At 32.7% G+C, this 71,319-nt stretch overlaps 7 protein-coding genes and 1 long non-coding RNA gene across 10 annotated transcripts; 2 read left to right on the top strand and 6 right to left on the bottom strand.

Annotated features, from left to right (window-relative positions):
- The first annotated feature begins 11,341 nt into the window (after positions 1-11,341).
- On the top strand, positions 11,342-14,446 carry LOC101261316 (polygalacturonase At1g48100). The gene is made up of 6 exons (XM_004236870.5): positions 11,342-11,901; positions 11,995-12,162; positions 12,895-12,939; positions 13,013-13,220; positions 13,335-13,416; positions 13,760-14,446. The coding sequence occupies exons 1-6, from the start codon at positions 11,440-11,442 to the stop codon at positions 14,265-14,267; spliced, it is 1,473 nt and encodes a 490-aa protein (XP_004236918.1). The 5' UTR covers positions 11,342-11,439; the 3' UTR covers positions 14,268-14,446.
- A 677-nt stretch (positions 14,447-15,123) lies between these two features.
- On the bottom strand, positions 15,124-18,508 carry LOC101261609 (protein OBERON 3). The gene is made up of 2 exons (XM_004236871.5): positions 16,755-18,508; positions 15,124-15,557 (listed from the first exon to the last, which is right to left on the bottom strand). Exons 1-2 carry the CDS (start codon positions 18,277-18,279, stop codon positions 15,478-15,480), a joined length of 1,605 nt encoding a protein of 534 aa, XP_004236919.1. The 5' UTR covers positions 18,280-18,508; the 3' UTR covers positions 15,124-15,477.
- Positions 18,509-19,259: 751 nt separating this feature from the next.
- On the bottom strand, positions 19,260-21,959 carry LOC543511 (probable xyloglucan endotransglucosylase/hydrolase protein 27). Its single transcript, NM_001309790.1, has 4 exons — positions 21,769-21,959; positions 21,181-21,281; positions 20,723-20,931; positions 19,260-20,030 (listed from the first exon to the last, which is right to left on the bottom strand). Exons 1-4 carry the CDS (start codon positions 21,947-21,949, stop codon positions 19,529-19,531), a joined length of 993 nt encoding a protein of 330 aa, NP_001296719.1. The 5' UTR covers positions 21,950-21,959; the 3' UTR covers positions 19,260-19,528.
- Positions 21,960-26,117: 4,158 nt separating this feature from the next.
- LOC138347876 (uncharacterized) lies at positions 26,118-27,467 on the top strand. The gene is made up of 2 exons (XR_011220442.1): positions 26,118-26,189; positions 27,135-27,467. It is a non-coding gene; the product is annotated as an uncharacterized lncRNA (long non-coding RNA).
- A 9,371-nt stretch (positions 27,468-36,838) lies between these two features.
- LOC138348239 (uncharacterized) lies at positions 36,839-39,514 on the bottom strand. The gene is made up of 2 exons (XM_069296926.1): positions 37,560-39,514; positions 36,839-37,239 (listed from the first exon to the last, which is right to left on the bottom strand). The coding sequence occupies exons 1-2, from the start codon at positions 38,581-38,583 to the stop codon at positions 37,205-37,207; spliced, it is 1,059 nt and encodes a 352-aa protein (XP_069153027.1). The 5' UTR covers positions 38,584-39,514; the 3' UTR covers positions 36,839-37,204.
- A 137-nt stretch (positions 39,515-39,651) lies between these two features.
- On the bottom strand, positions 39,652-54,068 carry help1 (hero resistance protein 1 homologue). Of its 2 annotated transcripts, none has more exons than XM_069296367.1 (4): positions 53,957-54,068; positions 44,285-44,340; positions 40,396-44,205; positions 39,652-39,974 (listed from the first exon to the last, which is right to left on the bottom strand). In XM_069296367.1, the coding sequence occupies exons 2-4, from the start codon at positions 44,306-44,308 to the stop codon at positions 39,957-39,959; spliced, it is 3,852 nt and encodes a 1,283-aa protein (XP_069152468.1). In that variant the 5' UTR covers positions 44,309-44,340; positions 53,957-54,068; the 3' UTR covers positions 39,652-39,956.
- A 2,238-nt stretch (positions 54,069-56,306) lies between these two features.
- LOC101257556 (putative late blight resistance protein homolog R1A-3) lies at positions 56,307-62,527 on the bottom strand. Its single transcript, XM_069296925.1, has 4 exons — positions 62,423-62,527; positions 57,468-61,384; positions 56,985-57,078; positions 56,307-56,536 (listed from the first exon to the last, which is right to left on the bottom strand). The coding sequence occupies exon 2, from the start codon at positions 61,230-61,232 to the stop codon at positions 57,483-57,485; it is 3,750 nt and encodes a 1,249-aa protein (XP_069153026.1). The 5' UTR covers positions 61,233-61,384; positions 62,423-62,527; the 3' UTR covers positions 56,307-56,536; positions 56,985-57,078; positions 57,468-57,482.
- Positions 62,528-63,017: 490 nt separating this feature from the next.
- On the bottom strand, positions 63,018-69,937 carry LOC101255502 (putative late blight resistance protein homolog R1A-3). 2 transcript variants are annotated; one of them, XM_069296923.1, is made up of 4 exons: positions 69,864-69,937; positions 67,938-68,039; positions 63,750-67,571; positions 63,018-63,302 (listed from the first exon to the last, which is right to left on the bottom strand). In XM_069296923.1, the coding sequence occupies exon 3, from the start codon at positions 67,531-67,533 to the stop codon at positions 63,775-63,777; it is 3,759 nt and encodes a 1,252-aa protein (XP_069153024.1). In that variant the 5' UTR covers positions 67,534-67,571; positions 67,938-68,039; positions 69,864-69,937; the 3' UTR covers positions 63,018-63,302; positions 63,750-63,774. The 2 variants fall into 2 exon arrangements, with proteins under 2 accessions (XP_069153024.1, XP_069153025.1); XM_069296924.1 differs by having other exon boundaries at positions 63,764-67,571.
- Between the last annotated feature and the right edge of the window lie 1,382 nt (positions 69,938-71,319).

Here is a 71,319-nt window from a genome sequence, read left to right as displayed (position 1 = left end):
TTTTTAAAAAAAAAAGGATATATAGAATTAATTGAAAAAGGGAGATAAAATAGGAGGAAAATTGGGATACATAATTTTTTTTAAAATAATGACATTTTTAATTGTAACGACCTGTTTAGTCGTTTTGAGCAGTAGAGTTTATTCTGGTAATAGCTGTCTGGGTCGACGGATCCCACGACGGACCATCATGGGCACGACGGACCGTCGAGGGGGTCTCGTTCCAAAACACTTAGATTCTGGAAATTTGGGTACTGAGATCAACTCTCTGAACTTCACGACGGAAGAGCAGCACGGACCGTCGTAGGCACGACGGACCGTCACAGGGTTTTAAATGAAATTGAGTCTCTGAACTCTGTGACGACTCAGCAGGACGGACCGTCACAGGCTGCGTAACCCTGACTGGGTTGAATTTCTGTTAAAAGTTTTAAGGGGTGTTTTGGACTATTCCTGCTTATGATTATAAAGTTAGTGGTTTAATGTTAATAATTCAATTACTTGGGGGTTAAAGGAGATAACCTTGAATTAATTAGTGGGTTACTTTTACCATCTTTTATACTTAATTATATGGTAATTAGGGTAAAAGAAAAAGAGTTGGAATAAGAAAAAGAAGAAAGAGACAGAAGAAGAGAGGGACGAACGAGCGAGAGAAGAGAGAACGGAGAGGAAAGCAAAGACTTTGAGGAATAGCTTGCTTGATCACAATTCTTCGGTGAAGGTAGGTTATGGTTTATGCGATTTCATAGTAAACTCTTAATAGCGAATGATATGTATTGGGTAGTACTGTAAAGTCTTCTATATGCTTAATTGTATGCTTGTATGATGTGATTATGTAATTGTAATGGGTTGGAAAGATGAGGTTGTGAATCTTAAACCTTAAACCCTCTCTGTTAATGATGATGCCTTAGTATAAAAGAAGGCTTGATGAACTAAACGAATGAGGTTAATGGATCGGGTGTCACGTTCCGACACCAGGATAGTAATAGTGGATCGGGTGTCACGTTCCGACACCAGGATAGTAATAATGGATCGGGTGTCACGTAACGACACCAGGATAGTAATAATGGATCGGGTGTCACGTTCCGACACCAGGATAGTAGTAATGGATCGGGTGTCATGTTCCGACACCAGGATAGTAGTAAAGGATCGGGTGTCACGTTTCGACACCAGGATAGTAGTAGTGGATCAGGTGTCACGTTCCGACACCAGGATAGTAGTAGTGGATCGGGTGTCATGTTCCGACACCAGGATAGTAGTAGAGGATCGGAGTGTCACGTTCCGATACCAGGATAGTAAAAAGAATGAATCTTGAAATATGTTAATATAGTCAGGTTTAAAGAACCTATTTCCCAAACGAGTATGGTGTGGAGGCGTGAGTCCTCATAGATGTGCTTGGGTTGTGGCCAATGGTTATGGTACTTGTTGTTGTTATCCGTTGAGTATGGTAGTCGATTTTATGCTATTATCTGATATATATTGCTTTCTATTTTGAGTTGGCCGATGATACCTACTCAGTACTTGTGCCTTGTACTGACCCCTACTTGTATGTTTCTCTCTTTGTTACTTGTGGAGTGCAGCAAACGTGCCATCGATTTCGACTCAACCGCAACTCTAGCCAGACTTCAGCAAAATCAGACTTCAGGGTGAGCTATTGTTTCTAGCTCGGACTGGATTCTTTCCTTCGCGTCTTGATGTCTTGAAGTTCGGACATAGACCATCTCTTTTACTTATTTTAGCTTCTTAGATACTCTTAGATTTAGTAATTTGAGGATAGATGTTCTTGTGATAATGACTTCCAGATTTGGGGGATAGTAATTGATAAACTTTAGAAGTTATTTAATTGATTTCGTTAATGAGTTTTAAGTCTTCCGCATTATATTCTGTTTATTATGGTTGAAATGTTGGGGTTTAGACTGTTTGGTTCGCTCACATAGTAGGGTAAGTGTGGGTGCCACTCGCGGCTCGTTTTGGATCGTGACATTAATATTATTACTAATATTTATAAAGTATGAATATATTTACTAAATATGTTATTTTTTTTATTAATTTACTAATTTTCCCTTTTTATTTTATTATAATCTGATTAAATTAGATTATTCAATTTGCATCGTATAAGGTCCATGTTAAAGAGAAGTTATTTCTCAACTAAGTTCGACTAATTCAATTTGTATCATATAAGGTCTACTTAAGAGGAACGTTTTTGTATGAAGTATGGACTAAACCTGATTAATTCTTATATCATAAGATCCATTTAAGAGAGCATGTTTCAGTGTATAATGAATTATCCTTTAATTTTTTTTTGTACGTGTGCAAAGTAAATACTTAAGCATATATAAAATTGAATAAGTAGAAACAATCGTTCTATATGATAATTCGTTTGAGGTACACTCGAACTTATTTGTATTATATGTTGTGTAAGATGAGTACAACTACTCGCCAATTTTATAAAAGTTTATGTATATGTTTGTATATATCCAAAATCCAATACTGAATGACGTATTAGCTGAGATCAAGTTAAATGAAACGTTTTTATATTATAATTTAGGTATAATATATGTCATTTGACTTGACCTCAACTAGTATTTATGCTTTTCAACTTTAAGTATGAATAAGGTGACACGTAAACTTGTACTAACAAATTGTGTTCTTTGTAATGTCCTACGCATAAAACACATAAAAAAATTTATTCTCTTGATTAAGCTGAGTTGATTGAATTCGCATCATATAAAACTCATTTAATGGACTAAGTTAGGACTAATCTAATACAAAGAAGTCTGCTTATCTAGTGACTCTAGAGATTAGTCTACAATGTGAATTGGACTTGGGAGTGGGTTTAGGGTTTTGAGGAATGAAGACTCTTCTAAATAGGATGGCTCCATTTTTCTTTTTTCCTTCAATTCTAATTCTTATAATAATTAAAATAGGTATTGTTGATGGATAAGATTTTGATGAACATATTATGAATTTATTTTTTTTTTGATAATAGGTGACAACTATTGCTTATATTCTTCTTTATAGCTTAAAATTTCTAATAAATAAACAAGAATATATAACCTAAAAAATAATGTACTCTCTTTTTCTTTTTTAAAAAACTATGTTAAAATAGAAAAGGGATATTCGAAAACTATGATATTTTTTTCTATTTATATTTGATAGTTCCTCCTCTATAAAATTTTCCCAACCTAACTTTGCTCCATTTAAATAGAGTATAATTTTGTTAAAATATATGAAATTTAGGAGGGTCTAGTTTCAAAGTGTGCTGATAGACTGGGAGGATCTATAATATGACACGTGAATTTATGAGAATTCAGTAATTTTTGTCTAATAATATGTATATATGTAATAAGAATTTATTGAATAAATGAATGCAGAAAATTTAATCATTAGTACATTTTGACTTGAGGTATTAAAATTCATTAACTTCGAATCATAAATTCGGTAAAAAAAAATTTTAAGTATATCTTTTAAACTAAAAAGGGCAGGCTAACTAGTCCTTATGGTAAATATGTAAGGTATTCATTGACTTTTGGTAGTTTAATTTTTTTAATTTCTCATTCGATATTCGTTATTCGTATTTGAATTTAACTATATTTAAATTTGTGTTGCATAAGACGTCATTCAAGAGGAAGCGCTTTCTGTCAAAGATTTTTTTATATCAAGGCTTAATCTCGAAACTCTAGTTAAGGAAAAAACAATTTCATTCCATACATCACATCATTTGATAGTTTAACTTTTACATCCTGCCAATAATAGATTCGTTAGAAGTAGTTATTGTGGTACAATAATAGAACTACTTCACCCTTAATCAAAGATTTCGAATTCAAACTTAAATATGTAGAAAATCATGTTGATAACTTTACCCTCAAATAAATTCTACAGTGCGCGATCTGAATTTAATCAAGACTCTAATGCGGGCTCCAAACATAAAGTAGGAAAAAAACGTATATATTCACAAACATAAATGTGTCATTAAGTATTCATTTACCTCATCTAACATGAAGAAATCAAGTGTATTTTTTTTAATCTAGTTAACGTCATCCATTCTAGATGGAGAAAATGATTTGATATAACCATTTATAATTTAAAATAGAAAAAAATAATCCTATAAAGATTTCTTCTGTTTTATTACTAACAAGTAACAACTCACTTAAAAGTTAAATGGATGTTAATATAATTTCATAAAATATTTTTTAAAACTACAATATATATTATTTGGAAAAAAACTTAAGTATACAAATAAAGTGTCTTGTTTATCATTATATTTTATAGTTTTTTTTCCACCTATATAACAATAGTTTTTTTTCAAAGTTATGTTTTATATTAAAAAAAAGGTAAAAAAAAACGTGGATTCATGCTCTACAATTTATGGAAAACATAACTTGTAACTTGTTAGTGATTTAGTGATTGTCTTTTGTGGTAATTAATTTGGTGAAAGTAATATTTTTTTTAACTATTAAACTTATGGAACGAAAGTTCAGTATGCTACTGATTTTTTATTGGTATCGTTCGATAAGAGTTGTAATATTCAAGTTTATGATTAACGAATGGATTAAATTTTGATACAAAAAGAAAAGTTTAAACGCCGTATTTATGTTAAAAAGATATTATGTCTATCGTAAGTTGTTTGATTAATGGTGTAGTATGAATCATTGTTGATATTAACCCACTTTTTGATTTATTTTTATTAATTCTTTAGCATTTTGTGAATATTTAGTAATTATTTGGTTTAGTAATTCATTTGGTGACTTTAATCCTTTTTGAATATCAATATGCTGGATTGCATTCGGAGTTAGATTTTATTTGGTGAAATTAATCGTTTTAATTTATTTGGTTAACTGCTGGATTTTTTTGATATATTTATCTTTGATTGTATTGTTGTAAATAATAATATCGTTGGTGCATAATGGTGCTGTAAACACCAAATTTAAGCTACAATTTATTGTCAGAATAAACATGCTTTGGTCCCTAATGTTTGACAAGGAACTGACCATTCTGTTTGGCGTGAAACAGGTAGATATATTGATTACGATATTGAAAATGTAATATTTGATGCAAACACAAAATATAAAGCTTTAATCACCGCTATTGATACCATAAAAATCTTCATTCAAAAGTTATACATTAATATTATCCCAATAAAAGACTATAAAACGTAAAATAATAATAATAATAATATATATGTTAAAAGTATTTCGTAAAAAAAAAATTCTAATAGATATTGAAACTATAACTCGATAATTGTACCAACTTTATTGATCCCATAAAATCTTTATGTTAAAGGAAGAGAAGATAAATAGCAAAAAAAAAAGGTAAGAAATACCTAAGAACACTCCATAAAATATGGAAGAAATTACACAGCGTAGAGAGAGAAAAATCGGATAAAATAATTAAATCAAATATAAAAATTAAATATTTTGATATGTATGTAATTTAAAAACTTACTTTGTAATTAAATATAAGTATATTGATATTTTGTTAAACATAAATCTTAAGTAGTATATTTTTATAACTTTTTATGCATGGAGATATTTGAATGCATTACATAATGGGAACATAATTGTGATTTCAATTTAATAACATATCTATTGATTGGTTGATTGTATTGCGTATTTTATAGTTTATACTAATAATAACTATGAAGTTTACTAAAATATTTGTAATTGTTCTTATAGGTGCACAAAATATTTTTTATTTTATATTTTTACTGATGAGTGGATGGATTCTAATTTAAAAATAAAATGACAATATTTTAAAGTTCGAGATAATTGTCGAAACTTTCTTTTCCATATCATATTTACCTTTTCTTATAGGATTCTTAACTATTTTATATTTTTTAAAAGAGTAGTTTAAAAATAATCACAAGTATGATAGTGGATAATAATCTTTAATTATATCTTTAAAAATAATTTATTAAAAGTGCGTTATACTTAATATAAATTAAAAATAATAAAATATTAATTATTACGTAACTAAAAATTTAAGACTAGAAACATAAAGAAAAAACGAGATTCATAATGGCTATTTTTGTTTAAAAATAGATTGTGTTAAAAAAACTAGGTACTGAGAATTGAACCTTACAAAAAAAAAAAAACACATACCTCGAAAACACAAATACACACTCTTAGTTCTAGACTACGAGTCACTATTGTGAAGAAGCATACATCGTATAATTTTTCGGTGAGGAGTGTTTGCCTAATCACCTTATTTGGTTATAGTTTTGCTCCTGACTTATAAAAAAAGGTGATTAGATATAACATAATACATCTAAACTTATCGATAATGTTTTCAGAGAAAGGAGGTGGTCGAGCATACTAATTAGGATAGAAGATTAATAGATATTAAAGTGTCGTTCGCTTTTCCTTATCCTCATTACTCCGCTAGGATTTTCCAATTTATGTTTGTATTTGTTATTTTTTGCACTTTGACTATCATAATATTTTATTGTAGTTATTGTTCAAATTAAATATTTGTCATACCTTCATAGTATTTTTGTTATGACCTTAATATTTTGTCATAATTTTTTCACTTTCGTTGTTTCTTTTATCGTCTTAATTTGGATTGTTTTTCTTTAGTCGGAGTCTATCAAAAATAGTCTCTCAACTTTAAAAGTAGAAATATGCATAGACTTTACTCTTTCTAATCCAGATTAATGAGATTACACTGAATATACTATTATTGACATCGCCGTACATCTTCCTTTTTTGCCTTTGATTGTGTATATCTTTGACATTTAAGGACACTTTTGCATCCCTTACCTATGCTTGTTTCTAACTGTTACATTGGGTGTTAAATATGTAAAAATATTTCTAGAATTAAAACATAAGTTTTGTATTAAAAAAGGACTAATATTCTTTAAGTTTTATAAAATTATCAGAAAAGGGTCTGAGGTTAAGGATATCAGTAATGAGAGTGAGAATATCATTTTTTATCTTCAAAATGTTGATTATCCTATTTGGCTTCCAAACTACTAATGCTTATTTTCTAGAGATCGGAGATTATATTAAACAAACTGAATCCATGAGTTCACTTGTTCATTTCTCTTTCATTTACATTTATCGAGAAGGTAACACTGCAATTGACTTGTTTGCAAATATGACTGAACATTGCAAAATAGTTATATGAATTATAAAACTTTGGTAAGTTAATGAGAGGAGCAACCCTGCTCCTTCTTCTTAAGGATGCATTCTCACTCATAGTTTTGTATAGTTTTGTAATGCGTTATATCAAGAGATCACAAATATTAAGATAAAAGAAATGCATCTATCGTTATATCAAGAGTTAACAAATACCTTAAAAGGTTAACAATTCAATTTTTTTAGTAATGTGGCAAGTTACATGAGATTAATTTCTCTACTTAAGCGTTTTCAGTTAAAATTCTCATTAAATTATGAGGTCATTAATTATGACCCGATTTATGACCCAAACCCTAATTTTATGAATATCTTAGTCGACAACGCTTAGGTGGTGAAAGTATTAGAGTACATGTCATATCACTGAATATTTGGGTTGTTAAACTCTTAGAAGTATTTACTTTCTCTTTAAATAACGGCACAAATATTTTTTTTTAATCTCAAAATGTAAAGAAAAATATAAATGATCGATTTCGCACGATATAGAGCCAATTTTAACCATTTTCCATAAAATTACTAAATAAAACTCGTGGTCATAATTTTCCTCTAAATTTTAACCTACGTCGTTTTGGAATAGTAGACAATTATTTCTTTTGGAATATCAAATAATTTTTAAAAATTAAAAGGACTTAAGAGTTAGGTGTACTTCTGTTAAAAAGCTAAAAGAGTTGTAATGGATGTGAATTTATACCTCTATTTAGTTCGTGTTTATGTATATACAAAGAATAATTATCATATTATTCTGTATGGTTTTTGACTTATTTAGCTGTTTGGTAATATTCAAAATAACTTATTTTAAGTTAAAAAAAATTATTTTAAGTCAAAAGTTAAAAGCTGGGGTAGGGGTGTTTTTTTTTTTAGCTTATAAGCTGTTTTAAGTTGACCACATTTTTATCTTTTTGCTCTTAATAATTTTGTACAATCTCCAAATTACTTCTATTTTTCCTTTTTCACGTTTGACATAACAACTCAGCATTTTTATCCAATCGCATAACTGTTTATTTTAAAAATAAGTTTCAGCACTTTTAAAAGTACTTTTTAAAAGTTGTTTTTATTAAGCCCATCCAAACGGGCCCTTAGTTGTTGACAAAATTATATTAAACTTTGTTATTAGTTCTCATAATATATAATATTTACAACATCAATTGTATTAAGTTTCTAAATTTATTCAATGTATTCTTTCATATTAATTAAAATTATATTATAAATCTAAAGCTAAGATTATTCTTCTTTCTTAATTTAACGAGATTCCCGTAAGCCTTTACTAGTCGATAATGCTTAGAAATAATGTTTAAACAAAAATTTGGAGAATTGGGCTGGCCATTTAAAAATTTGGGCTGGAGCAATTGGGCTTGGAAGGAGTAAGGATGGCTAAAGGGCCCAAAAGTTAATTATTAAAAAACATCGAACATCGAATTGAAGAATCGAGATTATAAAAATATTAAATCGCAAAAACAAACAAAAGTTATAAAGTGTTTTCTTCTTAATGTATTCTTCTTCTAAAAACTGATTTTGTTTTGTAGGATGTTTGTACTTTGTAGGCTAATATTTCTATTCTTAGGGTTTTGATGAACTAATTATTGGGTGGTTGTGAATAACTCTTGTAAATTTATGATATATAATACTCTATTTATTTGACTATATGTTATTATTAAATACAATTACTTTTGGCATGTAATTGTTTGTGTCCTATTGTTTGAATGTACTCGAAAAAAAGAAATTTAGATCTATGTTATAAGTCATATAACAATACAAATTATGAAATTAAATTATCCGATTTAATTAGAATCATAGCAAGATTATCGTGATTCGATTGTGACCCTAAATTGAAAGTTCATCAATTTATAATATATACTGTCATATATTTCTTTCATTTGTTATTTGAAAATAACTATAAACTCGTTCAACTCGATAAATTAAGAGTTTATCTAAATTGAAATACGTTATTCTCTACGTGATCGATATACTCGTAAACCAAGTTATATATGTAATATACATTCATTATAAAAATTTCTTAGTGATCTCTTGTATCGAAAATATATTATTTTGAAAATTATTAATGAAATAATATAAGTGTGTCGGTTGTGTGACACAAAAACACAAATAAATGTTTAGATTATATTTAGTTTATGCACCCGTGAATTGGTTATTTATTTTGTCGTCCACCTAATATATGCTTCCTATTTTATGGCCACAAGACACTACACAACAATATAGAGTCACGAGACCTATTTTTTTCCACTTTTCTTTACATCCAAATCATGTTCACTTTTTAATTAAGATGAGGGACAGACCTAGCACTTCGATTACGAGTTCGGTCGAATTTAATAGTTTTGATTTATATTTTCTGTTTATATTATAATAGCGTATTCAAAATTTTTACTTAGAGAGTTAAAAAATATATGAAATATGAATTCAGAATCTCAAGATGAATACTCTTAATCTTAGTGGCATAACCACATACAATGAATATACAAAATATACTTTTCGCATGTATATATTAATTATGGGATATTCTTAATAAAAGTTATGGCTTTATCGTTGCTTTTTTTTCTTTCTAGATCTACCCTTGATTGAATATGTGAAAAGATATTTATTCGAAATTTTAAAAGACTTAAAATTTTAAATTTATAAATTTTTGATTTTGATTCCGCGCTTTTTTTTTTTTTTAATGATTCATTTTCATGGCCCGATAACACGAATGTATAGCTAACAGATATATTCTTTGAATTAATCTGTGGGTATGAAATCTGGTTAAAGTGTTTAGAATCAATTATTTTTTTAAATTTTTTGTTAATTTTAAACGAAATCTTTTTGCTTCTTGATTTTTGTTGTTTTCCAAATAATGACGAAGAATCATCGATTTCGATTTTATTGCAAAAAGTAATATGGTTAAATTGTTTTACATGAATATTTTTTTCGACTCAATTTATATGATAGTGTCATGAAATTTAAAAATAAAAGATATCTTTTTTGAAATTTGTTGTGTAGGACAGATTTTATATACTTTCTTTGTCATTTTTAGTTGTTATGTTGAGTTTTTCGAAAGTTAATTTGACTAATTTTTAAAGTTAAATTAGATTACATTAGTTTTATATTTAAATAAGAAAATTTAGCGTCAAAAACTATGTGAAAAATACTATAAATTGCAATCTTTTGTATATCAATATGATAAAAAAATATATATCGTAAAATGTTAGTAAAGTTTTTATTGTTTGATTCTAAAAAGGAAAAATCATGACAACAAAAAAATAAAAAAATAATATTTATATAGTTATAAATCATCTCATTAAAAATAAAATAATAAATTCAAAATTAAATTATTATTAATAAAAAAAGATGTCATTATTTTTTTAGACCGACTAAAAAACAGTGTCACGAAATTAAAATGGAGGATACATTGATCTTATATTTTCTGCAATAACTAATTTTGAAACAATTAATACATTCGACGAGAATTATTTAGATTGAATATAGGTATTCTCATAAGCTTCATTACATTTAGTTACATGTTTTAGATTTTCTGAAAGATTATTTTTTATATATGTTAGAATAAATATTTCAATTTATTTTGAAAAAATATATTTAATATACAAAAATTATTTTTTATAAGTGTGAATTCATAAGTTTCATTATATTTAGTCTGTACATTCAGATTCTTTTGAAAAATATATTTATCGTATAAAATTTATAAACCGATGAGAATAATACTATTGACAAAAACTCTTATATCACTAGATTTTTTCTTGTAAAATATATTGTCTTTTTGAAAAAGAAAACGGAGCGATATATCAATCAAAATATGAAATTCCGATTTAAGAACAAAACAATAAAACAAGAAGTCACCCAATCAAGAACAAAACAACAATGCAAATAGAAATTGCTAGAAAACACTATTTATTTCTTGCTTTTATTAAATCGCGAAGATAGAGTTGTTACTTATTTCTCATTTATTCACGAGATAGAACCCAAGAATAGAAAAGTGATACGTGGCAAAATAATAGTGGTGTAAGTGGGACCCACAAGTTCAAACGTTAAACAGTAAAAGAGCCTCTCACATGTATGACCTGGCATTGTCTCACATTATTTTAAAATTAAATTTTTCTCAACAGTTAATATTCTTTTAGACAACAATGTATTAATCAACATAAACTCGCCACGTGTCCCTAACTTTTTTTAGTATAAATTTACAACCTCATCTTCATATGTTTCTTGCCACATAAAAAAAACACACACACACACAAAAAAAGTAGTACAATAACATTAAAGTTTTTTTTTTTTTTTGTAAAATTTTAGTTATTTTTTCCTTCAAATGGAGAAAATATTTCTTTTACTATGTCTTATTATTATTATTATTACTAGTAATTCTATCAATGTTGATGCAAGACATCACATTTCCAAGAAAACAAAGAGCAAAAAAGTTATTAGTCATAATAATAATGCTCCTAGTCCTATCGAAGGTAGCGTAAACGAACCATCACCATCACCATTACCATCATCATCACCAGTTTCTTCTCCTAGTAGTAATGTAGTACCGTCCGATCCGAGTTACGGAGGGGCCCCCACTTTGGACCCGGAAGAGGACTGCATTTTCGATGTCATGGAATATGGAGCCGTCGGTGACGGCTCCACGGATGACACCGAAGCGTTTGTCGCGGCTTGGAAAGCCGCGTGTCAAGTTGAGTCCGCGGTGCTATTAGCTCCCGCGGACCGTATTTTTATGATCACTTCCACTATTTTCTATGGTCCTTGCAAGCCCGGACTCGAATTTCGCGTACGTATATATTTCTTTTATTTCAATTTATACGATAAATATTACGCTTCGAATTGTGTTTGATTAATTTTTTTTTTTTTTTGGGTGAAATAGGTAAATGGGGTGTTAATGACACCAGAAGGACCAGATTGTTGGCCTAAAAAAGATAGTAAAAGGCAATGGATTGTGTTTTATAAACTTGATAATATGACTTTTAGTGGGACTGGTACTATTGAAGGTAATGGTGAAAAATGGTGGGAACTCCCTTGCAAACCTCATAGGGTAAGTCACTTTTTTTGTTTTTTCGATTTTCGATTATCTTATTATCTTGTTGTTGTTTCTGCTTATGTCTTTTATATCGTTTTGTTGAAACGAGGGTGTAATGAAAACAATTGTTATTATCATTTAAGATAAGAATAAGGTTAGCATATACATACTTTATCGTGCGTAAACTCCTTCTAGTATTTTGTTGATGTTGTTGTTTTAAAGAGTCTCGTGAGTGTCCTTCTATCTGTCTCCGTCTCTATTTTCTAATTGGATTATTTGTTTAGAAATAGGATTTATTTGATGTATAGTTTCATTTTTGGTCTAATTTTAATTGAATTTTAAATTATTTATTTATCGTAACAGAAACATTTATGACTTATTTTAAGTAGTAACTTATTTTTTGTATTAGATAAAATATATAAACCACATTAATTGAGACAAGTGAAAATATCATTTATTAGAGATCAAGAATCAAGTTATTAAATAGTGTTATGTAAAATTATCTTACAAAATAAAAAATGTCATTTATTAGAGATTAATTATCAAAGTTATTAAAAACTAGTGTTTATACATGTACAATTGTCTTAGTGTTACTTACAATTATTTACGTAAATATTCTTTTTATATTACGATCAGTGTACAAAACTTAAACTCGAACAAATATACTCGTATCAATAAGCATAAAGTCAGAGAATTCTCGTGAATATATGTATAGTAATCAGTACAATTTCTTTTGTCAAATTTCAGGGACCTAATGGCTCAACTTTACCTGGACCATGTGACAGTCCTTCTGTAAGTTACCTTCACACTTCATTTCTACGAGTTCGATAAAATTCAATTGTAGTGATTTTTATATTTTTGACAGATGATAAGATTTTTCATGAGCTCAAATTTGACGGTGCGAGGTTTAAGAATACAAAATAGTCCTATGTTTCACATGAAATTCGATGGATGCGAAGGAGTATTGATAGACCAATTATCAATTTCTTCGCCTAAGCTTAGTCCAAACACTGACGGAATTCATATCGAGGACACCAAGTCTGTAGGAATTTACAACTCCGTCATAGCTAATGGTACAAAATGAACCTTCAACGTTTATAATCTGATTCATTTTTTCTTAAATTTTATGTTGAGTTAAACAATTAGACGAAACGAGATAATAATAATATAATGTATGATTGTGTCAGGGGATGATTGCATATCAATAGGGCCTGGTTGTTCAAATGTTGAGATTGAAGCAGTCACATGTGGGCCTAGTCACGGGATCAGGTACTTTATGTTTCTATTTATTTTTCGAAGTACTCAAATTCTATAAATAAACTTATAATATAAAGTATAAATAAATAAATAAAGTATACAAAAAGCTGAATCTTTATTTTTCTAATTAGTGTAATAAGGACAAGATCTATCTTTTTCTTTTACAATCTTCTTAATTAATCATGTCAAACCTATCTTAGAATAAATCAAATATTTTTCATCTGGTGTTTGGTAGCCACTTTGAAATCCGATAAATTTTCGTTTACCTTCATAAGGTAGGGATATGGTGGTGTGCTAACCATCCTCCTCATACCGCACTTGTGAAATTACATTGAGTATATTGTTGTGTATGCAGTATTGGGAGCCTAGGGGTGCACAATAGCCAGGCATGTGTGTCGAACATAACGGTCCGTAACGCCATTATTCGCGATTCGGACAACGGAGTTCGGATCAAGACATGGCAAGGAGGTTCAGGATCAGTAACAGGGCTATCATTTGACACAATTCAGATGGAAAATGTGCGGAACTGCATCATCATAGACCAATACTATTGCCTCTCAAAAGGCTGTCGGAACGAGACGTCCGCTGTAAGCGTGGGCGACATCTCGTACCGGAGCATCAAGGGCACCTACGACGTAAGGAGCGCCCCCATACACTTTGCGTGTAGTGACACTGTAGCCTGCACTAATATTACAATGTCTGAAGTTGAACTCTTACCACATGAAGGCGAGCTCATGGAAGATCCTTTCTGCTGGAACGCTTATGGAATTCAGCAGACGTTAACGATTCCTCCCATTGACTGCTTGCAAGATGGAATGCCACTGGCAATTGGAGAGACTGTTGACTATTCCTGCAGTATCTGATGATCGATCGATCGAGGAGTTCAAAAATGTTAGTTATAGTTTTATGTAAATGTTTACTTACTAGGCTGGTTTCTATCTTCACTTATACTATTTTGTACTAGCAGATATGGTCTATTTTAATGACCTTTTGTCTGTACTAGAGGATGATATGTGTACTAATAAAATGTTTAGTTTGAAGAGCTTCTCTATCAACAACTAAGAACAGTGTAGCACGCAGAGTGGACACATATAAAGGGAATAAGATGAAAGAAAGAAACAACCAAATGCAGAGAGAGTTAAGATTTACCGCAGAGATATGCTCCCGTTATCTGTAAGGACGAAAAATACCAAATCTAACAGTTGAAATTACAAGGATAAGGTTTAGTTTCATACTCGCAGTGAAAAAAATTGGATGATGACATTGCAAGTGCCTGGCGGAAAGTAATCACCTTGCTTTACGTTGCCCTTCCAAGACATCTCGGCAGGGGCCAGTGTAACAGTTCAGACAGAATGCTGGTTGGGACTTTGATAGTCAATAAGGAAGGAAAAACAGCAGGCTATTTCCCCTTTTAAAAGTCATTGGCAATGAACATGAACAAAAGCATCAAATTCAAATCTTAATGTCTTTAATAGAGGGAAAAAGTAGCTAGAATTATCACAACCACAAAGCTAGCAACAACAACAACAACATACCCTGCGTAATCCCACAAATGATGTCTGGGGAGGGTAGAGTATACGCAAACCATACCCCAACCTTGGGGAGGTAGAGGTTGTTTTCAATAGACCCTCGGCTCAAGGAAAAGCATATCAAATCAGATATTAAAGAAAGCATGACAAAGCATTCTGAAAAAAAGGAATAGTAGCTATAACAAGATAGTGAAACAGTCGAAGAACAAGAGATTGTATATAGTATAAGAAATCAAAGGACAAGAATCTACATGAGAAATACTACCACAACAACAATGCTAGCTTTTGACAAAAAAAAATCATCAATAGAGCTAAGAATTGGGGCTCACAAAAATAAAAGTTAAATTAATTAGAAAATCAGACTTAAGAGGGATCCTCGCAATGCTTTACAAACTATCATATATTTCTTCCCTTGAAGAGTTCATCTTTCTTTTATGGTTGAACATTCATCATCGATCATTTTATCAGACTTAAGAGGGCTCCTTGGCATCGTTTTGATGATGATCAGCGGTAATCATACCTTTTCTTCCATTTGAAGAGCTCATTATGTTGAAGAAAATTTATCAGCAAGAGGGATGGATGCTGGAAAACTGGATGAAAGAAACTGTGACAAACCATCCGTGTCTGTTAATAACAGAAAATCAGAATTAGTGGAAATGTGCCACAGAGACATGAAGGTTAGCAATCAATGGCTCATTTAGGATGACTCATATAGTAATTGGTAAATGTCAAATAGTATAACACTGGGATAAGCCCTAAACTGAAAATGCAACACACTGCAAATTAGAAAATAACATAGCTACGTAGCTTTAACATATACTACAAGTGGTTTTGTCTAACTCAAATTTAAAATTGTCAGGTAAATGACTCGAAGCCTTTTAATGAAATTATTTTTGAAGTTATAAGTAGCACTCTAGCAGTACAGTGATGTTACTGTTTTATACACTAGGAGCGATAATGTTATATTGGATTTGATGCACTTGAGCCTAAAGTCTTTCGGAAACAGCCTCTCAACCTCCATGAGGTAATCTTAAGGTTTGCGCATGATCTACCCCTCAAGAATCACTTCATGGGATTTCACTGGGTCTGTTGTTGTTGTTGTTGGAGCGATAATGTTATACCTTGTTGATCACCAATCTGTATATTCAAAAGCTAACTCTTCATACAGCACTTGGAACTTATCATCTGCCTTCTAAAAGGAAAACCGTGCATTTTAGTCGCTGAAAATCTCAAAAGATGTCATCTTCGGTGCCTTGCTTTTTAGCTGTCGTACATAGAAATAACTTTTGAAACAAACAAAAAGAGGAGGAAAACTAAGGTTTCTGTTGTTCCATAGTTATTTCATCTTTGCAGTTAAAAAGTTATGTTTGTTGGCGCTAAACAAATCCCACTTCAAATACTTCTCCGATTATAACAACTTAATGATCATTATTCTTCTTACTACAAATGCCAGCAGCACTCTTCCTTTCCCAAGGGTAAACTTTCTTTTTCATTTCAAGAAGCATACCTCTATTGTCACAGCTAATGCCTTATTAAATTGAGCTTATTTACGTATATGATCAATCGTTATAATTTATAAAGACTAGCCATACTCTATCCGTAAATTCTGAACTACAGAAGCAATGCACAACCATATAAAAGGAAAAATTAACAAAAATACGAGAGACAGAGTGATAGTTAAACTTTAATGTAGAGATATGTTCCATTATCTATGGCCAAATAACGTTTCATTTCGCTCCATTTTGAACTCTTCCGTTTCCCATTCACACCAATCCAAATTCAACAGAAATTGCAAAGGATAAGGTTTGGCTTAATACTCACATTTAAAAAAATGAAAGATGAAATCGCAGGCGTCTGAAGGAGAGATCATCTGTTTCTCAAGCTTGTCACGCAACCCGTAAGTTATAGCATGCAACTCCTTGCCTTTAAAATCTTCACTCCCATCGAATTTTTTTTGAATATAATCAAGCTCTTCTATTAGAGTTTTTTCACCCCAGTCCTTTGAACAATGCATGTACGCGTCTCTAACAAATCCAAACATTTCACTAGAATGACCACAACCAAGACAGTGAAATTGCATCTCAGTTGTTCCAGATGGCCCATTGATACTTGGACCTGGCTTTATAAGATTTCTCTGAACAGAGCAGACAGCATGACACCAGTGTGAACATCGGTCACAGCCTACCCAACGACAAGTATTAGTGGCATAATCGAAGTTAGAACATACTAAACACATGCATACAGAGCAGAATCCGTTGTTTCTTGAACAAATTTTGCATTTACAATCATCAGCAGGTAACACACTTTTGCAGCGTATGTTCCGACACCTTTCAAGAGAAAAAATCTCAATCAATTCAGCAACTTGAATGTGGTTTTCCAAAGATAAGAAACTTCTATGACCCATTTTTATGGCAACAAAAATTTGTAGTTGAGTCGTATTACACTCTAAGAGAGTCGCAACATTAAGGTCAGATCTCCCATGAAGCATATTCTGAAGGCTGACCAAAAGGTCTTTCTTCTCAGGATTTGCAATTAGACTTCTCAAGTAATCCTTTGTTGATTCAACCGTTTCATCAGGAAGCTCCTGCACAATCTGAGCCATAAGAGGAACAGACTGTGAAACTATCTCCGCAAGGATTCTCTCAGGCTGAGAAAATTGGAATGCTCTTCCTACTTCCATATTCCCTCTAACTCTCGAATCACCTGTTGGTCTGGCAGGAAACTCGAATGAGAAATACGAATTGCTATCCGAGCTACTGATCCTATCAACGTCATTATCCTTATTGACCTGCATTCTACAACTTAAAGCGAAATTACTTCCACCAGGATGAGCTGGTAATGTACAATCTCCTGCTTCAACTGGTCTAAACTTGCTAAAACCTGACCAATTAGCTCCCTCCCCGGAATACTCACTATCCTCTTTTGAACTCAGTGTAAGTGAGTAGCTAAGGTTGTGGGAAAACGGATGGGAATAACACGACGACAAGGACCCATTCCTGAAATACCCAATCCTTGTGTTGTTATTTGATGGATCCACTGATTGTAAACTCCTACTAGTGCTAGGGCAAGCTAAAGAAAGATCAAAGATTCCATCTTTTAGCTTCTTTTCTCTAATTTCTACCTGAATCTCCTCATTCTCAGCTACCCTTTTAGAGGAAAGATCAAAGATTCCATCTTTTGATATCTTTTCTCTAATTTCTACCTGAATCTCCTCATTTTCAGCTACCCTTTCAGAGGAATTCCCTTTATACTCATTTAACTGAAGAAAATTCCTATCTACCAATATGTTGTTTTCCTCATTTTGATCATCAAAAACAATTTTTTCTTTACCCTTATAACTAACCATATTTCCCCTCAAAGTAATTCAAGAAATTCTAGTCAAAAACTTGTTTACCTGGAAAACCCAGTTTGGAATTTTGAAAGCAACCAGTCCTTAGCAAGCCAATTTTGCATTGAGATGCCAAGAAATTGAACACCCTTTTCCTGAAATCCTCCCAAATCTATTCTCAGTGTAGCTAAAAGTTTCTTCAGTTCATACAGAAAGTTTATCAAAAAGGGACGAGCTAGTTTGTCAATAAGGCAGAATTTTTTCGAGTTTTAAAAATTAAATAGAATTTAGAATTGACTAATAATATATATTAGGTTAAAAAATATTTTTAAATTTTTAATTTTTATATTTTAATCCAATAACTGTAGCAATTGTAGGGACAACTTCTTTAGTCGTACCACAACTTCAATAGCTGTTTAAGCAACCTTAGAAGTTGTTTAGATAACTTCAGTAATTGTCCAGACAACTACAAAAAATTATTATTAATTTAATTCTTTTATTAATATTAAAAATAATTGTTATTATTTTTAATTCTTTAAAGTTGTTTATTATTGCTCACGAATATCATGCATAGCAAATTTTGAATAAGAGTATCTAAAAGAAAAAAAGATTTTGTGTTTAAATAATGTTCATTTTAGATATTTGCCTTTTTTTTAACCTTCATATTCCTTTTGTTTATACTTCCCATGTTCTTATTTATATGTCTTTAACTCTTTTTAAAAATAAATAATCCTCTTATTTATATGTCTTTAACTCTTTTTAAAAATAAATAATCCTTAGTATTTATCATTTCACAAAATCAATATAAATATCGTTATTTTTACTATTTTACCGTCCTTCAATTTTTAAAAATAATATAATTTTAAAATATTCGATACAGATGCGACCACATTTCCCTTGCCTCCTCTGCAAATGCAACAATGTCGTAAATATGTAACATCTAACACTATGTAACTAACCAAAGTTCACAAAAAAAAAAAAAAAAGATCATCGCCAAATTGAATAAACAATAGAATTCCAAATAGTACTAAACATCAACAAAACAAACTAAAAATATATATATATATATATATATATATATATATATATATATATAAAATATACATACCCCATCATGATTCATGAAAAATATACATAATAGTAAATACTAAAAATCCCATTTACCTCTCTTTTCTCTTTTGAATTCTCTATTCACTGTGAAAAATCACCATATCTTCAATCAAAGTGGACACAAGATATCAACAAGAAGCTACAATATCCTTCTCTCTTATTTCGCGGACGTATCTTCCCTCCTCGATTGCCTTTGGTGGTGTCGTTTGTTCTGATGACGAGGGACACCACCAAAGGTCATAGGGTCGAATCCTCGGAGGCGATTAGCTTCCTTAGGATCAATCACACATTCAGATTGAGGAACATTGTATCGTGTCCGGTCATAGCAATATGAATATTGCAAGTACTTGTTTCGAAACCTCTCCATTTTTCGCCTTTGGTCAGGGGATATTCTAGTTGGGATGGATGCAGAATCCAGGACTATATCACACTTGGGAGACAATTCAATTGGATCAACACCACATCCATGGAGGACGAAATCGGAGAACTTCGCGACGTAAGGGGCATATTTGTAATTGACTTTGTATTTACCCCCATTAGTAGCCCAACTAGAGCCATCCCATATTGTACCATATAAAGACATTGGCTTAGAAGGGAAGTCCTCACTCATTGCTTGTGTTCTCTTGATCTCTCTTATAGGTACATTATCTACATAAAAGCTGCAAAAAAAATGCACAAAAACAAACAAAGTATAATCAATTGTTGAATAACAACAACAACATGTCCATAGCGTAGTCTCACAAAATAGGGTCTGGAGAAGGTAGAGTGTACACAGACTTGACCTATCCGTACTGTTATGTCATTTTACTAAGATGTATAAGGTTAGAATATAAGTTGATCAAACAAAAAGGAAAAAAAAAAAAACTCCATCTTTAGTACCTCTTGAACAAGGGATGACATTTGCATAGAGGCGAATCAAGAATTTATCTACTTTTGAAATTACGAGTTCAAATTATAAAATTTATTTTTTCCACATGTATATTGTGTTGAAAATACTAGATTCAGTTGAACGTGTAGCTACGAAGCTACATCTGTCACTAACACTGAATGAAGAACAGGACAAATCATTTCCTGCAAAGCACTTGACCAAAATCAAGAAAAGCATAAACGGTCTGGTCTAGTAGTCAATGAACTAAAAAAGGTTATGAAAGACTACGATTTCAATCTCAATATAGATAATAAAGATGTTCGGTAAATTTCCCTCATCCACTTAAGTTTTGGGCAAACTTATCTGAAGTACTTATACTGGTGAGAGATAACATATATTTTATGATTAATGACAGATTGACGTGTGTGAAAGCTGACCCAAAACCGTTTTCTTTTAAAAGGGGAGGTTGAATTAGGTACTTACATGATGTGGCTGTCAGTCCAAAGAATTGTATATGTATGAAAATCTTCAGTTGGATCAAACCAAAGTCCATATCTTTCTTCTCTACCAACATTTGTGCTACCATTTCCATAAATATTAGTTTGAATCCTCCAATTTTTTGCTCTAATATTTCCCAAAAACTCAAAGTCAATTTCATCATGATTCTTCTCAAACATGTCTCCATTTGACATCTGTCAATAGTAACCCCAAAAAAAATTAACAACAATAACATATTCAGTGTAATACTCAAGTAGAGCCTGAGATCTGAAGAAGATAAAATATACGCAAACTAGTCTAACGTTATACTAGTTTGGCTGTGAACTTAATATAACCCTCTTATCAAAACTTATAGTCTAACGTTAATACATTAATCGAAGGGTGGTCAGTTAAACATATTTATCGAAAATATACATATATAAAATTACTTGTTTTCAACTTACATAAAATGCAACCACCACTCCAGCAGTGTAATCTTCTGGTAATTTAATAGAAGCACTGAATAAGCCATGAAGGTACAAGTCTTGTGACACAAATCCAGCTCCTGCACATTAACCCATTAATTTCCAAATGAATAAATTCCATCAAAATAAAGTAAATATATTTTGACTTGACATAATATTTTAAAATTTATAATTTTAAATATATTGTAACAATCATGTAAAACTAAAATAATTTTAAAATATGTGATCTTAAATATACACTAATATATCTTTCAATATAAAAAGTTCTGTTCCATATTAACTGAATTTACGAAGCAATACACATATTAAAAATCAAGTATGTTATTTAAAAAAATCATAATTTTCACTATGCCCTTGTGAAATCATAAATATAACTTTATAGTGTAACTTATCTCCTTGAATATATAAAACTTTAATAAATAAAAGGACGAATATAAAAAGAAAATTCAAATACCTATCTAGAACGTTGAACAATTTAATTATTTTTAACTCATAAACTTCAATTCTTGACTCCGTTTCGAACGTAAATAGTGTCAAATAAGTGAAAAAATAAAATAAAATATGAACCTGTTCTTTCATCTAGAGAAATATGAACTGATTTTCCATCTTGAATGACCATAAGATTATCATGACCAAAAAGTTGTGAATATCCTTCATTAAACGACGACGTTTCGAGATTTTCTGAAAATCCAGAAACTAATACAACAACATAGCAAAATATAAAAATTTCCAGAAGAAAATTCACCATTTTTTGTAATTATTTTTTTAAAAAAAGGGAAGTTGAAGCTTATTATAAAGTTTTGTGAGTATTTATTTAATTTTTTTTTTGTAGTGTCGTATAATATAAGCAAAAGAGAGAGGGGAAAAAGTGTTTTTATGAGCTGTATATTGTTCATATAATATGGACAAATAAATCAGTTGGAATTTGGGAAAAGAGAAACGACAAAATATATATATATATATATAAAAAAGGAGTTATTATTATTATTATTATTTTTTTCAAATTTAGTGGCTTGTGATAAAAGAAGGGAAAAATATAAGTAAATGGATAATAATATACACACGGTACATATATATACACGAGACAAAAGAAACTAAAAAAAGAATAAATTTCCTTTTATGTGGTTTGTTTTGATTGGAGAGAAATGATACGAAATATTTTATTTTTCTTATTGTAATAACTTTTTAATTTTAATATATCAGGTCGTAAATTTCAGATTTTTTAAAAGTTTTTCGCTAAGTAAAGAGCGGACAAATAAATTAAGACGGAAGAAGTAAGCGAAATCATGCTTTAGATTTCTTTTAAAAGCAGTTTTCACATATAACAAACACAAAAATCATATTTGTATATTACAACTATGTTACGTAATTGCGCTACATAGCAAACATAAATATGTATATTTCGATATATATATAATATATATATATATATAAAATAAAATAGTTGTTTATAAACTGTTTCTGTTTCGGTATAACTTGTGTTTGTGTAAAATGAGAAAGCGTAAAAGACAAAAGAAAACTAGGCATAAGAATATTTGTATTGTATAATTATAAGTGTATAGGACAAAGATGTATATATTTCCATGTGTATATACATTTTCTCTCGCTTTATACAAACGAAAACACAATTTATACATTTCTTTTCTGTTTGTATAAGTGAGAGAAGCAAGCGAGATCTGAGAGAGGGAACGAAAATATATGTATATATACAACTTTTTCTCGCTTTATATAAATACAAACGCATTTCATACATTTACATTTGTATGAAAAAAAAGAGAGGCAAACGAGAGAACGACAATGACGAGTGAGATTCACACCCGAAAAAAGATGAAATATCAAAAGTTTATTGTGGGGTATAACTAAATTGAACTATTTTTTTTTTTAAAAATGTAGTTTATCTATCCTCGTTACAGTAAGAGAGCATCAGAAAAATTAAGAATATATTTTTATTGATGTAATAATTTGTTAATAATTAGTCCTATTATTTTATTATTTTGAATAAATAGAAACTGAATATAGACATTTGTAAATCAAGCTCCGAGTACATAATTGATGGTCCAAAAAAAGTGTAAAAAGTCAATTTGTTCAAGCCATAATTTAGCACACAAGTAAAGAATAAAGTTTTACCAGAAGAATAATAAATGTAAATGTTGACTTTTGTACTCATAAAATAAAAAATAGTGCTAGTAATATCTCATAAAAATAAAAAATAGTGCTAGTAATATTCTTCCCACTTTTCGTTCTTATGAGTATTTTTTTTTATTATTATAAGATGCTACTATTATTACAAACGCAAAGCTAATCTTTAACGGTGTGTTTGATACTTAAAAAATATATTGAAACAACTTTCATAGGAAAAATATTTTAGTTTTATAATTTTAAATTAAAAATATATTAATATATTAAATGTTTTTTAGTTCAGTAGTTTTAAAATATACCAGATCAAAAGTTAAAATTAAAAAGTTATTAAAAAAATAAAAAGCATTTAAAAATAAATTTTAAAAAAATAGAACAAACAAATTTAAGTGTAAAAAAGATGACATGTTATTCGTAAAAATTCGTTTTTTCTACATAAATTAATTTTTTTTGCAAAATTTCCCAAAAATATGGAGATTGACATGTGGCACATTACAAAAGAAATACAAATGACGTGGCATTTTGATTTCCATATCATCACTACACTTGGCATAATGTATTTGAAGAAAAAGGGAAACAAATTAACCTTTTATTCAATGATTCACATGAAAAATAATTCTATAACAATCCTCAGACATAATAATATTTATCATAACGATCAATTTTCTTTTGTTACTTCTGTTGATCCAATTTATTTGTGTATTTTCTTTAATGTTCTTTTAAAAGGAAAAAAGATTGATCGAAGAAGTATTGAAAAGAGGTGATTAGATATTATAAGATATAAATTTATAGTTATCGAAGACATGACTCTAGATAAAAATGAGTGAAGGTTATGTATTAGTGTAAGGGATAATAGTCGTAGTCTTGTAGTTTTTGTCATATGCGATTTATTATATTTTCGATTATTTAACTATTTGATGTTTGTTAGTATTCATTTCTCGTAGACTTTTCGTTGCTTTTCTTATACTATGCTTTCTTCATTGTTTCTTATTTTTCAATTTGAATTTGATACGCTCGAGCCGTGGCAGAACCACGTTATAGTCACGCGGTTCATTAGAACATTTTTCAACGAAAAATTATATCATTTATACATAGTTAAATTATTATTTTTTTAGATATATATTATCATAGATGTCGAACGTCCCCCTTTGACTACTTCTTGTCTGTTTCTTCAAATTTTAAACTTCCTTATCAAAAATTCTGATTTCTCAAAGACTTGATTACTCTTAAATATAAATTTTTCGGAAATAATTTCTCTTTCTTCACGGGATAGTAATAAAGCTTATCTACACTGCTATTTTTTCCAGACTTCACATAGCAAAATTTTAATAAATATATTATTATTATGGTTCTCATTGATTAACTCTATTATCTTTTTCATTATATTAATCTCAAATCGCTTTTATTAAGTAAAAAAATAAATATAAACTAATACTTATAAAAAATATATAAGAATTAATTATAAGATATCCCACCGAAAGTGCAATGAAACGAAAATTATAAAAGAGGAAAAAATGTTTGCAATATGGTAGGGTTCTATCTACACATTCATTTCACCTAACTCCATTTTAATTTCTTTTTTATTCTAAAACCAAAGTACTTTTGTTCCTTTTCTGTAGGCCCTTTTAATTATCTTTTCAAAGACAACTATAAATCACAAAAACTATTATTTAAATAATTTGAAGATGGTTTTATATTGATTGTATATATTTCTCTATCTGTTTTTAATTATAAATTTTGATTCGAGTTTTAGAAATAATGGAAGTATTTATAAGAGTATTTTCTCTCTCTATATATAGACGAACTAGATATGATATAAATTTTGATTCGAGCTTTAGAAATAATGGAAGTATTTATAAGAGTATTGTAATGACCCGAAGGTCATTTTCAAAAATTTATTCAAAATTTTAATTTTTACCCATCTCGGTAGTTGCCTTGAGTCAATTTTTATCAAATTGTGAAGTTGATTTGAAAATTTTGAGCTATTTATAATTACGATAGTTTAGTAGAGGGGTGATTTTAAATAATTAATGTTATTTGGGAGCTAATGATATTAATTCATTATTTATTTAATATATTACTTGGCTCAAAAACATTAAAATAAGGAAATAAAATAGTAGGGTTTAACATTTTAGTCCACAATTTAAAAGAGGAAAAAAAGATTGTACGAGAGAGGCACAATCGGCGCAGCAAGAAAAACACTTCGTGCTTCAGGTAAATTTCAGATCACATTCTTATAATGTAAAGTAATTGCCAAGAGTAGCAGTACACATTAATATAATATTATTTATTTAAGAAAGAATCATGTATGTGGTTGTTTAGAAAAAATGTCGGCCAAAACAAGCCTATTGTAGTTAATTATGATTATTATTTAATGAATTTGAGGTTCCAATAATGAGCTAGTCATTTGAAACTTAAGATTTTGATAAGTTTTGGACAATGTGGGTATGTTTATGTATATTGAATCATTACTGGGTTACTGCTAGTTGAATTCATGTTGGGTTGGAATTATTCTTATAGTTATTCTATCATAATTTAAGTTTGAGCATATTGAGATAGGTAATTAAATATTAAGTATAGTATACTATAATATATGTTATTCGGAGAATTAAGATTTAACCCTAAACTTGAAATTCAGAAAATATGAGATTTGATCAATTGGTTGGAATAAAGATTTAGAAATTTTATTATAAATTCGGATGAGTTTTGGGTCTAAGCTAGATATATAGCAATATGAATGTTGTTAGTTTCGAAATTATATCGTGGTTATTTATGTGAATAGATTTTATTGGTTTGGAAGTCAACCAAAAGAGGAAGGCTCAAGTTTTGGAGTCATTGTTCGACTATTTGAGGCAAGTGGATTTCTAAACTCTTGTTAAGTGTATGAAATGCGTGTATTTTCTTGTGGTATATGTTTGTGAGTAACGAGATTTGGATTATGAGTTGGCTTGTCCACCTTGATTAATTTTAATGATGAAAACAAAGGGTAATAAAAGGCAATGTGAATAATTGGTTGTGTGTGATGTGTTGATAATGGAGAATGGTTTGAAAGGCTTTTTGAATCATTATTGTTGTGAATTGTGCAATGTTATGAAAATGGTGATATCCTCTTATTTGTGTGAACATGTCATTTGAATTATTTTGAGACATGATTGTGAAAAGTGTTATGTGCATTGAGAAAGAATGAGAACTTAAAGAGGATGTATCATTTCGAGGGACGTATCGCGCGCCGCGATGGATACTATATTTCGAGGGACGTATCGCGCGCCGCGATGGATACTATATTTCGAGGGACGTATCGCGCGCCGCGATGGTTACTATTATCGAGGATCGTGTCGTGCGCCGCGACAGATGCATGGACAGATATGTCCCCCATGGGTCCCGGACTGAGAGACAGCAGGTGTGTATCAGTAGGTCAGACATGCATCATTATACTTGACATTGCATTACACATACTTATCATTGGTGAACTTGATATTGTGTTTTGCTGATCTTGTGATTGCCTTTCTGCGGAATTTGTGATTGATAATACTGAGCTTGTTATTGAGGATATGTAATTTGATAAAGTGTGATTGTGGAAGATATATATGTAATTTGTATAAATGTTGTTGTAAAGTACGTGCTATGTAAATATGAATTGTTAGGTTAGACTGAATTTTATGCAGGTTGTAGTTGTGGAGGTTCGGTTGGGGAGGTAGGGGTACCCGTATTTCATCCCCTTAGCTTGTGTTTAGCCGTTTACTTGCTGAGTACCGTGTGGTTTGGTACTCACCCCTTGCTTCTACAAATTTTTGTAGGTTATGAGCCTGGATTTTTGTTGTACTTGTCATTCTCTTCTTTTCCGAGGCTTCTTGGAGATTTGCCAGGTAGCTGTTTCCATCGCAGCAGACTTTCTTCTCCTTAATTATGATCTTGTTCTATTCTAGAAACAAGTTCATTAGAGACTTGAGTTTTTCTTTTGAATCAATTGTAATACTTTAGAGGCTTGTACACGTGACTACCAGGTTTTGGGGGTTTTATTAAGTTACTTATCTTTATTTCCGCACTTTATTGTAATGGTTGAGTTTTAGGCTGACTTGTCTTGGTGGGATAAGACGAGTGCCATCACGCCCATTTTTGAGTCGTGACAAGTATTTACTCTCTCTCTCTCTCTATATATATATATATACGAACTAGATAGATATGATATAAATTTTAATTAATTAAATATTTAAATATTAAACACCATAGTAAAATACTCAATTAGATATGATATAAATTTTAATTAATTAAATTTCTTAATTTTAAATATTAAACACCATAGTAAAATACTCAATTCTGTAATCCAAACTTTTTTTTTAAAAAAAATCTAAAAGAGAGAGTGAGGGAAACCTGCATGGAACATCAAAGAAATCATACACAAATTCTCACACACTAACACACACACATATATATACATACATACATATATATATATATATATATATAAACTTAATTACATCTTGAGAGTGTAAATTATTTTACATTATCAAATATAATTTAAGTGATAGCAACAATTACCTAATCACCATATTGACGTCCAACTTTAGACATTTAAGTAATTTGTTTCGAAATAATTTAATAGAATAAATTATTTCCACTATTAAAATAGTATTATATTATTTTAAAAAGTAAATATTAAAAGTTTCAATGTCTCTTAAAAAAAAAAACAAAAAATGAAAGGAAACAAAAAAAAGAGCTAGTGATAGAGAGTTGCACGAGTGCCAACTTACCATTGATTGTTACATTTTTTTTGGATAAGAATAGAAATATTGAATTGCCAAAAGCCAACTTGTCATTAATTCATGAAAATGAAACGAATTTCTGTGTCTTATTAGAATCGGATTAAATTTAAATTTGCACTACATAAAAATAAGATTGATAAAAGGTTATTTGAATATGAGATATTTGGTTAAAAATAAAAAAGTATTCTTTTCTTTATCATAATTCTTATTGATCAACACTTCCCTTTTAAATAAAATGTGCATTATATCTGAATTTTCGATACCTAATATAAATATCAAATAACTGATGAGTAATAAAAAGAGAAAAATGAAAAATTAAGAGATGTTGAGATCTCTTCATGTGCAGTTGGGGGCCAGCTAACTTCATGTTGTATTTATTTGGATTTTTATATATAAGAAGAAACTTCCATAAATAAGCAAAAAGAAATGAAATTTTCTTGAAATGTGACACTTCAATACCTAAGTGTCTACTTCAAAAATAATAATGAAAATTTAACAAAGAAGCATTAACTCCATGGGATGGACCCAACTCTAAATTTTTTTTTATAAAAAATCAAAGTTTACGTGTTGAGTTGGTAACATTTGACATTTTGAGGGGTGCCCACATAAATTAGTGATTTTTTAGGATTAACATGATCATGATCTATAGTGAACTTATATTAATGTTAATATATATATTTATTTATATATAAATATAACAATAAGAGATTTAATAAATAATAAATATCTTTTGTGATTGTAAATTATTTTATCAAAGTTAAACGAGAATATATCATTCAATTTAAGCTTGAATAAGTGAGTCATATAAATTATAACAGAGAAATATAAGTTTTACTTGTATTATTCTGAATTATTTAAAATTTTAATATTGTATTTTGAAGCTATACGACCAAGGATAAAAAGGACTATACATTAGTGAACTATAGGCTAAATGATTGTAATTTTTTTTTTCTCTTTATAGTTTAATCTTGACATAATTCCTACCACATACATTTGACCAACACAAAAGAGGGGAACAAATTTGCTTACTTGCAAAGAAGTGGAGATCCAAAGAGACTAGTTCCAAAAAAGTTGGTATCACAAATTGGAAAACCAATTTAATGTTTAATTTATAAATTACATGACACACGATAGATAGAAGAGCATGAAAGTTACCTATTAAGGAAGAAGGTTAGTAGATTTAGAGGTGTTGTTTTAATCTTCGAAGGTTTAGGTTTATTGGTGTTTGTCGCAGTACTAGTCGTATTATCATAATTCTTGATTTTATCTATTATTGTATATGTATTTTGTTGATAATGTTTCGATTATCGCACTATTGTGTTGCTTTTGTTCATGATGTTTGTTGAATTATTGAAAATCTGTAACTAAATCTATGAAGATGAAGAGAATAGAAGATGAAGAAGATGGAGAAGATGAAGAAGACAAAGCTCATTGAGAGAATTGTGTACTGTATATTCCAGAAAATTAGTTACAATATTGGTTGTTACAACATATTTATAATGTGACTAATTATATCTAACTACCTATCATGTGCAAGTTAAGATGCTTATAACTAATTTCTAACTAACTTGATAAAACACTAACTAACTCACTAATTGTATTTACTTCAACCTATTCCCATTTCATCACTCCCCCTCAAGCTGGCAGGTGCAAAAATGTTCAGCATCCCCAGCTTGCCAACTAAATATTCATGTTGTACTCTTGGAATCCCTTTTGTCAATATGTCTGCTATTTGATCCTTGGTTCCAACATGTTCAGTCTTTACTAACCCTTCTTGAATTTTCTGCCTAATAAAATGGCAATCAATTTCAATATGTTTTGTTCTCTCGTGAAACACAGGGTTTGCAGCAATTTGCAATGCAGCTTTGCTGTCACTGTAAACTTTAACAGGTATCTCAATGCCAGCCTCCAATTCTTTCATTAGAGTTGTCAACCATACTATCTCAGCTACTGCACTTCCCATACTTCTGTATTCAGCTTCTGCTGAACTCCTAGACACAGTGGTTTGTTTCTTTGACTTCCAAGAAATCAATGAATCTCCATACTTGACCAAGAAACCTGATACCGACCTTCTTGTATTTGGACATGATGCCCAATCTGAATCACAGTATACTACCATAGTATTAGATTTATTACTACTCATCAAAATTCCTAAACCTGGATGTCTCTTGACATATCTGATTATCCTCATTGCTGCATCCCAATGAGATTTCTTTGTGTTGTGCGAAATTTGAGATAATACGAGAAAATATATAAACGCAAAAAACAAGACAACAGATTTACGTAGTTCACCAATAAATTGGCTACGTCCACGAGAAGAGAGGGAGCAGTTTTATTATGGAGAGACAAAAACAGAATTACAAAATAGGGTTCGCCATAGCGTCTATATATATATAGTGCTAAGACCCCCGTCCTTTCTGTTTGTAACGGGTCCGATTCAAGGCATTCAACAAATCTCCACCTTGACTTGAATTCTCCGAACAGATTCTTCAGACGCACTATGATAGTGCCAGGCCTCCCCCTCTTCCTCAGAGTTGCCCCGCAGGGCAATTAACAGCTTCTGATGTTGAGCAAGTCCAAACAGTGTTGAAACTTGCTCTGTGGAACCAGCTTTGTGAACATATCAGCAGGATTATCAGCAGTTCCTACTTTCTTCACCTTGATTCTCTTCTCACTTCTCAGAAAATGATACCTTACGTCAATATGCTTGGTTCTCTCATGATGGACTTGATCCTTGGCTAGACAAATTGCGCTCAAACTGTCACAATACACCGTAGCCTGATCATGATGCAGACCAAGATCACTAACCAGCCCTTTCAACCAAATCCCTTCTTTTGCAGCCTGTCAAGGCCATGTACTCCGCTTCCGTAGTAGACAAAGTCACTGTAGGTTGCAAAGTTGCCTTCCAACTGACGACGGATCCTCCAAGGGTAAACACATAGCCAGTCATCGATCTTCTTGTGTCAACATCTCCAGCATAGTCTGAATCAGAATAGCCAGTAACCAAGCACTGAGTATCACCTCCATAAATGAGACCAACGTCAGATATACCTCTAAGGTACCGGAAAATTCTCTTCACAGCCTGCCAATGTTCTCTCCCTGGTTGTCCCATGAATCTGCTCACTACACTGACTGCATGTGCTAAATCTGGCCTTGTACAGACCATAGCATACATCAAACTTCCTACGGCACTGGCATAAGGGACTCGTGACATATACTCCTTCTCTTCTTCTGACTGTGGAGCGAACATGGCAGTGAGGTGGATATTGGCAGCACTGGGGGTATCAATAGGCTTAGATGAAGACATGCCAAACCTCGCCAAGACCTTCTGAATGTAGCTTCTCTGTGACAAGAAAAGTTTCCTTCTCTCTCTGTCTCTAATGATCTCCATCCCTAGAATCTTCCGAGCAGCTCCCAGATCCTTCATCTCAAACTCAGCACTAAGTAAACCCTTCAGCTTCTGAATGTCATACTTCTTCTTTACAGCTATCAGCATATCGTCTACATAAAGCACCAGATAGATGAACGAATCATCCTTGAGCCTATTATAGTAGACACAACAATCATATGAGCTCTGAGTATAGCCCAACTTCGCCATATAGCTGTCAAACCTTTAGTACCACTGCCTTGGAGACTGCTTAAGTCCATATAAGGACTTCTTCAACTTGCAGACGTGATTTTCCTTCCCTGGAACTTGGAAACCATCTGGCTGAGTCATGTATATCTCTTCCTCCAACTCTCCATGTAGAAACGCTGTCTTCACATCAAGTTGTTCAAGCTCTAGATTCTGATGTGTAACTATCGCTAGTAACACTCGGATGGAAGTATGTCTGACCACTGGTGAGAAGATCTCATTGTAGTCCACTCCCTCTCTTTGGTTGAAACCTCTAGCAACAACCCTGGCTTTATACTTGACTCCTTCTGCTGATGATATCCCTTCCTTCTTCTTGAAAACCCATTTGCAAGTAATAATCTTTCTTCCCGAAGGCTGTATGACCAGATCCCATGTCTGATTCTTGTGTAGGGACTCCATCTCATCTCCCTAGCAGCAAACCATTTTTCAGAATCAGGACTTAAAATGGCTTCTTTGTAAGTAGACGGCTCAGATGTATCTACCTCTTCAGCAACCTGCAGTGCATAACCCACCATGTCCTCAAAACCATACCTCGTAGGTGACCGAACTCCAACCCTCCTTGGCCGATCTTGAGCTATACTCTGATGGATATCTGATGGCATAGATTCTGGAATATCAGTTTCTGTCTGTGGCTCTTGATCCTCCTCTTCAGGTTCCTTTAAATCGCTCTCGTTCTGAATGACTTGAAACTCCACCTGTTTGTCAAGACTCCCAGTTTCTGACGTAGTTGTAGGCTTCACAATGGTTCTAAGAAAAGAACTTTCATCAAAGACAACGTTCCTGCTCATAATAACCCTCTTTTTTGCTGGAGACCAGATTCTGAAACCTTTCACTCCATCTCCGTAGCCCACAAATACTCCCTTTTTAGCTCTTGGTTCTAACTTACCTTCACTGACGTGATAGTAAGCCGTACAACCAAAAGCTTTCAGATTTGAATAATCAGCAGCTTTTCCTGACCACATCTCCATAGGTGTCTTGCACTGTATGCCTGTATGTGGTCCGCGGTTAATCAAGTAGCAAGCTGTACTAACCGCTTCTGCCCAGAATCTTCTATCTAGCCCAACATTAGAGAGCATGCACCTTGCTCTCTCCAGAAGTGTTTGATTCATCCGCTCAGCTACACCGTTTTGCTGTGGTGTATTTCTGACTGTACGATGTCGAGCAATCCCTTCATCCTTACAGAATTGATCAAATTCAGACCAACAGAATTCCAGCCCATTATCAGTTCGCAACCTCTTGATCTTCTTCTCTGTTTGATTTTCCATCAAAATTTTCCATCAAAATTTTCCACTCCTTGAACTTCTGGAAAGCTTCACTTTTATGCTTCATCATGTACACCCAAGTCATCCTTGAGTAGTCATCAATAATGGACACAAAATCTGCAGCCTCCCAAAGACTCAACACGGCATGGACCCCAGCAATCAGAATGGATATAATCAAGTGTGCCTTTTGTTCTATGAATGGCCTTTGGAAACTTGTTGCGATGTAGTTTTCCAAAAACACAATGTTCACAAAACTCTAGGCTCTTAACCTTATGACCAACAAGAAAATCCTCCTTTGACAGAATTTGCATCCCTCTTTCACCCATATGACCAAGTCTCATGTGCCATAACTTAGTCATATCCTTCTGGTGAAATTCTGACGATGCAACATGGGCTGAACCTGTAACCGTGGAACCTTGTAGAAAATACAAAGTACCACGCATGACACCTTTCAGAATCAGATTTGAACCCTTCCAGACCCGCAAGACTCCATCTTTTCCCGACCAGCTGAATCCCTTGCTGTCCAAAAGACTGAGAGATATCAGATTTTTCGTCATCAATGGAACGTGCCTGACCTCGTTCAATGTGCAAAAGCTACCGTCATGTGTCCTTATCTTGATCGAGCCTGTCCCAACCACCTTGCAGACAGAACTGTTGGCCATCGAGATGCTGCCTCCGTCTACCTGCTCATAAGTCGTGAACCACTCTCTCCTAGGACAGATGTGATAGGATGCCCCAGAATCGAGAACCCACACATCTGAATGATGAGTGTGCTCATCCGCAACTAGGGCAATATCTTCTTCAGAATTGGTGTCTTCTTCAGCAACAGCAGCAGACACTGATTGTTTTTCCGATTGCTTCTTCTTCTTCAGACAATCAAATTTCCAATGTCCCTTCTCCTTGCAGTAATTACAAACATCATCCGGCTTTGCACCCTTTGACATCGGCTTATTTTTCTTTCCGCCATTTTTTCTTCCCTTTCCGCTACTGGTGAACAGACCGGAAGGCTGTATGTCCGTACCTGTGCCGTTAGCCTTATGCCGTAATTCCCTGCTATGAAGGGCCGATCTGACTTCTTTCAGTGACACAGTATCTTTCCCAACAATGAACGATTGAACAAAATTCTCAAACGACATTGGGAGAGATACTAACAGAATCAGGGCAGCATCTTCATCCTCGATCTTCACATCGATATTACGCAATTCTAATAACAAAGTATTCAATTGCTCTAAGTGTTCCCTGAGTTGTGTACCTTCAGCCATTCGTAAATCGAATAGACGTTGTTTCAGAAGCAGCTTGTTGGTTAGAGATTTTGTCATGTACAAACTCTCCAGCTTCAACCACAGACCAGCAGCAGTCTCTTCATCCGAGACCTCCGTGATGACGTCATCTGCGAGACACAGCATGATCGTCGAGTGCGCCTTTTCCTCCAGAATCGCCATCTCAGGAGTAACGACGGCGTTCTTGTCTTTCGACAACGGCGCCCAGAAACCTTGTTGTTTCAACAAAGCCCGCATCTTGATTTGCCATAAACTGAAACTGTTCCTCCCTGTGAATTTGTCGATTTTCACGTTTAAAGCAGACATCTCGAATTCTCCAAGAACACCGATTAACCGAGAGGCTCTGATACCAATTTGTTGTGCGAAATTTGAGATAATACGAGAAAATATATAAACGCGAAAAACAAGACAACAGATTTACGTAGTTCACCAATAAATTGGCTACGTCCACGGGAAGAGAGGGAGCAGTTTTATTATGGAGAGAGAAAAACAGAATTACAAAATAGGGTTTGCCATAGCGTCTATATATATATAGTGCTAAGACCCCCGTCCTTTCTGTTTGTAACGGGTCCGATTCAAGGCATTCAACACTTTGGCTGCTGTAAAAATTGACTAAGAGTTTGTACTGAGAATGCTATATCAGGTCTTGTTAAAGTCAAATACAATAATCTTCCAATGACTCTTTGATACTGTCCTACATCTTCTAACATGTCATCATCTTCCTTTCCAGTAAGCTTATCTAGCTCAATTGCTGTCAACTTCTCATTCATTTCTAATGGTGTCCACGCAGGTTTAGCTCCCACTAATCCTGTTTCTGAGATTATCTCTAATGCGTATTTTCTTTGGTTGATTAATATTCCTTTTTTTGGCCTGCTAAACTCCATACCAAGAAAATATTTCAAATTTCCTAAATCTTTGATCTTGAATGCTTTGTGTAATTCTTCCTTGGTCCTTTTAATCAACTCCAAATCATTCCCTGTTACTAACATATCATCCACATAAATAAGGATGATCACAGTGCTTTTACCTTCTCTTTTTATAAACAATGAATGATCCAATTTGCTCTGTTGAAATTGAGAATGCAGCAAAGCTTATGTTAATTTCACATTCCATTGTCTACTTGCTTGCTTGAGCCCATACAAGGATTTAACAAGTCTACAAACTATGCCAGACTCCCCCTGACTTGGAAAACCTTGTGGCAACTGCATATATACTTCATCATGAAGATCTCCTTGAAGAAATGCATTATAGACATCAAGTTGATGAATATGCCAGTCATGTTGAGCAGCTATAGATAATACAGTTCTCACAGTAGCAATTTTGACATCTGGAGAAAAAGTCTCATTGTAATCAAGACCTTCCCTTTGATTATACCCTTTTGCCACAAGACGAGCCTTAAATCTCTCTATGTCACCATTGGCCTGAAGTTTAACTTTATATACCCATTTACAACCTATTGGATGTTTCCCTGGAGGCAAAGGGACTAAGTCCCAAGTATGATTATCCTGCAAGGCTTGTATCTCAACATTCATAGCATCTATCCAACGAGGGTCTTGTGAAGCCTGTTGATAGGAAGATGGTTCAACCACAGTGTTCAACATACTCAAAAAACTATAGTGTGAAGCTGACAAGCCTCTATAGGACATATAATCTTGAATGGGATATTGCACAGAATTCCCAGATGGCGCAGTCACATAATCTGTCATCCAGAGAGGTCTAGAGGACACTCTTTCAGACCTTCTTGGAGGATTAGAGGAACTATCAATAGAAGTTATAACAGGAACCTCTACTGAAGCAACCTCTACTGAAGTAGGCAATGTGCATCAGAATATGAATCAGATCCAAGAGGAGGTGAAGTAGGACAAACATGTATATCAGGATTGATATCATAATAGGATGAATCACATGAATAATCATAATCAAAAGAACAATCATCACCAGATGCAGAAGAATGTTGAAAAGGAAATGTGAACTCTCTGAACACCACATCTCTATTTACAAAAAAACTTGTGTTTTGCTATGTCGAAAAGGATATAACCTTTAGAGATAGATGAATACCCCATGAAAACATCTTGTACAGCTCTACTTGCAAAATTATCACCTTTTGGTAAAACACTTGCATAACACAAACATCCAAGTACCCTAAGATGATCTAAACGAGGCTTTTTCTTGAACAACATTTCATAAGGAGATTTTCCTTTTAATACAACTGATGGCAGCCTATTAATAATATATGCAGATGTAAGAACACAATTACCCCAAAAATTATTAGGAATATGACCTTGAAACTTTAAAGCTCTTGCAAACTCTAACAAGTGTCTATGCTTCCTCTCAGCAACTCCATTCTGCTGAGGGATATATGCACAAGTTTTCTGATGAACAATCCCCAAATCTTTAAACCATTCAGCTAAATCAAAATTCACGAACTCCCCACCATTGTCTGATCTCACAGTTTGAATCTCATCCTTGAATTGTGTTTGTAGCATCTTGAAGAAAGATCTTAAAATAGGCAATACATCATTTATAAACTTCATAAGAAATACCCACGTGACACGAGTGAAATCATCAACAACAGTAAGGAAGTATTTATTTCCATCAAAAGTAGGAATGTTATGAGGTCCCTATACATCCATATGCAGCAGTTGGAAAGCTTTACATGATTTTGAATCACTATTTGGAAAAGCTAATCTGGTATGTCTAGCTAAGGGGCACACATTACAATTCTCAACAACATCTTTACAATCACCTAATTTGCAACCAAGTATCTCCTTCATAGTTGTGCTGGAAGCATGTCCCAGTCTTTTATGCCACAGTAACAAGTCTGTTTTATTCAGACGATCAGCACACTCCATTTTTGTGATTGTATTACCTGCAACTGCTCTTTTTGTGGAATTCTTAAAGTTCATGAGATAAAGTCCATCCTTCTCTCTACCAATCCCCTTCACTTTCCCAGTGGAAAGGTCCTGGAACAAACAGAAATCAGGATAAAAGGATACAAAACAACTCAATTCCTTAGTTAGTTTTGACACTGACAGAAGGTTGTACTTAAAATCTGGAATAAAAAACACATTGTTGATTTAATCTGTATTTGCAAGCTTGTATTTCCCTATGTGTGAAACTAAAGTCACTCCTCCATTTGGCAAATAAACCTTCTCACATTTCTCTGGATTAATAATCCTAACATCAGACAAATTATCCAAATATGCAGTCATATGATTGGATGCCCCTGTATCAATTATCCATTTCTCTTGTTCTATATTAGCCATAAAAGAATGGATCATACCTGCCATATTCACCATGTTGGCATGAGATTTTTCTTCATCTAGCAATTTTACTATCTGATCATACTGTCCATTGTTAAATGTTGGTGCTCTCTGCATATTCCTATCATTAGAACCATTCTCTGTCATCTCTGCATCTCTCTCTGTATGAACATTATATGCTGTATTTTCTTGTCCTACTTTCTTCTTGTTTTTGAAATAATTTTGTGGATATCCTATTAGTCGATAACAATTGAGTTTCGTATGTCCCTTCATATGACAATGATCACATTGCATTTCCCAATTTCTTTGTGATTTCTGATAACCATCTTTCTTACTAGCAAGAAGTGCAGCTACTTCATTTCCTTGTCCCATGATAGATGTGCTTGCCATAGTTCTTTGGCTTTCCCTTTCAATAAGCATAGAATAGGCTTTGTTAACACTAGGTGTAGGAATAGTCATTAGAATTTGGCTCCTCGCATGATCATATGATTCATTAAGTCCCATTAAGAATTGTATTGGCTTTTGACTCTCCATATGTGCAACAAAATCCTTGGATTTAGGGCAATCACAAGGATTGGGAATCATACTATCAAATTCGACCCATAAATCTCGAAGTTTTGAGAAATATACTGAAATGTTATCTGAACCTTGCATAATTGTTGCTATTCCTTTGTGCAACTGATAGATCTTTGATGCATTGACCTTGTCGAAATGCTCTCTTAGATCTTCCCAGACTGATCTGGCATCTTTGGCATATAATATTCCTGTAAGTAACTCCTTTGCTACTGAACTCATAATCCAACCCACTACGATTGCATTGCAACGATTCCATTGATGACTAAGCTCTTTATCAAAGCTGTCCACACTCAAGGTACCATCGATCAATCCCAACTTGTTCTTTCCTAACAACTGGATTCGCATCGCCCGACTCCATAATGAGTAGTTTTCTGACCATGTCAATCGTATTGAGATGATAGCAACTCCAGTAGTGTCTGAAGGATGAAGATAAAGTGGATGATTATGATCAATGTCAGTTTTAGACATTGTTAAAGATCAAATCAACAGAAAATCTCAACAAAATTACAGAAATCTACAAATATTATGCAGGATCTAACTCATAATCATGAGTTTGTGCTCTGATACCATGTTGAATTATTGAAAATCTGTAACCAAATCTATGAAGATGAAGAGAATAGAAGATGAAGAAGATGGAGAAGATGAAGAAGACAAAAGCTCATTGAGAGAATTGTGTACTGTATATTCCAGAAAATAAGTTACAATATTGGTTGTTACAACATATTTATAATGTGACTAATTATATCTAACTAGCTATCATGTGCAAGTTAAGATGCTTATAACTAATTTCTAACTAACTTGATAAAACACTAACTAACTCACTAATTGTATTTACTTCAACCTATTCCCATTTCATCAATGTTTATTTGTTTGAATTTGCTGCATATTAATCGAAGACTTTTCCAAAACAATCTCTCTATCTCCACGAGATAGTAATAAGGTTTGCATATATTTTATCTTTCCCAGACTCTATTCATAGGAACTTGTTATAATTATATTTCTAGAATTAATTATAAGAAGGTTTCTTTTATTTTTATTTTTTCACCATATTGTCATCATTGCCTTCCTATAATGTCTCAACACAAAATAATGAATGTGAGGATAAGAGAATTTAGGGGATTGCAAAAAAAAAAGAAAAAAGACTCACTATCATTGAATTAGCAAAGCACAAAATAAGTTTTTCTGATTTAGAGATCATGGTTTTAAATACTTTTTGTCATCATTTCAAATATATTTATTTAAAACTTTGGGGAGAAATATAATTGTGAAAGGAAATAAATTAAATGATCACTTCATTTATAATGGATGGCAGCTAAGGCATTTTGTTTTCCACATCTTTTATGGCTTCATCAACTTGGTGATAAGTGATAACCATCATTCATATCCTCATAATATTCTTTTATCAATATCACAGCTCAAAATAATAATTAAAAAAATAAAATAAAATTGAAACCATATAGAGATACTATGACATTATACCAGGTTTAGCCTATTTTTGTATAAAATCATGCACCTTTTATGTACTAGATTGACACATTATGTATAGCACTATAATTTTGTATGATATTGCATATTAAGTAAACTGTTTTAACAATCAAAAAACAGAGAGTTATCCCAACATCAACTATAACATTGTAGACAAAATAAAAAAGCAAATGAGAAAGAAGAGTTATAGCTGCAGATAGCAAATACGTAACTTTATTTCTTAACTAACTCCACCAAGCAAGGCCACTCCACTCTCTCGTGGCCTTTCCATAAACATGATGTTGAAATCTCTAAACCAAGTTCAAATCACCTCACCTTGTGTACCGTCTCCCTGTCCTACAAGCCATCTGCAATGCCTAAATTTCCTGGCTTAACTGCAAATAAAACAAAGGAGAAGCAATACACAGTTAATTAACGAGAAAGAAAACACTCAAGACATTAATTTAAAACATCTCTGGGAAAAAAACTAGTAATCAGATGAACTGAGACTACAAATGCATTGATACTCTCAGAAACTTATTTCTTCTTAAGGCATAAAACTTGACTATAGGTCGCATCTATGTCCTGTAGACACTTAAACTTGCATATAAAATTGATCAAATATACACACATATAGGATGCAAAATTCCACAAATGATGCCAGGTATAAAGCGTGTTTGTCTACTTGTGCCTTTCTTGTAACGTTTTTCTATTTCAGTATTTCAGCCTTTTATTGCTATCCAACAGAAAGTGCTTATACTAATTAATTAGTAAAAACTGAACTAGGGATGGGTGACGATGTAAGAAATTGATTACCGCTGATATATGGACATGAAGTCTGTCCTCTCCTGTGAAATCTACTATCTGTTTCTTAATCTCATCGGCTGAATCTGCAAGCTGACGCTTAATATAAGTTAAATGAATGGTCTTTAAAGTGTCTATATCCCCAAATGCACAAGGGATCTCCGTAAGCTCCTCACAATGTGCTAGTATTAATTCCTCAAGCTTGGGAAAAGTTTCCCTATCAACTTCCCATTCTGATAATTTGTTAAATGACAAACTCAAAGTCTTGAGACATTGATACATGTCCTCACTTGCATCCCACTTATCCTCCATGAAATTAGCGTAAATAATCGCCAGAATTTCAAGCTGAGGCAATGCCGCGATTGCTGACAACAAAGTAGGTGTGACGGTAAAAAAATGCAACCGCAACTCTTTCAAGCTGGTAGGGAAGTGATATTCAATAATGGGATAACCATAATAATTCCATTGGTTGTTGTATACTGCAATGAGCGATTGAAGTTTATTAAGGACATCTAACTTGGGAAACCAATCGTCGTGTGTAGGAGGACACTTGGGTACCATGATGGTGCAATCAAGGTGCTCAAGATTTGGGAACTTCTCTAGAGCATCATTAGTTCCTTGGGAATATGAGATATCAACTTTGGATAAAGTTGTAAGCTTTGAATTCTCACCTTCCAATAGTCTACTTTGGATATTGTCCATGTCCTCTTTATCAAAGAAAGAACTACGGTCAATGCTCACGTGTTTCAGCTTTGACAGTTTGAATAATATTGGCAGTAAAACAATGGTGGAAAATTCCGCATTGATCAGCAAAGTTTCCAGATTCTGGAGGTTCAACCACGACAATGGGATAGCTTTTACATCACGAGTCCAAATTTTTAAGAACCTCAAATGAAATAGGGACCCTATTTCTTCCACTAAATGATGTTGCAGAAGAATGTCATCCAGTTGCAACACTCTAACAAGTCTCATGTGTCTTGTGTGAAACATATACCTGGAGTTATCCAGCGAACTGCTCACTTTCAAAGATATGAGATGCTTACTACCAGCAGAACTGCTCTCTTTCAAAGATATGAGATGCTTACTACCAGCAGAACACTTATTAGAATTAAACAAGACACATTTTTTGTCGTCAGTATGAATGGTTAGTCGACGGTGCAAGAAATCAGAAGCATGAAATGGATCACCTGAATTGATTAACTTGAAAAACTTTTCCTTTCCCGCTTTTACTGAACAAAAATCATGCACAACATCATGCACATAGCAAGCTCTGATCATTACAGACGTCCAATAACTCCCAGAGGGGATATGATCCACCATTATCAGACCACTGGAAATTAAAGCATCCAAGTAACTTTCAGTTACTTCCTCTAAACTACACTTGGATGGAATATCATGATCCACCAATCCTTCAGCCATCCACAACTGCATCAATGTAGAGACTGGAGTTCGTTCGCTCTTTTGCAATGTTGCAAAGTAAAGCAACAACGGCTTCAGCTGGTATGGTAAATGGTCATAACTTGATTGCATAACATTCATAATCTGCGAATTGATGTTGGAAGAAGTAAAGGAATCCAAATTATTTTGAATCTTAACCCAAAAATCTTTTTCCTTTTCCTTTTCCTTTCCTTCCCTTCCTCTAACAATCACTCCAGCAATCAAAACAAGAGCCAAAGGAAGCCCTTTACATTTCTCAACTATTTCGTGTCCAATATCCAACAGTTCAGCAGGGCAGCTTCCTTCATCTCCAAATACCCTTTTTTCGAATAACTCCCAACTTTTTTCATCTGTTAAAACTTGGAGGTCCACAGGATCACTACGGCATTTAACTTTCAAACCTACCTCACCACTTCGGCTAGTTAAGATAACTCTATTTCCTCTCTCAACCTTTGGAAAACATGCTATTAACATCTCCCCTGTTGCAATATCCCACACATCATCCAAGACGATGAGGTACCTTTTATCGTACAGTGCAACTCGTAGCTTTTCAGCAAGGTCATATTCACTTTCATTTCCTCCCGAGCCAGTAACTTGCTGAAGAATCTCCCGCAACACCTTTGACTTGTTAAAGTTTTGGGAAACAGTGCACTTAGCACGAACATTGAAATGACTTGCAACTAATGTATTGTTATACACTTTATTGGCAAGAGTAGTTTTACCGACTCCTGGCATTCCAACAATGGAAATGACATCAAGCTCGGATTCATGTTCATCAAGGAGCTGGCCAATGATCCAGGCTTCTTCTTCCTCATGACCTACTGTTACCTCAACAAAAGGTGATGAGGTTAACACAATTGACTCATGGGAAGACTTTGCATCAAGGGGTTCATCCCCATTCATATCCTCCAGCTGTAAACCGGTGACTTGTGCCACAATAAGCTTGATCTTATCAGTGACATTCGGAAGTGAGAAGATTAAATGCGAGAGAGGTTTATCTCTGACAAGAATGGAATTAATGACATGCTCTGCCTCATATGCCACATCCAAAGCATGCAACCAACAATCTTTAACTACTCCACTAGTGCCATCCAACGTTTTCCTGACTTTCCCGAAAGATGATGTTAGGAATTCGAGGCTTTGTTTCACCATCCCAATTTCTTTCTTTATGAGAGAAACTGAATAAGCATTGGAAATGAGCAAATCCTTTAAATGTCTGAGTAGAAGATTCATGAAGAGGAAACCATCATCCATAGGAAAATGAAGTTGAGATGACTCGGGAGCTTTTAAAAAAATGTGTCTGATATCTCCCTTCATTTGTTCAATTTCTTGAAAAAAGTCTGGAGCTGAAAAGTTCGCTTCATTGATATTATTCTCAGATATCTCCTCCAACTGCTTGCTCACCAGAACAGATATTGTTCTTGTAAGCACTCCAGCATGTGCCAACATATCGTTCAATTTTTTATGATGGATAAACCGTTTTGGTATATCAGTGAGAAAGATCAATAGGAACTCCATCATGACATTAATGCTTTGAGTTGGAGCGTAATTTACATCTACCGCAACTTCCATGTGTGGTTGGAGATGAATGAGATAATTTTGAAGAATCCTTGGAGATGCTTTTAGGATTTGCTTAACAAATCCTTCTTGTTCTTTTGACCTTGATTCTTTGATGAGGTTAGAAGTAGAAATGTGGAGAACCTCCAGCTCAAGAGGGATTATGTCGATGAGTAGAGAAGTGATCTTGGAAGAGCATTCAGAGATGGCATACTCATATCTATAGCTTTTGTACCTTCCAGTCAAAAGATCAGAACAGAATTGTGTTACTCTATCAACTGCCACTTCATACCGAGTATGGAGAAATTCTGTTTTTGTTGTTTTGTTGCATTCCAACTGATAGAAATCTCTGAGATGTGTGCATACTTGCCGAAGAATGTTGTATTCACTCATGAGGGGTTGAAGCAAATCATAACAATACTTTGGTAGATCATGGAGATTTCTGATGAGGTATTCAAACTTCTTCATCTCTATCGCCGTGGCTACATATTCATTCTTCAAACTAAAATAATTTCTTATCTCTTCTAGCGGCAGAGGGGCAAGACATTCCATGTGGTATTTCTTTAGGATTAAATCATCTTCACAGAAAAGGAACTCAGCAAGTAGATCGAATTTCTTTATATGAATATACATCCTGTAATAAAAGTCATCCAAATTCGTCGAATTCCCTAACAGGGCAATTGCTCTTAGGAATCTCAGTTCCATTCTTAGCTTTCGAATCACATCCAATTTTGAAGCAATGAATTTCTTCTTTTTTTGCTTCGTCCGAATCAAGAAATCATCAATAAGATTCGTGATTCTTGTTTTATGTTCCTCAAATAGTAGCTGCTAAATCAAAAACATATTCATCAGCAAAATTTTGGCTGCAACACTTAAAAATTACAGTGCTGATAGACAATAGACGTACCAATGGTTTCCCTCCTTCTTCCATTTAATCTCTAACCTCGAACCAGCCTTCAATATCTACAAAATTTGATTTTTCAAACTAATCACATGCACATGTATCAATAAAATTCACTCAACTTTAGGAATTGAAGTTTGTTTTGTATCAAAAAAATAACTCAACTTAAATTTTTATATCAATAAAATTCACTCAACTTTAGGAATTGATCTAGCAAAGTCGTTGAAGTTTGTTTTGTATAAAAAAAATCACTCAACTTAGACATTTGTGTTAGTTAAATCACTAAATAAAATTTATCATTAATTCTTTTTGTTTCATATAAAATAGACCCTACAAATAAATAAAATTAACAAAACTAGTTTAATTTTTTTATGAGGAACTTCTTTAGTGAAACAAATACTCTTTATCATAATATACTATGATAGGTAAACATGAATATGTATAGGCATAATACACATATTGGACCCTAAACTTGACTTCAAATTTTAACTTTAACGTCCAACTTTCATAATGTACAAACAAAAACTTTAACTATCCAACTTTTAAATAAATAAACACATGGGTCCTACATGGCACAATACACGTAAGACACCACGTAGGACAAAAAAGGACATGTAGGACATATGTGTCTATTTGTTCAACTTTATACAAGTTTGAGTGTCTATTTGTGCACATCCAAAGTTAAAGGGCAAAAATGTGATTTGAAACCAAGTTAAAAGGGTATATTTATGAATTATGCCATACGTACATTTTGAAGAGTGACAAAGATTGCATCATGGAACAAGTTTAGCAGACGTGATCTATGTTTAAGAAGATCATTGGTAAGAAGTCATTTGCCAAGAAACGGGGAAGCAAGGAAAGCAAGGTTGTTGATGATAATGTTAGTACGTTCAATGAAATGCCATACACTGTAATGAAATACAAAACTGTGTAGCTACAAAGACTCGAATAGTTTGACATCATTCAAAAAGGGGGAATTTGTTGGACGTTAGAAGTGCTGATTATTCTGAAGATCCCTAAGGAAAATTGCTGGAAGGATTTTTCTATCCAAGTCAAGGCAACGTGCGACAATGCGAAATCTCAGTAGTAAAAGGTTGTTTGTCAAGTTCAAGTAGGAGAATAAATACTACAGAGATGAGGATTTCTTTCCAGTGAAAAGTTTCAGCGGTAACAAGTTGAAGAAGAACGTATAAGCGGTTGCGGCTGAACGTGTTTATTTCGATGAGTTTCAAAGATGCATAATGGAGCAAATTTGATTCAAACTTACTGGAAGGAAGATTCCAAACTTACTGAAAGAAGGATTCCAAACTTACGTAGAGCTTGATAATGTTGGGTTATGGGTCTTTTTTCCCTTCCTATGTGGATAAATAAAAGTCCAATTTGGACCAACCCATTTTTGTCCATAAGCCCATTCTTATGAGGCAAATATAAGCCTATTTTAGGTCTTATTTTCAGATTTTTTTTAGAGAGAGTTTTTCAGCAGCCAAAAGAGAGAAAAAAGAGAGAAATTCGCAGTCAAAAATTCAGCCATAACAACCAACTTCAAATTGCGATTCCTGCTTCGTTTCTTGTCCGATTGAGCTGATTTTTGGACAGCATATTATCTTCATCTCAATCTTTGATTAGGAACTGACAGAGTTGGATTTGGTGGTCTGCAGCTTCAGTTTTGCTGTCGTGAACAGTAGCTGCGAAATTGGTGATTTTGCTCCTTTAATTCTCTAGATTTGGTGCAATCTTATTTTGTTGTTGCTCGTTGTTTGGCACTTTATTTTGTGGCCAATTTTGGAGAACAATATTGTAACTCTTGGTGATTATAGTGGAGCTTTTGGTCCCGTGGTTTTTTACTCTTCACATCGAAGGGTTTTCCACGTAAATCTTGGTGTCTTGTGTGATTGGTTTATTATTGTCTTGTTATATTTGTTTGGTTGAATTACTTGCTGCCTTACTATCATATTGCTTGTGGTTGTTTGTTTTCTCTTGGTTCAAATCGAAAAGGGAAAGTATAGACTTGGGTATTCTTCCGCTGTTATCCTGTCAGGCATTCTTTGTTAGTGCCTTGTCTTTCCCAACAAAGTGGTATCAGAGCATTGGTTATTGTTGATTGTCGTTTTGAATGATGGAGGCAAATATGAGCAAAATGGTGTGTTTAACTTGTAGTAACTATCATATTTGGAAAGGCAAGATGAAAGATCTTCTATTTGTCAAGAAGATGCATTTACCTGTGTTTGCTTCTAATAAGCCTCAGTCTTTGAATGATGAAGAATGGGAATTTGAGCATCTGCAGGTTTGTGGCTATATTAGACAATGGGTTGAAGATAATGTTAGAAATCATATTGTGAATGAGACACATGCCAAAAGTTTGTGGGATAAGCTCGAGACACTTTATGCTTCGAAGACTGGCAACAACAAGTTGTTCCTATTGAAACAATTAATGAATATCAGGTATAAAGGGGGCACTCCTATTTCTGATCATATTAATGATTTTCAGGGTGTTCTTGACCAGCTGTCCGGAATGGGTGTAAAGTTTGATGATGAGATACAGGGACTTTGGCTTCTTAATACTCTGCCAGACTCTTGGGAAACTCTTCGTGTTTCTTTGACTAATTCTGCTCCCAGTGGTGTTGTAACCATGGAATATACTAAGAGTGGTGTCTTGAATGAAGAAATGAGAAGAAGATCTCAAGCCTCATCTTCTTCAGCTTCACACTCCGATGTTTTGGTTACTGAAGATAGGGGGAGAAACAAGTTCAGAGGTCAAAATGATAGAGGTAAAAGTAGAAGCAAGTCAAAGTCTAAATACAAGAATACTACATGTGACTATTGCCACAAGAATGGGCATATCATGAAATATTGTTACAAGCACAAGAGAGATATGAGACAACAAAAGAGAGAAGGCGATAATGAAAATCGTGTTGTTGTTGTTGCTAATAATGATCTTCTTGTTTCTTGTGATGAAAATGCCATTAATCTTGTTCGTGATGAGTCTAGCTGGTTTGTGGATTCTGGTGCTACTTCTCATGTCACGCCAAAGAAGGAATTATTTTCTTCTTATACTCCAGGTAATTTTGGAACGTTGAAAATGGGCAATAATCATGAAGTTGAAGTTATTGGCATTGGGACAGTTTGTTTGGAAAGTAACAATGGTTCCAAACTAGTTCTTAATAATGTCAAGCATGCTCCAGATGTTCGCTTGAATTTGATTTCTGTGGGATATCTTGATGATGAGGGTTATGTTAATACACTTGGTGCTGGCCAGTGGAAGCTTACTAGAGGTTTGATGGTTGTGGCCCGTGGTGACAAGTTGTCTAACTTGTATGTATTTCAGGGCTCCATATCCAGAGACTCAGTAAATTTGGTGGAGAATGATACTTCATCAGAGTTATGGATAGAAGGCTGAGTCATATGAGCGATAAGGGGATTGATAGTTTGGCTAAGAAAAATTTGCTTTCTGGAGTGAAACAAGCAAAGTTGAAGAAATGTGTTCATTGCTTAGCCGGTAAACAGAAAAGAGTTTCTTTTCAGAGTCATCCGCCTTCAAGAAAGCTTGATTTGCTGGAGTTGGTACATTCTGATTTGTGTGGTCCTTTTAAGGTAAGATCTCATGGTGGTGCACTTTACTTTGTGACTTTTATTGATGATCATTCTCGCAAACTCTGGGTATTTCCTTTGAAGTCCAAGGATCAAGTACTTGATGTGTTCAAGGGTTTTCAGGCCTTGGTTGAAAGATAAACAGGGAAGACATTGAAATGCATCCGCTCAGATAATGGTGGTGAGTATATTGGTCCTTTTGATAGATATTGCAGAGAGCAGGGTATTAGGCATCAGAAAACTCCTCCAAAGACTCCTCAGTTAAATGGTTTAGCAGAGAGGATGAACAGAACTCTAGTTGAGAGGGTTAGATGTATGCTTTCAGATGCTAAGCTGTCAGATTCCTTTTGGGCAGAAGCACTTAATACTGCTGCTTATGTTATCAATTTATCTCCTGCTGTTGCTTTAGATGGTGATGTCCCTGACAGAGTTTGGACTGGTAAGAATGTTTCTTATGATCATCTTAGAGTCTTTGGGTGTAAAGCCTTTGTACATGTTCCCAAGGATGAAAGGTCAAAGTTGGATGTTAAAACTAGGCAGTGTATCTTCATTGGTTATGGTCAAGATGAATTTGGCTATCGTTTCTATGATCCTGTTGAGAAGAAACTTGTTAGAAGCCGTGATGTTGTGTTCTTTGAAGACCAAACAATTGAAGATTTTGACAAAGCTGACAAGGCTGATTTTCAGACTAGTGAGAGCTTAGTTGATGTTGATCCAGTTCCGTTGACTATTGCACCGGAAGAAAATCTTCATAATGATGAAAATCAAGTTAATAATGAAGATGGTGATCATGTTCAGAATGACCGGCATGATGTTGTTGATGCTCCAGTGCAAGATGATGTGGTTGTCCAACAACCAATTATAGATGCTCCAGAGAGTTCTCTCAGACGATCTAGTAGAGAGAGAATCGTTATTCTCCCAATGAGTGTGTACTCTTGACTGACGGGGGAGAACCTGAGAGTCTTGATGAGGCCATGGAAAGTGAAGAAAAAGAAAGGTGGTTTGATGCTATGGAAGATGAGATTAAATCCTTGCATGATAATCATACCTTTGATTTGGTTAAGTTACCTAAAGACAGAAAAGCTTTGAAAAACAGGTGGGTTTTTCGGGTGAAACATGAAGATGGTAATCCAGTTCCACGGTACAAAGCTAGATTAGTTGTCAAGGGATTTAATCAGAAAAAAGGAGTTGATTTTGATGAGATATTCTCTCCAGTTGTGAAGATGTCATCCATTCGTGTGGTTCTAGGCTTGGCTGCAAGTCTAGATTTAGAGGTTGAACAAATGGATGTTAAAACTGCTTTCCTCCATGGTGACTTAGATGAAGAAATTTATATGGAGCAACCGGAAGGTTTTGAAGTCAAGGGTAAAGAGAATTATGTTTGCAAATTGAAGAAGAGCTTGTATGGTTTGAAACAAGCTCCCAGGCAGTGGTACAGGAAGTTTGGTTCTTTTATGAGTCAGCAGGGCTTCAAGAAGACTTCTTCAGACCATTGTGTTTTTGTGCAAAAGTTCTCTGATGGTGACTTTATTATTGTGTTGCTTTATGTTGATGACATGCTTGTTGTTGGTCATAATACTTGCAGGATTCAGAAGTTGAAGCAAGAGTTGAGTAAGTCTTTTGCTATGAAAGACTTAGGACCAGCAAGGCAGATTCTTGGCATGCAGATTGTCCGTGATAGAAAGGCCAAGAAATTGGTATTATCACAAGAGAAGTACATTCAGAAAGTACTTCGGAGATTCAGTATGGACAAAGCTAAGGTTGTCAGTACACCTTTAGCTATGCACTTCAAATTGAGCACGAAACAGTGTCCTTCTAGTGATGATGAGAAGGAAGATATGAAGAAAGTTCCTTATGCTTCAGCTGTTGGTAGTTTGATGTATGCGATGGTTTGTATAAGACCGGATATTGCTCACGCTGTTGGAGTTGTTAGCCGTTTTCTTTCTAATCCGGGAAGAGAACATTGGAATGCTGTGAAGTGGGTTATGAGATATCTCTGTGGCACTTCTAGTCTGAGTTTGTGTTTTGGTACAGGGAAGCCTATTCTTTGTGGTTATACTGATTCAGACATGGCTGGTGATGTTGATACTCGCAAGTCTACTTCAGGGTACTTGGTTACTTTTGCAGGGGGAACTGTGTCTTGGCAATCTAGGTTGCAAAAATGTGTTGCTCTATCTACTACAGAAGCTGAGCTTATTGCTATCGTTGAAGTTTGTAAAGAATTGCTTTGGATGAAGAGATTCTTGGGGGAACTTGGTTGTGCTCAAGAGAGGTATGTGCTTTATTGTGACAGTCAAAGTGCTATACATCTTGGCAAGAATTCTACGTTCCATGGTCGGTCTAAACACATTGATGTGAGATACCATTGGATTTGAGATGTGTTGGATTCTAAGTTGCTTGAGCTTGAAAAGATTCATACAAATGACAATGGTTCTGATATGATGACTAAAGCTTTGCCAAGAGGGAAGTTTGAAGATTGTTGCATGGTCGCCGGGATGGCGGTCTCCTCCACATAGTCGTGAGGGGGAGAATTGTTGGGTTATGGGTCTTTTTTCCCTTCCTATGTGGATAAATAAAAGCCCAATTTGGACCAACCCATTTTTGTCCATAAGCCCATTCTTATGAGGCAAATATAAGCCTATTTTAGGTCTTATTTTCAGATTTTTTTTAGAGAGAGTTTTTCAGCAGCCAAAAGAGAGAAAAAAGAGAGAAATTCGCAGTCAAAAATCCAGCCATAACAACCAACTTCAAATTGCGATTCCCGCTTCGTTTTTTGTCTGATTGAGCTGATTTTTGGACAGCATATTATCTTCATCTCAATCTTTGATTAGGAACTGACAGAGTTGGATTTGGTGGTCTACAGCTTCAGTTTTACTGTCGTGAACAGTAGCTGCAAAATTGGTGATTTTGCTCCTTTAATTCTCTAGATTTGGTGCAATCTTATTTTGTTGTTGCTCGTTGTTTGGCACTTTATTTTGTGGCCAATTTTGGAGAACAATATTGTAACTCTTGGTGATTATAGTGGAGCTTTTGGTCCCGTGGTTTTTTACTCTTCACATCGAAGGGTTTTCCACGTAAATCTTGGTGTCTTGTGTGATTGGTTTATTATTGTCTTGTTATATTTGTTTGGTTGAATTACTTGCTGCCTTACTATCATATTGCTTGTGGTTGTTTGTTTTCTCTTGGTTCAAATCGAAAAGGGAAAGTATAGACTTGGGTATTCTTCCGCTGTTATCCTGTCAAGCATTCTTTGTTAGTCCCTTGTCTTTCCCAACAGATAATTGTTAGAAAGCCGACTTAATGTAGGAAAACTACTTCCTAGTTGGATAAGGAAAGAAGTAGCGTAATTTGTTAATTGTTGCGGCAAAAACAAATGAAGTCCAAACTTGAGTTCAATAAGGAAAACTTGTGCGTAAGTTTTTTCCTGAGGCAGTATACTTAACAAGTTGAACTTAACAAGGTTTCGTGGAGGCAAATACAAAGTTGATTCAAACAAGGAATTGAAAAAGGTAGTAAAGAACTTGATCGAGCAGTTACAGTCCTACTTTTAACAGGACTTCAGCAAAGTTGATTTAAGAAACTATTCAAGGAAACTTGATGCAATTTTTTCTGAGGCGGTGGTTAACTGATTAACTGAAGCGTGTTTTCTTAATTAAAAAGGAAAAGGTTGCTGGAAGAGTTTATCTGTCTAAGTCAAATACAAAGTAGGAAATTACGAGAAATTCGATTTCGAGTATAATTTTGATTGAGGAAGTTGTTTTGAAGAAGACTTAGGTGAATAACTAAGTCTATAAAAAGGGCCATAGTTTTGCTTATGAAGATTGCACACTTACGTAGAGAGAAGATCAAAACACGATCAAGAGGTTTGAGAGATTTTTGAGATTTATTAGGAGTGTTGCCAATATAAGAGGAAAAAGTTGTAAGATTGTAATTAAGAGTTTTGATTACAGTCTTAGTTTTGTGAGTAGGAGTTGCTCGACAAGTTGTGGAACTTGAAGAACATTAAAAGATATAAAATCGGGGGTTTTGTATCTTTGGATAGCTAGGAATTAGAGTTTATAATTCCTTAGGTTACATAGTTTTGTAATTTGTTGTTGATGTTCAAATTTTAATGAAGTGGAGTTAAATCCTACAGAGGTGTAGGTCGTGGTTTTTACCCTTATGAGTTAGGTTTTTTACGATAAAATATTGTGTCATTATTTTATTTGCTTTACAAAACGTAATTACTGTAATCTGCAAAAAAACATATAGAATAAACCTGTTCCTTAGGCGAATTCGGGGGTCAGAATTCCAACATACTAATTACTAAATAAAAAAAAAATTAGGAGTTCTATTTATTGGTCCACTAGTGTATTTGTTTTTGAGGATTAACACAAATAAATTAATAATGAAATTTGTATTTACAAATCTAATCAAGACTCATTAGAGAATAAGAGTACTAAAATAATATTTAAAATTATGACCTCAATTAACTTTCTAAATATATTATAACTGACAGCTTTTGTTTAACAATGCAAAAATTAAATAACAATGCTCTAACAAAATTTGTCTTTTTTGTTTTGTAATTTTTTTCAAAAAAATAAAAAAAAATAATGTTATATATTATTGTACTTCTTCGTTGAAGCTTATAACTATTTTGACTATATTAATCTTTGATCTTTTCTTATAATGTTAATTTTCAACTTAATTTTTTGCTTTAACTAGTCAATTTTGTGTAAATATTTTTTTAAAATAATAATAATAATAATAATAATAATGTCATAATGCTTACATACTTTAATATTATAAAAGTATGCATTTCATTAATTAAGCTTGTTTGTAAAAGTTTATTAACAATTTAATTTTTATTCATTTATAAGGTTTATATTTATATGACATAAAAAATAACTTTTTTTACTATATCAAATGTTTTTAAGTGATATATTTAGTTAATGATTTTATTGATATAAAAGTCTAAGTTGAATGATTTTATTGATATAAAATAAAGTTTAATGACTTTGCTACATAAATTTCCAAAGTTGAGTGATCTTTTGAGATATTAACTCATCTTTAAAAGAATGCCAACTGTTAAATTTGTGGCATAATATATAAATATGTCTTTTGACTTATCTTTAAATTACATTTATGTCCTTCAACTTTGGATATGCACTAGTAAAACTTAAACTAATATAAAGTTTAACAAATAGACATGTATATCCTATATGACATTCTACATGTATCGTGCCACATATGACTCATTTTATATGTCACCCTTTTCTAAAATAGCTGAACCACAGTATATGTCACAAATTTATGCATAAATTGCCAACTTTTGCCCATTCCTTAATAGATTAATTAATTAATTTTAAAAATGTTTTTATTTTGACTAACCTAGAAAATCTACAAGTAACTAGTTTCATTCAGAGAGTAGTTCATTCATTCATTATCTATTTTCTCTATTTGCTACTTAATTCTATAAAATCTGATTTGAAATAAAATATCAACAAACAAATTAAATATGAACCAAAATTTTAGATAAAACAACAAACCAATATTTGTATTCAAATCTTCTTCAAGATGTGCCTCGGTGATTAAATCAAAAAACAAATGATTTGTCGAACTAGAATTAAAATTCATTTGTCATCTAATTTCATTATCAGTACCATCAGATTCAGCAGGAAAATTAATTGGAATTTGAATATTTTGTGATGTTCTTTTTAAAAATTTATACATAAAAATATATATATGTATAAAAAAAAACATTTTACACAAAATATATAGAAAAATTGATGTGGGAAAAATTTGATTTTCTAAAATTTTTGGATCAAGTGGTAAAAAAATGTGGCTGCAAAAAATAAACTCTAAAATTTAATTAAATAGTGATCCAAATACATTTATACTTTTGAAATCTAACATGTTCATCAAAATTGTCTTAAGCAAACATTAAATAAAGGTAAAGGATAAAATTATTTCAAAAATGCAAATGAAAAAGATGACATATAATATGCGATGAAGAGAGTATAAATTTATCAGGATAGATAAAGCGATTTGATATATTAGTGAATAGGAACTCGATCATGACATTAATACTTTGAGTTTGAAGAAGCTTACAAATCCTTGATGAGCTTAGAAGTAGAAATGTGAGTCTCCTTTGCCTTTTCTGAATCTTACAAGTAGAAATGTGAGTCTCCTTTGCCTTTTCTGAATAGAAGGTATTTCATTTTATTTTATCTTTTTTTTTTCTCATTCGGTGTTCGGAGCCTACATTAGAGCTTCGACTAATTTTGAATCACGTACTGCAGAAGGTATTTCATTAGAAAAATAATAATTAGAGTAAATTTCGATTTAGATGTCCACTTTAAAAGTGACACACATATTTATACACCAATGATTATCATATGTTAGTTATAATTTTACTTTTATAGTATAACTCCTCAAGTATAATAAATGTATTTTCTGGTCCGAAAAACACTCATTACAATTTAGTAGTATTAGAAATTTTTAAAAATTAAATAAAGGAAAAATTATTTTCTTTTCTTGATTTATTAAAATAAACAAATAAATAGAGACAAATATAAAAAAAATATGAACAAGTAAATAAAAAAAATATAAAAAGAAATATGAACAAATAAATAAAGACAGATAAAAAAACATATAAACAAATAAATAGAGATCGAAAAAGTAACGTTCAATGAGTCTAATTTGATAAGAAAGAAGGGACCCACAAATTGCTTCCCACGCTAAGCCGACAACCTCAATTATTCTGTCGGATTCTAAAATCCCTAAAACATACAATCTCCCATTATTCTCACTTCTCCGTGGTTTGATTTTATTAAAGTTCCATTATTTTAAATAAATGTAATATAATTTTATATATTTTAGTAATTTTTAATTTTTAGCTGATGTATACATATTATATATATATATATATATATATATATATATATATATATATATATATATATATATATATATATATATATATATTAAAGTTTAACAATTTTGAATGTGTATCACTTTAATTTTCAAATTATGATTGAAAAATAAAAAGTAAAATGTGTGTGTATTACTTTAAGACCCACTATTCTGAATGTGTATCACTTTAAGACCCACTAATAGACCTCATTTTCAAATTATGATTGGAAAATAAAAAAAGTAAACCTTAATTATCAATTCCATAAATTTAGCATATAATCCTTCAAAAAAAGGAAATAAATCAAATGTTAAAATATTTATTAAAAAATCAAAAATTGAATATTCGGCTATTTAAAATTTTAAATAGTATATTCTTGTAATTTTTCCCAAATTCAATATCAATTTCTTTGGTAGACGATTGATTATTTTGGCTATCATATTTTATGAAAGACTTATAGAATTGAGGTCTCGTTTTATTATTTTTAAATAACAACTCCCCATAAGAAAAAGTATATAAAATTAGATAGTTGGTCGTTGGATGCAGTTCACACTTCAACTAATCACATGCACATTTAAATAAGAACAAAAATTAGAAATAAATATAATCTAATTGTCACGTGTATACGTCATTAAATATATAATTGCAAAATCATATTATATTATAAGTGGGAAGCTTCAAGATATAAAGTTGAATTACCAATTTATTCATATACTAAATAAAAATGTTATATTCATATTTGATTATTTTATTTTTGAAAAATATTGAGCAGTAAACTTTTTTTACTATTAATGAATTGAGAATATTCGAAGAGTTATGAAAATTAAATAATCTAAATGTGAAAAAAAATGAAGAGACAAATGTTAGTTAATGAGAGCAAATAGGTAGAGATTTAAGTTGCACATTAACTAAAATATAGAAGCAATTACCTTTACATTGCTAGAATCTTAAAAGTTGTGGATTTCAATACAATGAATCTCATAGTTAATATATTATATATGTTATTTTCAATGATAAATACATGAAAAGAAGCTAAAGGGACTAATTAATCATTTAAAGTGAAAGTAATTATATAAAGCCAAGAATAGTTTTTATTTTCCTCAAGCTCCCTCTCCATTTTTATGGGCTCTAAAGAAGAGTATATCATTTTTCTGAACAGTTTTTTCTCAATCAATATCAAAGTTAAAGGCTATTAAAATACGCTATGAACGTTGTTGGATTTGTGCAAGAATTTCAGCTATGAATGTTGTTGGATTCGTCAAAGAATTTTCTTAGTGAAGAATACACTCATGACACTTATTATTTGATTTCCTTGCCAGGGCTTAATATTTGCAACACACAACATTAATTTTACGGTGAAAGATTTCTATATGTTACTGATTGTACATATATTTCATTAACGTAGCACATAACATTTCACTTATTCATGTAAATATTGTAGTTGCATAGTTTTTTGGATTTTGGATCTTAGAAACAAAAACACCATATAGGATGCTTATCAATTTTAAAAATATATAATTTATATTTTCTATTTTATAACACATAATATAACTTAAAAATATTGCTAATATACAATCTTCACAAAAATATTTTTATTTATATGGCCACACGCGCGTGGCGCGTACCCAGAAACTAATTAAGAAATAAATACAAGTCTTAATCTTTGTTCTCAAAAAGCACAAGAGGGCCTCCGATCACAAGCAACTACCTCTTTCAGTCCTTGACAAGTCTTAAGATCAAAGAAAAAGAAGGAGATTACACGAGCCGGGGCACGGAACCTGTACAAGGATAGAAGTAAGGGGTGAGTACCAACAATATCGTACCCAGCAAACAACATACTAAACAAAGCAACTAGCTAGAAAACGAACACCCCCCTACTCTCCTGAATTGATTAACTTGAAAAACTTTTCCTTCTTCTCTTTTACTGAACAAAAATCGTGCACATAGCAAACCTTGATCCTAGCAGACATCCACCAAAGACTCTCGGACTGGCTATGATCCACCATTATACCAGGTTTGGCCTATTTTTGTATAAAATCATGCACCTTTTATGTACAAGATTGACACATTATGTATAACACTATAATTTTGTATGATATTGCATATTAAGTAAACTGTTTTAACAATGAAAAAACAAAGAGTTATCCCAACATCAACTATAACATTGTAGACAAAATAAAAAACCAAATGAGAAAGAAGAGTTATAGCTGCAGATGTTGACATTACCCAACAATCTCTAAATCAAGTTCAAATCACCTCGCCTTGTGTACCGTCTTCCAGTCCTACAAGCCATCTATAATGCCTAAATTTCCAGGCTTAACTGCAAACAAAACAATGGAGAAGCAATACACAGTTAATTAACACGAAAGAAAACACTCAAAACATTAATTTAAAACAACTCCGGGAAAAAAACTAGTAATCAGATGAACTGAGACTACAAATGCATTGAGACTCTGAGAAACTTATTTCTTCTAAGGCATAAAACTTGACTATAAGTTGCATCTATGTCCTGTAGACACTTAAACTTGCATATAAAATTGAACAAATACACACACATGTAGGATGCAAAATTCCACAAATGATGCCAGGTATAAAGCGTGTTTGTCTACTTGTGCCTTTCTTGTAAGGTTTTTCTGTTTCAGTATTTCAGCCTTTTATTGCTATCCAACAGAAGTTGCTTATACTAACTAATTAGTAGAAATTGATTACCTCTTCTTCGTCAGCTCAGGGAAGATACATAGATGATATATGGACATGAAGTCTGTCCTCTCCTGTGAAATCTATTACATCTTTCTTTATCTTCATGGCTGAGTCTCTAAGCTCAAGCTCATTTTGAACCAACCGAATGGATTTTAAAGTGTCTATATAGCCAAATGCATAAGGGATCTCCATAAGCATGAAACAGTTCTCTACTATTAATTCCTCAAGCTTGGGAAAAGTTTCCCTATCAACTTCCCATTCTGATAATTCGGGACATGCCAAACGCAAAGTCTTAAGACTTTGATAGATGTCCTCACTTGCATCCCACTTATCCATCACGAAATTACAGTAGTTAATCTCCAGAATTTCAAGTTGAGGCAATGCCACAATTGCTGACAATAAAGCAGGTCTCATGGGAATATCAAACAACCGCAACTCTTTCAAGCCGGTAGGGAAGTGATATTCAATGGGATTACAAAAATAATACCGTGGTTTGTGGTAGTTTAAAGAGAGCGACTGAAGTTTATTAAGGACATCAAACCTGGGAAACCAATCGCCGTGTTTAGGAGGACACTTGGGTACAATGATGGTGCAATCAAGGTGCTCAAGATTTGGGAACTTCTCTAGAGCATCATTAGTTCCTTGGGAATATGAGATATCAACTTTGGATAAAGTTTTCAGCTTTGAATTCTCACCTTCCAATAGTCTAATATTGTCCTCTTCCTCTTCATCAAAGAAAGAACTCAGGCAAACGCTTGCATATTTCAGCTTTGACAGTTTTAATATTCTGGGCAGTAATACAAAGGGGGAGAATCCTGGATTAATCAACAGCGTTTCCAGATTCTGGAGGTTCACCCACGACTCTGGGATGGCTTTCATATCAGTCTTAATGCTTAAGAACCTCAAATGAAATAGGGACCCTATTTCTTTCATTAAAGAATCTTCAAAGACAATAAAGTCATCCAGTTGTAACACTTTAAGAAGTCTCAACTGTCTAGTGTGATGGATATACCTGTATTTATAGACAGAACTCCTCACTCTCAAAGATAAGAGATACTTACTAACAGCTGAACACTTAATAAACTTGCACAAAACACATTTATTGCAGAGCTCGCCCTCGTAATCAGTATAAATGGTTAGACGATGGTGTAGCAAATCCGAAGCATGATCACCTGAATTGATTAACTTGAAAAACTTTTCATTTTCCGCTTTTACTGAGACAAAATCATGCACAACATCATGCATATAGCAAACCTTGATCATTGTAGACGTCCACCAAATACTCTCGGAGGGGATATGATCCACCATTATCAGGTTACTGGAAATTAAAGCATCCAAGTAACTTTGAGTTACTTCCTCTAAACTATCATGATCCACAAACCCTTCGGCCATCCACAACTGCATCAATGTAGAGACTGGAGTTCGTTGGCTCTTTTGAGTTGTCGCAAAGTAAAGCAGCAACGGCTTCAGGTGGCATGGTAAATGGTCATAACTTAACTGCATAACCAAACTGATGTTGGTAGAAATAAAGGAATCCAGATTATGCAGTATCTTAAGCCAAAAATCCTTTTCCTTTTTCTTCCCTCTAACAATTACTCCAGCAATTAAAACAATAGCCAAGGGAAGACCTTTACATTTCTCAACTATTTGGTGTCCAACTTCTGACAGTTCAGCAGGGCAGCTTCCTTCATCTCCAAATACCTTTTTTACGAATAAATCCCAACTTTTTTCCGGTGTTAAAAGTTGAAGGCGGAGAGGATCACTATGACATTTGACTTGCAAACCTACCTTACTACTTCGGCTGGTTAAGATGATTCTATTTCCTCTCTTAACCTTTGGAAAACATGCCATTAACATCTCCCCTGTTGCAATATCCCACACATCATCCAAAACGATGAGGTACCTTTTATTGTACAGTGCTACTCGTAGCATTTCAGCAAGGTCATCTTCACTTTCTTTTCCTCCCGAGCCAGTAACTTGCTGAAGAATCTCCTGCAACACCTTTGACTTATAATACTTTTGGGAAACAGTGCACTTAGCACGAACATGGAAATGACTTGCAACTAATGTATTGTTATACACTTTATTGGCAAGAGTAGTTTTACCGACTCCTGGCATTCCAACAATGGAAATGACATCAAGCTCGGATTCATGTTCATCAAGGAGCTGGCCAATGATCCAGGCTTCTTCTTCCTCATGACCTACTGTTACCTCAACAAAAGGTGATGAGGTTAACACAATTGACTCATGGGAAGACTTTGCATCAAGGGGTTCATCCCCATTCTTATCCTCCAGCTGTAAACTGGTGACTTGTGCCACGATAAGCTTGATCTTATCAGTGACATTCGGAAGTGAGAAGACTAAATGCAAGAGAGTTTTATCTCTGACAAGAATGGAATTAATGACATGCTCTGCCTCATATGCCACATCCAAAGCATGCAACCAACAATCTTTAACTACTCCACTAGTGCCATCCAACGTTTTCCTGACTTTTCCGAAAGATGATGTTAGGAATTCAAGGCTTTCTTTCACCATCCTAATTTCTTTCTTTATCAGAGTAACTGAAGAGACATTGGCAATGAGCAAATCATTTAAATGTCTGAGTAGAAGATTCATGAAGAGGAAACCATCATCCATTGGAAAACGAAGTTGAGATGACTCGGGAGCTTTTAAAAAAATGTGTCTGATGTCTCCCTTCATTTGTTCGATTTCTTGCAAAAAGTCTGGAGCTGAAAAGTCCGCTTCATTGATATTATCCTCAGAGATCTCCTCCAACAGCTTGATCACCAGAAAAGATATTTTTCTGGTAAGCATTCCAGCATGTGCCAACATATCGTTCAATTTTTCACGATGGATAAACCGCTTTGGCATATCAGTTAGAAAGATCAATAGGAACTCCATCATGACACTAATGCTTCGAGTTGGAGCGTAATTTACATCTACTGCAACTTCCATGCGTCGTTGGAGATGAATGAGATTATTTTGAAGAATCCTTGGAGATGCTTTTAAGATTTGCTTAACCAATCCTTCTAGTTCTTTTGATGTTGACTCTTTAATGAGCTTAGAAGTAGAAATGTGTAGAACCTCCAACTCAAGAGGGATTATGTCGATGAGTAGAGAAGTGATCTTGGAAGAGCATTCAGAGAAGGCATACTCATATCCATAGTTTTTGTACTTTCCAGTCCAAAGATCAAAACAGAATTGTGTTACTCTATCAACCGTCATTCGGTACCAAGCATAGAGAAATTCTTTTGTTGTTTTGTTGCATTTCAACTGATAGAAATCTCTGAGATGTGTGCATACTTGCCGAAGAATGTTGTATTCACTCATGAGGGGTTGAAGCAAATCAGAACAATACTTTGGTAGATCATGGAGGTTCTTGAGGAGGCTGTCTGTATATTCAAACATATTCTCCTCAGTTATGATATTGGCTACATTCTTCAATCTCAAATAACTATTGATTTCTTTCCGCAGGTAAGACGGAAGACTGTCCATGTTGTATTTGGCTACGATAAATTCATCTTCATTGAAAATTGTATCTATTAGATCTTTGAGCTTTTCTATATTCAGTAACATCTTATCATAAAAGTCATCCAAATTCCAATTCCGAAACAGGACAAATGTTCTTAGAAATCTCAATTCCATTCTTAGCTTTTCAATGTCATCCCATTTTGAAGCAATGAATTCTTTCTTTATTTTCTTCAAACCATTCAATAAATCATCAATAAGATCACTTATTCTTCTTCTTTCTTCCTCTAATGTTAGGCATACCATTTCTTTCAGATTCAATTGAAATTAGTTCTTAGCCCTAACTCACATCCCAAAAGCTAGCTCAAAGGGAGGAGGATTGTCCAAGCTTTACAAAGAGTCCACCCATCTCATTAACCACCGATGTGCGACTTTTTGTCATTCTTTAACAAAAAAAACTACAAGGAGCAAGAGTAAAAAATGTTAACGATTGAATTTATAAGTTTTGGATTCTGCTAATTTATTTGATTCTAGATAAATACAAAATTCTAATAAAAAGCTATCATATTATATCAAAATATCTTACAATGACCATACTTAATGTCATGATAAAAAAAATGACATAATGATGTTTGTCTATTCCCACCAAGACAATCATTTTCAACCCAATGAAAATGAAAGAAATGTGGAGAACAAGATAAAGAGGAAAAACTTATTCATAGAAATGTCAACATGCGCTGAGCCCACAAGATAGTGCCACGTAGGCCGAAAAGGGTTAGAAAATTATTTATAGAATAAGTTCAAGGGATAATAGGACCTTAATATAATATAAATGTGTCTCGGAGATTTCGGGCATATGTTGGAGGTATTTGTGCATTTTCCTTTTAAAATTCTCAAACTTACCATATTCTCGACTTTTAACTCAAAGTTCAAAACCAACTTTTCAAAACACAAACATAGGAGACACGGGGTCAATCACGAAAGGGCGAAATGATAGTTTCCACGGGAAAACAAAAAAATGACCGACCGAATCAGCACACTTAATTTTAGAAAATATTCTCTAATACTTTTGACCAACCAAATATGAAAAAGTTCAAAAATATAGTTCATAGTGGGAAAAGAAGAGTCTGGGGCTGATTTTGATGCCATGAAATAAATTCTTTCAACTATTATGTATTGATGCTTAATTATCGACAAGATAAAGTTACTCATATAATAAGCATCCCCCACCTTCAATCCTTTAAGTTATGAGCAAAATTAGTGAAAGCTTCTATAGATGGATAAACAAAAAGAGCTTAATTATTAAATGATTCACTTCTCTATCTGTATATAAACCATTTTCTAGTTTTCATTATGTATAGATAATCCAAAAATAATCAAAATAAAAACAAAAAGGAGATATGAATTTATCTACCTTGTAAGTCCAAATATTTCTATCAAATAAAAAAGATACATGTAAATTGAAATCGAAAGATAAAAGTAGAAAAATAGTTTACCTTTTTTCTTTACTTCCAATCGAATCTCTATTCCACTCAAAGATATTAGAAACAACTGAATGAAGTTTCATCTTTACTGCCTTATATAATTATCCATTAGTCAACTAGACAGACAATGGAATGGATCTGCCAATAAAACAAAGGATCTTTCATTTGTTAATAAAAAAATATTTATTTATTTTGAAATTATTTTTTAATTGAATATTAATGTAAATGTGCCACCTAATTAACACTTGCAAATATATTTATGGACCGTCAGCTATCATTTTGAGTACAAAGACTTTAGTTTTAATAATTATAAACTTAATCAATTTCAGATCATAGACTTTGATTAGACTAATTGAATGTTCACATGATCATGCACAACTCTTCCAATTTTTATTTTTTTTTTTATCTCTTTTAGCATTTTTTATTTTTATTAGGGATGAGCTTTAACCCGCAAAATTTCAACTCACCTCGTTTAAGTTTTTCCTTCATTTTATTAATTTAATTTGCTAACACAGATTCAATTTCATTATTTACTTTTATAAATGAAAATTTTATATTATTTTAGCAAATAAAGTTCACTGCTACTCAACCAAAAAACAGATCAATATGGTAATAAAAGTGACTTTTTTATATTCAGGGACATCCTGTAATTAAACTATTACATTGTAGACAAAATAAAAAAGCAAATGAGAAAGAAGAGTTTGGTCTATCTTGCCAAAAGATATAATTGATAGTAAAAACGTAACTTAATTTCTTAACTAACTCCACCAAGCAAGGGCCACTGCAGCCTCTCGTGGCTTTGCCATAAACAGGATGATGACATTATTCAATAATCTCCTTCGATCTCGAAACCAAGTTCAAATCAGCATTGTCTAAATTTTCCAAGCATTAACTGCAAATAAAACAAATTACTAATGATGCGAAGCAATACACAGTTTAAATGAAAGAAAACACTCAAAATATTAATTTAAAGCATCTCCAGAACCACAAAGGTAAAAAAATTAGTAATCGAATGAACTGAGACTGCAAATGGTTTAATACTCGTATCTATGCCCTATAGACAGTTAAACTTATATAAAATTGAATAAATATACAGACATGTAGGATGCAAAATTCCACAAATGATGCAACATAGAAAACGCGTGTGAACCAAAAGTTGGATTCTTGTAACGTTTTTCAATTTCAGTATTTCAGAAAACAGAGGCTTGTATTGCCATCCAACAGAAAGTGCTTATAGCAGTTCGTAAAAATTGAACTCAAAGATGTATACATGATATGAAAACAAACACACATAAAACGAATGAATTAGGTAGGGGTGAAGATGTAAGAAATAAATTACCTCTTCTCCATTACCTAAAAATGCACTATGATATATGGACATGAAGTCTGTCCTCTCCTGTGAAATCTATTACATCTTTCTTTATCTTCATGGCTGAATCTCCAAGCTCAAGCTCACTTTGAACCACGTGAATGGATTTTAAAGTGTCTATATCGCCAAATGCATAAGGGATCTCCGTAAGCATGAAACAGTTCTCTAGTATTAATTCCTCAAGCTTGGGAAAAGTTTCCCTATAAACTTCCCATTCTAATAATTCGGGACATGCCAAACGCAAAGTCTTAAGACTTTGATAGATGTCCTCACTTGCATCCCACTTATAATCCACGAACTCACAGTAGTTAATCTCCAGAATTTCAAGTTGAGGCAATGCCACAATTGCTGACAACAAAGCAGGTCTCATGGGAATATCAAACAACCGCAACTCTTTCAAGCTTGTAGGGAAGTGATATTCAATGGGATAAACATGATAATTCCATTCGATGATGTATTCTGCAATGAGCGATTGAAGTTTATTAAGGATATCAAACTTGGGAAACCAATCGCCGTGTGTAGGAGGACACTCGGGTACCATGATGGTGCAATCAAGGTGCTCAAGATTTGGGAACTTCTCTAGAGCATCATTCGTGCCTTGGGAATATGAGATATCAACTTTGGATAAAGTTTTTAGCTTTGAATTCTCACCTTCCAATAGTCTAATATTGTCCTCTTCCTCTTCATCAAAGAAAGAACTCTTGTCAATGCTCACATGTTTCAGCTTTGACAGTTTGAATAATCTTGGCAGTAAAACAATGGTATTTTCTGTATTGATCAACAGGGTTTCCAGATTCTGGAGGTTCACCCACGACTCTGGGATGGCTTCCATATTAGAACGAATGCTTAAGAACCTCAAATGAAATAGGAAGCCTATGTCGTCCATTAAAGAGTCTTCCAGAACAATGCCATCCAGTTGCAACACTCTAACAAGTCTCAAGTGTCTTGTGTACTTGTAGTTATCAAGAGAACCACTCACTTTCAAAGATATAAGATGCTTACAACCACCTAAACACTTATTAGAATTGAACAAAACAAATTTTTTCTGGAGTTGCCTGTCATCGTCAGTATAAACCGTTAAACGACGGTGTAGCAAATCAGAAGCATGAAATGGATCACCTGAATTGATTAACTTGAAAAACCTTTCCTTTTTCGCTTTGAGTGAGCAAAAATCGTGCACAACATCATGCATATAGCAAACCTTGATCATTACAGACGCCCACCATTTACTCCAGGAGGGGATATGATCCACCATTATCAGGCTACTGGAAATCAAAGCATCCAAGTAACTTTGAGTTGTTTCCTCTAAACTATCATGATCCACTAACCCTTCGGCCATCCACATCTGCATCAATGTAGAGACTGGAGTTCGTTGGCTCTTTTGAGTTGTTGCAAAGTAAAGCAGCAACGGCTTCAGGTGGCATGGTAAATGGTCATAACTTAACTGCATAACCAAATTGATGTTGGTAGAAATAAAGGAATCCAGATTATGTATTATCTTAAGCCAAAAATCCTTTTCCTTTTTCTTCCCTCTAACAATTACTCCAGCAATTAAAACAATAGCCAAGGGAAGACCTTTACATTTCTCAACTATTTGGTGTCCAACTTCTGACAGTTCAGCAGGGCAGCTTCCTTCATCTCCAAATACCTTTTTTACGAATAAATCCCAACTTTTTTCCGGTGTTAAAAGTTGAAGGCGGAGAGGATCACTATGACATTTGACTTGCAAACCTACCTTACTACTTCGGCTGGTTAAGATGATTCTATTTCCTCTCTTAACCTTTGGAAAACATGCCATTAACATCTCCCCTGTTGCAATATCCCACACATCATCCAAAACGATGAGGTACCTTTTATTGTACAGTGCTACTCGTAGCATTTCAGCAAGGTCATCTTCACTTTCTTTTCCTCCCGAGCCAGTAACTTGCTGAAGAATCTCCTGCAACACCTTTGACTTGTTATACTTTTGGGAAACAGTGCACTTAGCACGAACATGGAAATGGCTAGCAACTAATGTATTGTTATACACTTTATTGGCAAGAGTAGTTTTACCGACTCCTGGCATTCCAAAAATGGAAATGACATCAAGCTCGGATTCATGTTCATCAAGGAGCTGGCCAATGATCCAAGCTTCGTCTTCCTCATGACCTACTGTTACCTCTGCAAAAGATGATGAGGTTGGCTCAATTAGCTCGTCGGAAGACTTTGCATCAAGGGGTTCATCCCCATTCTTATCCTCCAGCTGTAAACTGGTGACATGTGCCACGATAAGCATGATCTTATCAGTGACATCCGGAAGTGAGAAGATTAAATGCGAGAGGGCTTTATCTCTGACAAGAATGGAATTAATCACATGTTCTGCCTCATATGCCACATCTAAAGCACGTAACCAACAATCTTTAACTACTCCACTAGTGCCATCCAACGTTTTCCTGACTTTCCCGAAAGATGATGTTAGGAATTCAAGGCTTTCTTTCACGATTCCAATTTCTTTCTTTATCAGAGTAACTGAAGAGACATTGGCAATGAGCAAATCATTTAAATGTCTGAGCAGAAGATTCATGAAGAGGAAACCATCATCCATAGGAAAACGAAGTTGAGATGACTTCGGGGCTTTTAAAAAAATCTGTCTGATATCTCCCTTCATTTGTTCAATTTCTTGCAAAAAGTCTGGAGCTGAAAAGTCTGCTTCGTTGATATTATTTTCGGAGGTCTCCTCCAATAGCTTGCTCACCAGAAAAGATATTTTTCTGGTAAGCATTCCAGCATGTGCCAACATATCGTTCAATTTTTCACGATGGATAAAGCGCTTTGGTATATCAGTGAGAAAGATCAATAGGAACTCCATCATGACATTAATGCTTTGAGTTGGAGCATATTTGACAGCTACCATGCTTCGTTGGAGATGAATGAGATAATTTTGAAGAATCCTTGGAGATGCTTTTAGGATTTGCTTCACAAACCGTTTTAGTTGAGTTGATGTTGATTCTTTGATGAGCTTAGAAGTAGAAATGTATAGAACCTCCAGCTCGAGAGGGATTATGTCGATGAGTAGAGAAGTGATCTTGGAAGAGCATTGTGAGACATTACAGTAAGCATAATAATACTCATTACCAAAATATTCTTTATACACTCCAGTCCAAAGATCAAAACAGAATTGTGTTACTCTATCAACTGTCATTTGGTACCGAGCGTAGAGAAATTCTGTTTTTGTTGTTTTGTGGCATTCCAACTGATAGAAATCTCTGAGATGTGTGCATACTTGCCGAAGAATGCTGTATTCACTCATGAGGGGTTGAAGCAAATTAGAACAATACTTTGGTAGATCATGGAGGTGCTTGAGGATACTCTTACTATATTCAAGCATATTCTCCTCAGTCATGATGATGGCTACATTCTTTAATCTCAAAAGAATACTTGCTATTTCTTTGATCAGGTAAGGCGCAAGTTTATCCATGTTGTATTTCACTAGGATTAATTTATTTTCATCTTCATAGAAAAGTGAGGAAGCAAGTTCATCAAACTTTTTTGTATTCATGGACATCCTCTGATAAAAGTTATCCGAATTCGAATTCCCAAACAGAACAAATGTTCTTAGGAATCTCAATTCCATTCTTAGCTTTTCAATGTCATCCCATTTTGAAGCAATGAATTCATTCTTTATTTTCTTCAAACCATTCAAGAAATCATCAATATGATCACTAATTCTTCTTCTTTGTTCCTCTAATGTTAGGCATACCTTTCCTTTTTCCATTTATGCCAGATTCAATTTCCACAGGATTGATGTTTCAACTAATCACATGCACATTTAAATAAGAACAAAAGTTAAGAAACACAAAACAAGTAAATATTTTTTTAACTAATAAGTGGTTTTTTTTTAATAGACGTTTTTGATATATTTTCTAAATATTTAAGTAATGGAACATGAGAAAATTGAATGAAAAAATTGAAAAACAAACTAAAAAGGGAAGGGAAGAGGGTTAGAGACCGATCTTAAATGATCAGATCATTCTATATATCCAACACATATATCCTATAATTATCAAGTAACAAATATAAATCACTTTTCTAGTTCTTATTATGCCTGTTTCTTTCAAATCAAGTGAATTAAAATACATGTAAAAGAAAACTAGAAAAACATTATATTAATAATTATACCTTTTCTCTTTACTTTCAAGCTAATAATCCCTCTCAAATGGTAGTCAGATTTACAAGAAGCAAATGTTGAAGAAGCTAATTCACTTATTTATTGTTAGATATCTGCAAATGTGAAAATAAATTAGTTTAATTTAGTATTGTTTTGAATTATTCAATCAGTCCTAATCAAGTAAGTTCACAAAGAAAAAAAAATGGCATTTTAATGTTACATTATTATATAATTAATAATAAAAAAGCTATGATGTGGATGCACCAACAATTGCAATTAAAGTATTTTTTTGTTCTCTTGATTTTAGGAATATAATCAAGTGAAGTGGTTGATGGTTGATTTTTGGACCAATTCTCAGCCATATTGGTTGTCTTTTCTTTTTATTTTTAAATAATTTTTCTATATAAAATAGATTTTAAAATTATTGTTTAACTAAATATTGCGTAGTCTGATTTGAAAATTTTGATGCATCTATTTATTTGTTCTTGCAACAAGTCTGGACCTGAAAAGTCCGCTTTGTTGATATTATTCTCAGAGCTCTCTTTTAACAGCCTCTCATCAGAATAAATATTTTCCTCGTAACTTCTCCAACATGTTCGAATTAAATAATTGTCATATCAATTTAGATGCAACACTCAATATTCATTGAATGATATATGAAGATTACTATTTCCGTAAGGAGTGCTAGCAGAAATTCATGAGCTATGAAAAGGAGGAAGTTGATTTCTTTGGAATGTTGATTTTAGAATTTTCATTAATTGATTTATTCTTATAGTGTACTGTAATTATAATTGCTTGCGAATAGTGGTAAAATGCTATGTTATTTGTGTATTTGGAAGGAGTTATAAAATGATATCTTGTAGTATGCCTTCATGGCATCATGTGATTGGTATTGAAAAAATTATATTGTAGTTTTTTGTATTTTGTAATGTTTCTTTATATGTATCTTTATACTTGAACTTACTAATTTTATTTTACAAAAGAATTAGGAATATCTGCATCATATATAAATATAGTATCAAACTTTAAAAGGAAAATTTTCTTTTATTTTGATATGATATCATTGAATAAAAACTATTTTAGCTACTACAAAATATAGGGATCTTTACTTAAATAGTCAGATAGATTTAATATTACTTTTTCTAGCCGATATATATATATATATATATATATATATATATATATATATATATATATATATATATATATATATATATATATATATATATATATATATATATAGATTAATCAATAGGATGAACAACTATTTATTTTAATTCTTCTAAAATAATCTTAGTTGCAAATTTTTGCTATTTTTATTTTCAAAACTAAATATGTATATAATTTTTAAAATATTAATTTAAAACATCTCCAGAACAACAGAGGAAAAAAACTAGTTAGTGTAGGATGCAAAATTCCACAAATGATGCCAGGTATAAAGTGTGTTCAACTGAGGCCTTTCTTGTAACGTTTTTCTATTTCAGTATTTCAGCCTTTTATTGCTATCCAACAGAAAGTGCTTATACTAATTAATTAGTAAAAACTGAACTAGGGATGGGTGACGATGTAAGAAATTGATTACCTCTTCTTCGTCATCTGAGGCAAGATACATAGATGATATTTTTGACCAACCAAATACGAAAAAGTTCAAAAATATAGTTCATAGTGGGAAAGGAAGATAGTCTGGGGCCGATTTTGATGCCATGAAATAAATTCTTTCAACTATTTTGTATTGATGCTTAATTATCGACATGATTCTCTTCTCTCTATATAAACCGTTTTCTAGTTATCATTATGTATAGATAATCCACAAATAATTAAAATAAAAACAAAAAGGATATATTACTTTATCTGCCTTGTAAGTCCAAATATTTCTTTCAAATAAAAAAGATACATATAAAATGAAATCGAAAGAGAAAAGTAGAAAAATAGTTTACCTTTTTTCTTTACTTCCAATCGAATCTCTATTCCACTCAAAGATACATATTATTAACAACTGAATGAAGTTTCATCTTTACTGCCTTATATAATTATCCATTAGTCAACTAGACAGACAATGGACTTGCCAATAAAACAAAGGATCTTTCATTTGTTAATAAAAAATTATTTATTTATTTTGAAATTATTTTTATAATTTTTGTTTATTTGAATATTAATGTAAATGTGCCACCTAATTAACACTTGCTAATATATTTATGGACCGTCAGCTATCAGTTTTAGTACAAAGACTTTAGTTTTAATAATTATAAACTTAATCAATTTCAGATCATACACTTTGATTAGACTAATTGAATGTTCACGTCATCATGTACAACTCTTCCAATTTTTTATTTTAATTTTTTTTTATCTCTTGTAGCATTTTTATTTTTATTAGGTATGAGCTTTAACGTGCAAAATTTCAGCCCACCTCGTTTAAGTTTTTCCTTCATTTTCTTAATTTAATTTGCGAACACAGATTCAGTTTCATTATTTACTTTTATAAAAGAAAATTTTATATTATTTTAGCAAATATAGTTCACTGCTACTCAACCAAAAAAACAGATCAATCATAAGAGGGAACAAAAAAAGTTAAAAGTTGAATTACAATTTTACCCTTACTATAAATTAAAATATTATAAAAGTATTTAATTATTTAGTTTAAATATTAAATTGTATCATTTTAATAACAATGTAGATGACTTTTGCATTTCCTTAAATTAATTCCTAATTAAAATATAAGCAAATAATTAAATGTTTGGAATGTGAAAAGATATATTTTAATTGTACTATAAATTAAAATATTATAAAAGCATTTAATTATTTAGTTTAAATATTAAATTGTATCATTTTAATAAAAATGTAGATGACTTTTGCATTTCCTTAAATTAATTCTTAATTAAAATATAAGCAAATAATTAAATGTTTGGAATGTGAAAAGATATATTTTAATTGTACATGTATATCCTAGAATAATTACTGGCATATGAAAAGAGTGACCCTCCATTTATCCGATTAATATCACTGATTTTATTTATTTGATTTATTATTACTAAGATATTAGAAGTGTGTTATTATATATGAATGAATTAGTAATAAATTATTGAGATGACTTGTAATTGCTTCATTTATTACTAATCACAATGATTTTTATTTTTCATCTTTTTAATTATTCATTCAAACTAGACTAGATTCCAAGTTCAGAGCAATAATTATTAGTGGTAATGTTAATTCTCTTATTAAGTCTAAGTATGACTTGTATTTTTCATCTTTCCATCTATCTATATATTAAAGACTATTATTTAAAACTGAAAAATATAGAATTTAAACAAACATTTTTACTACTATTTAAGAACTATGTGATAACCATTGAAAAATGAAAGAAATTGTCATTCAACTGATAATCAAAAAACTATT

The sequence above is a fragment of the Solanum lycopersicum genome, chromosome 4 (genome assembly GCF_036512215.1).
Source record: "Solanum lycopersicum chromosome 4, SLM_r2.1".
Lineage (NCBI taxonomy): Eukaryota > Viridiplantae > Streptophyta > Magnoliopsida > Solanales > Solanaceae > Solanum > Solanum lycopersicum.
This window is presented reverse-complemented; position numbering and strand designations above follow the sequence as displayed.

Coding starts and splice junctions, on each gene's coding strand:
- LOC101257556 (XM_069296925.1), bottom strand. CDS start 61,232: ATGGTATGCCTAACATTAGAGGAAGAAAGAAGAAGAATAAGTGATCTT.
- LOC543511 (NM_001309790.1), bottom strand. CDS start 21,949: ATGGTGAATTTTCTTCTGGAAATTTTTATATTTTGCTATGTTGTTGTA. Junction 21,282..21,768: donor TTCTCTAGATGAAAGAACAG/GTTCATATTTTA, acceptor GTTAATGTGCAG/GAGCTGGATTTGTGTCACAA. Junction 20,932..21,180: donor GAGTGGTGGTTGCATTTTAT/GTAAGTTGAAAA, acceptor TACTATTGACAG/ATGTCAAATGGAGACATGTT.
- LOC138348239 (XM_069296926.1), bottom strand. CDS start 38,583: ATGTCTAAAACTGACATTGATCATAATCATCCACTTTATCTTCATCCT. Junction 37,240..37,559: donor CAACATGGTGAATATGGCAG/GTATGATCCATT, acceptor TGTTTGTTCCAG/GACCTTTCCACTGGGAAAGT.
- LOC101261316 (XM_004236870.5), top strand. CDS start 11,440: ATGGAGAAAATATTTCTTTTACTATGTCTTATTATTATTATTATTACT. Junction 11,902..11,994: donor AGCCCGGACTCGAATTTCGC/GTACGTATATAT, acceptor TGGGTGAAATAG/GTAAATGGGGTGTTAATGAC. Junction 12,163..12,894: donor TCCCTTGCAAACCTCATAGG/GTAAGTCACTTT, acceptor GTCAAATTTCAG/GGACCTAATGGCTCAACTTT.
- LOC101261609 (XM_004236871.5), bottom strand. CDS start 18,279: ATGGTTAGTTATAAGGGTAAAGAAAAAATTGTTTTTGATGATCAAAAT. Junction 15,558..16,754: donor CATCTTTCATTTTTTTAAAT/GTGAGTATTAAG, acceptor TGTTATTAACAG/ACACGGATGGTTTGTCACAG.
- LOC101255502 (XM_069296923.1), bottom strand. CDS start 67,533: ATGGAAAAAGGAAAGGTATGCCTAACATTAGAGGAACAAAGAAGAAGA.
- help1 (XM_069296367.1), bottom strand. CDS start 44,308: ATGGAAGAAGGAGGGAAACCATTG. Junction 44,206..44,284: donor AAGAAGGAGGGAAACCATTG/GTACGTCTATTG, acceptor TTTTTGATTTAG/CAGCTACTATTTGAGGAACA.